This window comes from Trachurus trachurus (assembly GCF_905171665.1).
Source record: "Trachurus trachurus genome assembly, chromosome: 6".
NCBI lineage: Eukaryota > Metazoa > Chordata > Actinopteri > Carangiformes > Carangidae > Trachurus > Trachurus trachurus.
Genome location: NC_139897.1, coordinates 4847501 through 4910471, shown reverse-complemented (window position 1 = coordinate 4910471; position 62971 = coordinate 4847501). Strand labels below are relative to the sequence as shown.

General features: G+C 40.4%; 2 protein-coding genes across 8 annotated transcripts in view; one reads left to right on the top strand and one right to left on the bottom strand.

Moving 5' to 3' along the window:
- The first annotated feature begins 14495 nt into the window (after positions 1-14495).
- Positions 14496-42914, top strand: LOC310987780 (ethanolamine kinase 1). Its single transcript, XM_083974205.1, has 8 exons — positions 14496-16108; positions 20599-20861; positions 21867-22019; positions 29019-29167; positions 29511-29594; positions 32525-32685; positions 35561-35634; positions 42307-42914. Exons 1-8 carry the CDS (start codon positions 15968-15970, stop codon positions 42374-42376), a joined length of 1095 nt encoding a protein of 364 aa, XP_083830331.1. The 5' UTR covers positions 14496-15967; the 3' UTR covers positions 42377-42914.
- A 7038-nt stretch (positions 42915-49952) lies between these two features.
- The window catches only part of LOC310986784 (transcription factor SOX-6-like), a 121145-nt gene continuing 108126 nt past the window's right edge, over positions 49953-62971 (bottom strand). For all 7 annotated transcript variants that reach the window (XM_083972848.1, XM_083972846.1, XM_083972849.1 and 4 more), the window contains 4 exons: positions 60147-60255; positions 59052-59222; positions 56466-56679; positions 49953-52931 (listed from right to left, as the gene is read on the bottom strand). In XM_083972848.1, the coding sequence (XP_083828974.1) occupies positions 52586-52931; positions 56466-56679; positions 59052-59222; positions 60147-60255 (840 nt within the window). In that variant the 3' untranslated portion in view covers positions 49953-52585. The remainder of the gene's footprint in view (positions 52932-56465; positions 56680-59051; positions 59223-60146; positions 60256-62971) is intronic.

Below are 62971 nucleotides of genomic sequence, written 5' to 3'. Positions count from 1 at the left end.
CAGATTTTCTACACTGTTCCTGCTGGTTATAAAGTCACTGGATCAACACTTATTGGTAACCATGTCCAAATATTTGCAGGTTAAAGCTGTTACGAACATGTCCGTTAGATACAAGCCATTATGCGATAACACAAAAGTGATTAAACCTCAGCTCCACAAGTCTCTTTCTGTATTTTTTATTTATTTTTTTACTATTTGCTATTTTGAATTCCATGTGGACTGCGAATTGATTCAAATCCCCTTTAAAGAGGATTTGTAGATTAACTATGCTGCTACATGTTTACCTTAAAGCAGAAGTAAGTGGTCCGGTCGTTTTCGCTAATGCTGCGTTCCAGGCAGGCTTTTGAAATCGTAAATTACAGCTTCAAGTCACAACTTACGACTTTGTAGCGTTCCAGGCAACCCACTCGTGTTTTTCCGACCTGTTTTACCGGTGAAAGTCACTATAACGGCCACTCGTAACTTCCGACCGGTGAACTCGTACCAGATCGAACTGGTACCACTTCACGGTCGGAAAAATACGAGTTTCCTTGAACGTACCATAACAGTCCTCGTCGCTACGTCACCACATTCACGGCGTCCCTTGGCTGCACACACAGCCCTGCATGCCGTTCTCTCTCCTCATTGGATAAAAACTGACTGACAGACCCGTGTTTCAGTCCAAACACTCTATGTAAGTGATTGCTGTCGGAAGATATAACTATTTAAGACTTATATTAACACAAATATATCACTCACTTCTGCTTTAATTAAACAGCTTTGGAGTAATTGTGATGGTTTAATACATGGCTTAACTTAATGAGTATTGTATTGCATCTCTTGGCTGAAAAACAACCATTGCATCTTTGTTTTTGACAGAGTGAACTACACAAATATACACATCCATACACATCAACATAAAGTACTATCTATCTATCTATCTATCTATCTATCTATCTATCTATCTATCTATCTACCCACCCACCCACCCTATCTATCTATCTATCTATCTATCTATCTATCTATCTATCTATCTATCTATCTATCTATCTATCTATCTATCTATCTATCTATCTATCTATCTATCTATCTATCAATTGATTTCTCACTGGTTCCGTTGTAAACAAATGCACATGGCCAGGAGGAGGGTTAGTAGAACAGCAGAAAAGCGACCGGACTTACATACAGTAGTTCCTCTTTAAGCCTCACAGTAGTGTGGTCCTCTGCCTGCTACTTCACTCCTACACACCTTCTCTGCGTTTGTGACTCAGGGAAAAGGAAAATATTTAGTGCAGCAAAAAGTCTCTAATCCCCAAATGTAGTACCCCAGCCCATCCGAATGATGATTAACTATGGGGTGTGTTGATGGGCTATGCCAACTGGCCAATCAGCCACATAACTAGCCGTCCAGTTCTGTGTTGAAAGAAAAATCATCCCAGTGCCTGGTACAGTATGCAAGGCCGGTCCACTCCTGCAAATTATCGTTAGTCTTTTGACCCCTAACCCCAAAAGCAACATTTCATTTTCCTGGCATTCTTGTAATACTCCATATTTTGAAAAAAAAGAAACTGTCCACAAAACAGCAAAATAAAACACTGACAAGAAGCACCAACTCTTCAGAGAAATGCATCTGCATGTTAATCTGTGCTGACATTAAAGCAAGTCAGACACAACATAGTGAACTGTCAACTTTATTTTCACAGTCCTTCAAGGTAAAACAAAACGGTTTTTTCCCCTTTGTGTTCAAAAGAATTCCTGGTGGACTGCCATGAATTTGTTCAATTGTTGCCTGAGTGCACCTTAATTTGTTCGTGGCAGGCAGGACGACGGGAGGTCGCTCTGTGGGGGTCAGAATGACTCAAATAAAAGCATGGCGCCAAGGCTCAAAACTGCTTCTTTTTTGTCTCAAGACACGCAGCCTTGATCAAATGTTCAGCATATTCAGGGCTGCAAATCATTTTTCATGCTGTAAAGTAAAAGATAGACAAAGGTGATTAATTTTCAGTGAAAGAAAATGAACATGTTCAATCTTTTTCTTGCTCTGAAATAATTCTTGAGTGTGGTGTACAGTTGCTCATTGGACAGTGAGCAGCATGCTTGTGGAAAAAAGGAATGAATTAACGAAATGTGGTGATTAAAATATGAGAACCCACGGTCTTGTTAGTTTCAAAGGGGGGTTTATTAAGTCCTGGAGACAGGGGCTGCATCAGAAAGTGACGAGACGGACTGATATACATAATACCTACATACATACTGTAGCCTACAGTACCACCCCCCTCCCGCACTCCATCAGCCGCAGTAGCCTATACCCACAGCATTATGCTTAAAAATAAATAAATAATAATAATAATCTGAATTTAAACTCAATTTGTCTGACTTACACGTATCCCATATAATGCAGATCTATGCTTTTGATGTGATATGCAGCCTGACTGGCTCCATACAGCAGCCTGGCATCTGGCGTATGGAGGCTGCACCTGACAGCTCAGTGTGACGTAGGCTACGACCGACGGCCTTTATTTCTAAATCCCTCAGTCTATTTTTACACATTAGCGACCAAGCTCATCGTTCATTAGTTCATCTTCATCTTCCTCACGTACTGTTCTCCTCGCTGTGCTGTCGGACCTGGGTCTCTGTAGCTTCACTCCCACCATTTCATTAGAAAACGCTGTACCTCCTCCAGGCCTGTGTGGAGCGTGTGTTGCGCTGTCACACATAAACACCAACAACAGAGAAGAAGACAGAAAGCTTCCCCGCAGTATTCAAACTCCAGACATTACAAGTAGATTAAATGTTGACTGGGAGTCGTGTCAGTGCAAATATGACGATCGATAATGATTTAACGGGCGAGATTCAGCTGCAGTGTCCGAGGGACCGAGTTAGTTAGACGCTGTTGTTAAATTAAGTTACGTCCATAGACTGAAGCTGTAGGCTACACAGCGGTGTGTCTCCATACAGGTAGAGTGGTCGAGATATGACATCAACAGATGATCAAAAGATCCGTTTTGGGTGTTTTCGGACCACAAATGTGCATTGCTTCATAAAAGAAAAGTCCAGGTGCTTCAGCTGGCCTTTGAGAGAGACTGGACCCGAAAATGTCCAACCCAGTGGAAAGACGCTGTTCTTTGAACTTAGGTTTAGTGGCCACACCGCTGCATACAACTCTTCTAAAGGTAACGTTAAGCCTCTTTTAATGCATTTTGCCCGCCGTGGCATTGTTTATAACACTTAAAGCTGCGTGGGGTTTTGTCCTGTCTGAATTTATGCTGCATCTGGCTGTGTGGTCTTGTAGCTTCAGTTGTTTGAGTGTTGCTCAATGGCTGCGTGCGTGCATGCGTAAAAGAGAGATGGCACACTGTGTGTGTGTGTGTGTGTGTGTGTGTGTGTGTGTGTGTGTGTGTTCCGACGTCCATGGATGTTGGTGGATATAAGAATGAAGTTTGATGCTGAACTCATATTATTTCTGAACTGGTGAGCAATGAAATGTAATGCTGTTATTAGCAATGTAGCTACAACAGGCAGGATTGAAAAATGAATTGTGAAAAGTAATTCAATGTCACTGCTTGTCTCTTTTCCCATTTATTTGGTATCGTTTGGATTTTGTGAATTGTATCTCCCAGGATATGTTGCCCTATTATGGTATGAAGAGAGTCAAAATGATAAACATTGTAATATTTAAATTATTTGGGAAAATTATGGATTGTTGTTTTTCCTGGTCATTTTCATCATCTTATTTAATTCAGTTTTACTGTACCAGTTCAGCTTTGTGCAGTATAGTGACTGCCCAAAAAAGTTATGAAAAACAAAAGAAACAGTGCAGTAACTAATAAGGCATCTACAAAACAATCATTTTGTGTGGAATATATTTTCATCTAGGCATAACAATTACTTTCTTTTGTCAAAAATTGGAGGGCATTGCCTTCTCCTTTCCACTATAATTGCAACTTCAACCTGAACGTCAATGCAAAACAGTATCATCAGCAAGTATGTTACAACTAGCTAACATCAGTCCAGCCATGTCTATATTTTGTCTGTTAAATGTCCTTTTACATCAGTGCGTAAAATTAAATGTTTTATTTTTTTTTCAAGATTGCACTGTCCTGTACTGTATGGCTCAATAAAACCACAGCCACCTGAGCACTACAGAAGTTAGAGAATGTACTTTGCAGTATCATTTTGCAGGATATGTTTTTGTAATCAATATTAACATGCCTTCCAGTTTGATACAAACTTTTGAATATTACATTGTCCAAATAACAACCGTTTCTTTTGTTTTTTATCCCTGATCTGGCAACGTATCCTGGAGGGATCCATACATTTTTAAGGTTGCTAAATAACACTACAAACACAGTTAATATGTTTTTTTCTTTATCTGAATATTAAGACAAGAGTCCATTTTATGAGTTAATATTGATGCTTCACTGGAAAAAAATAATTAGTATTTACTTTCCCTCTTGTGAGCTGACCCGCTCCCTGCTGTTCCTATGGCCCAGCCAGCCCATCAGCTCACGTTAACTGACTGATTCCATTTTCATATTTTTCCATATTCCACGTTACAAACTGTTTTCTTGTCTGTAAAACACACTAAAAACATATTTTTTCATCCAATCAGTTTTCTTCTCTTGGTTACATCGTTAGGCTTCCTTTTCCATGAAAATATTGGTTTTAATATTTTTTGGTGTGGGGCGCTCAGCCTTTTTTTTGTTAGTATACTGTACCCCTTGGCTTCAATTGAACCTTCCTCTTGTCATCTTTCTGCCATTTATGGTGTTAGGGTCAGAGTTTTGACCCGGGTCTTAAATCAGCTGTAAAACACACTAAAACAATTATTTATCATCCATTTGTTTCTCATCTCTTGGTTACATTGTTAGACTTCCTTATCCATGGAAAGGTTGGTTTTGCACTTATGATTTCAGTTTTAACTCTCATTATTGTTCTTATCATTATAACTGGGTCAAGACCACAAATGTCATCATTTTAACCAGAGCATTTTATGATTTTGTGAAAAAAATGTTTTGGTTTTATTTTGTTTAAATTGAGGTTCCTGACAAATTCAAAAAGCCTTGATGCTATAAACAAATCTATGTGGTACTTTTATGCATTTAAAACCTGAAAACAGGTCACTGGTGACCCCAACACAAGTGAAGGGCTAAACAATGACACATTACCTGAACCAAATCATGTTAACTATACAGTGATATCAGACAAGACTATGGGCTCTATACACAGCTCCACTACTTCCTGAACTTAATGCTGCTCCTTTATTTCCTGTCTTAAATCATTGGACAAACTGATTAATCCAGGTGTGTCTGACCATTGTGACTACCCAGACACACCTGGATTAATCAGTTTGTCCAATAATGTAAGACAGGAAATAAAGGAGCAGCATTAAGTTCAAGAAGTAGTGGAGCTGTGCATAGAGCCCATAGAGAAAGAGTGTGTATCTCCTGGTGCACGTCGCCTGTTTATATGATTAATGATTAAGAGCTATCCTCTTGTAATGTAGTTTTACTAACCATTGGAATCTAATTGGACAATGTATTGTATTCACCACCAGTCACAATCTGAGCTGTATCACTTGGAGCCTTCACTTCTTCACTTTGGGGGGTTGCTTTAACTTCACAAGTTTGGAGCAGTCCTACTGTTAAGGAAATTTTACACTATTTAGATTGTTTGTCATGACCTTTTGTAGGTCCTAGGGGAATAACAGGTCCATCCAGAGGTTTACAGGTTGTGAGGCTGATGAGCTCACATATAAAAGACAGGAGAGAAAGTCTTGCTGGCCAAAGCTCTAGAGGAGTTAGAGGAATTGACCTGAAGTTCAATGTCCAACGTAAAGAGTTGTGTGGACAAGGAGACTTTTCAGCTCTTGACTTCAAGCCTTGGGCTCTGCAGTACATTTAAAACACCCCGAATAAACATTCAAAGGCTCTGGGAGATGAGGTTCAACCCCCTCACCAAACAGCTCCAGTAGAGGAGTGCTTGGAAGTTAGGATGTGAGTTTGTTATGAGAGCTGCTCCTGCTGCACTAGGGTTCCTTGCTGACTCTGGCCTGGGCCTTGGTTGGCTTGACGCTGCACACCCACATGTTCAGTCCCTGGGTGCATGTATCAGTGGGGAGGTCCACTGTTGGACAGACATGTAAGACCACAATAACACACACACACACACACACACACACACACTTCCCTCTGAGCCCCCCTCGTCATTAACAGCCAACCGCAGCACGCCTTCTTCATTTAGACCCTCCAGTCCCCCCCCGACCCCCCCCCCCCCCTCCTTCCTCATACACGCACACACTCACAGACTCTTCTTTCCTTTCTGTCTCTGAGGATTTGTGGAAAGATCGTTTCTCCTGCAGACGACCAGGCAGCAGAATTGTATTTGTTTTTTCTGTATGGCTGCCCGTAGCTGCAGACAGTAGCAAACCACTGGACTGTGTGTGTTAACCGTCTGTGTCCACAGTTATGACGGCGTGTATCGTGTGCAGACCGGGGAATCTGCAGCCTTTAGGTTTTCTGTGTCTAACAAGCCTGAATATGTTTGACACTGTTTTGAGTGGACAGCAGACGCCTCTGGTCTCCAAAGTATTTAGATTTGAGTGGCATGTGTGATGGTTTTTCTTTTCTTTTTTGCCTTTCTTTTCAAACTTTCACTTGATGTGATGAAAGGCCTGGGGGGAAAAAAGCACATATGGTTTATATGCATTACAGAGACTTGATTTATATTCAAAATCTGGGTAACACTTTACAATAAGGGTCCCTTAATTAACGTTAGTTAGTGCATTATTGAGCTTTAATATATAAACTAATGTGTTAATTAATACTGAATAATGCATACATAATAATAACTAATTACATTATTCAACTTTTATTATTACTTAAAAACTGCTTACTAATAGGCTACATAATTAATGTGTTTCCTAATCCTAAGTAATACATAATAATGATTGTTAATATATCTGTAAACAGTTAATTAATGCTTAATAATGTACTAACTAATGTTAATTAAGGGACCCTTATTGTAAAGTGTTACCAAAATCTGTTTTGTCTTCATCATTTTCATTCTTTTCAGTAAAAGGTAACTAACTCATAAAATATTAATTGTAATACTTTTAGAATCATTTAAAAAAAAAAATGTGTTTATTGATGTGTTTGGATATTGTAAAACAAAGTAAACAGAGAAGTGAAGCCTGGAGTGTAACGTGTCCTAAGGTGACACTCCTGGTTAAACATTAAGACAGATAGCTGATTGTTTTTGTTCACTCTGAGTGGGTGTTTGAACATGCACAACTGTGTGCGTGTGTGTGTGTGTGTGCGTGCAGCTATTTCCACTTGAAGAACACACACTAAAAAACATAGATCTACTGTTTGTGAGGCGACGGCTGCTGTTGTAATGAGTGACTGATCAAACAGACATGTTTCTGTAGGACAAGTGCCACAACAAAGAATCCAAATCAAGCCCGAAGTTCCACGAGCACTGCAGGATTATAAACAGGTGAAAAGTGTTGTGGAGGAATGTTTTGCAGATACATTCACTATGAATGTTCTGCAGCTTTGTGGATACAGAACATTTCCTCAGTCTGCAGATAAAAACACAGTAGTTCAGTTGTGTCTGTCTAAAACATGTTTGCTCTTACAAATGAGTAGAATATTAGCAGAAGAGACAGGGCAGTAGGTAGGGAGTAAATACATAATTGAACAGACTATTAAAACAAACCAAAATAAAAACAGAGTTTGCTCTAGGACAGTTTGAATAATACATTTGATGTTAAGAGATAATGTTCTGATTTTTTTTTATTCAGGATGTTGTTTTTGTAAACCATGTTACTAGTTGCCCTTCAATGCCAGAATTGCTATATATACAGTACTGTACATATTATAATTTTACATTTTGCTATGAATTTGTGTATATAAATGTACCTCATATGTTTTACATTTTCTCTGCCCCCTGGGCCAGGTCATCATTTTAAATGAGAAATAAATAAAAAATAAAAGTAAAGACTTAAAATTAAGAAATAATCTAGTTAACCTGTGATTTAAGACAGAACCCTTTTGACAGCATCATTATTGTAGTTGTGCTTTGAGCTCCTACTGTGGTCAACATGTTTTACATGGCAGAATTAACTTCACATCCATGATGGCGATTTATTTAATTTTTCTGTTTTGCTGTGTTTTGTACATTTAGACTTAAACCCGTTCATGCCAGTAAACTTACTTTGTCTCAATAGTTTCTGCTCTTGACCTCAGTTGCTCGACACAGAGCGGTGGAGGCGCTGGGCTGTTCTACCCCGCTGCTCTCCAATCTAACATGGCAGCGACATTACCATCTCTGTGTAAATCGCTCCCCGACACAGGGAGGAGGAGGTGTGTGTGTGTGTGTGTGTGTGTGTGTGGGGGGGGGGGGGGGGGGGGGGGTATAAGGGATAGAGGGGGCTGAGTGTTTGTCAAATGCCTCTGCGTGCTCCTCCTCCTCATCCCCTCCTCACACACCCTGACAGGGGAAATTACAACGGCCACTGAACACAGCACGGCCTTCTCTATCAGAGACACTTGTAGACGGATTGAAGAGTCTTTCATTAGGAAGGGAGGAGAATGGCTGTATGTGTGTGTGTGTGTTTCCTCACAGATGTTGCCTTTTCACGTATTTCAAATGAACTGAGCCTCGGCGTGCTGACAGTGACTCCACATTTCCACTTTCTGCAGGCATCTCACCTTTTAAAGATTTAACGAGAGCTGCGCTTTTAACCAAAACAGGTGAGGACAAGGAGAAATTAACTAGACAGGGCACTTGACAGATGTTGTTCAGATACAGTACAGCACTTTCCCCCTTCTATCAAAAGAGACCCAACAGCAGCATCGAGGGCAGATCTGTGTGATTTTGTAGCAGATGAAAGTGAATATTTAATTAATATGCTATAATTGCTGGCAGTCTCTCTTTTTATTTCAAGATGAAATGATGCGAGCTCTCTCCCCAGCCAAGGTCAGAGGCCTGAGCCTATGCAATACATATTTAATGTAGAAAGACCGACGGTGAATGTATGTGGCTGGATATGAGCTGATACTGTATTTTAAATATCATCCACAGCTGCCGCTCGCTCACTCCAGTCTGTGAAATAAATTAGCCAGCAAACCAGAGCCTGCTTAGCATCTTTACACGGCATTATTTATCATTTTCAATGCGTCATTAATAAGGAATATTTTTTTTCTTTCTCAGTTTGTCGAGTCTAAATCCAGAGGATGATTGTTCATTTCCTCCGCTTCCAACGTAATTCAGGAGGCCAGACCACAACTAGAACACACTCCGCTTCACATAAAAGTAAATGGGCTACCTCTGCCTCTTGTGCTGACGTGGTTTCGTGGTTCATTCCTTTTTTTTCTAAATCATTTCAGCATTACTGCCACACCGCCATGCTCCATAAATGCTGTCCCAACCTACCAACGCTGCACCTCGCAAAAAAAAAAGAAAGAAAAGACAAGAAAAAAGCATCATAAGCAGAAGCTCTGCACAGACTTCAAAGGTATAAACTGAGAAGGATGCAGATTGGTGAGCCACCTCACAGAATCCATGCAGGCCGAGACAAGACAGCATTGTTGGATGGTGAGCACCCTGAAATGGTGCGGTGGTGAGAGACATTGAGGGTCTCTTTGCCAATGATATCAGATTAAACAGAGCTTTCGGGGCCCGTCCGGTGCTGGCTATACACGGATGACCTCATCAGCCGTGGCTCTGGTGGTTTGGCAACAAGGGACCGTGTATAAGCTGTGGCAGGGGATGACAGGGGAGATTTTGTGCAAAAAAGAGAGTGTGTTGGTGCCGACACTGGCAGGAGTTGGATCTTTTAAGATGCTTTATTTGATAAAAAATGACTCTAACAGGAGTGAAGCTCTGGAAGCGTTTTGGGTGTTCTGTGTGTGAAAGCTCAAAAAACACAAGATACACTTCATTTTTCACTGTGGGTAAAAGAAAATACATGTGGTCCAGTCTTTCATAATTATCTCTACTTCACAATGGGGAACAAAGTGGTATCCTCGATGAAATGAAAGCAAAATATAGAAGAAAACCAAACTAGGAAAGATACAAGATTCATATTATTATTATTATTAATCCGTTTTTCCTCTTCAATAACCCAAAGTGAGTTTTATTGGTCACTATCTGAGATGGTCAACTTCAACTTCTCATTGCAGCTATAATGTTAACACTGAGTGGAATACTCAAGCCCAAGGCTGCTATATTGAGACACAAGTTTCCTGCTGCCCACATAGTAAAAACTATGTAAACCCATCACTAAGCAAGCAAGACAAATCTGTAAGTATAGCATGTCATCACACACATATACGTAGGTAATTCAGTGTGCTGAGCAGAAACAAGACGCATAAAAACAAAAGTCACATGTCCAATAAGAAAGCTGACACAAAACATCACAGAAACACATATTATATAAAAGATTTCATCTCATCAAAGTGCAAGATTAAAGATAAAATGAGCATCAACAGGTTAGAATTAAACTGGCAGAAACAAACAAGAGGTATACAAAATGATTACACAAAAGTTCATGAAAAAACTTCTCATTCTGCAGAAAAGAGATACATAATGTCAGGCAATGACATACTGATTGTACTGTTGTCCATATTTTCTTCTTTCAAAGTGAAACTATGCCGTTCTGTTCTAATGTTAATTGTGGTATTATTCATTCTATGTAGAAACCCCTCTCAGCTAAAGTGACTGAAGGTGAATTTCCCTCTGCAGGTGGGAGGTGGGGGGGGGGGGGGGGGGGGGATGCGCAGTAAACATCAGTTATATTATGTACAGTAAAGCACAACAAGATGTGACATGTGTCACTGCAACATCCCATCACATCTCTGCTCTGTCAATGCGAGGGAATTATTAATTGTAGTTGCAAAGTATTTCCTTTCTCCATGTACAGATCAATAATGTCCCGGACAATTAGCCCCCACTCCCTCTTCCTCCTCCTCCTCCTCCTCCTCTTCCTCCTCCTCCCACGAGGGCCGAGGCCTGCATCCTGCATGTCACCCTCTTCACATAATGAAGAGACAGCGGGTGTCATGTCTGGACTTGGCAATCTGCTACTGACATGAGAGTTAGAGTATTAAATGGACTAACTGCCAGCTTTACCGTCGAGGAACACTGGTGTCTGAGCCCAATGATTACCACGACCCCAAACAAAAATGACATTTGTCTGACAATAAAATTGGATACTAACCTGTCTGAAAGCTGTCTCCATTTGCCTAGAACAAACGTTGGCGTCGGCAAACAGTTTGACACACTTTCCCCTTGAATGCATAGAGAAGGCGAAGCCATCCTTTGGCTCACGGTAATGGCCCCTCATTGTTGGCCGCAGAGGATGTAGCACTATTCATACCGGTGGATGATTGAAAAGAAAATTGAATCTCTTTTGATGTGATAAATGTGTCTATTACTGCATTTGCACACAAAATGTCGGTGGAAATTATAGTGGGGAGGCAGGGCTCAGAGGGGAAAATACATAGGGATGGCATATTTGCTAGCCTTGATTGGAGCTGAAATATAAATATACTTTACCGGTAGATGAAATGAGTCCAAGCTCCCTGATTTTTCCACAGGAACTTCACAAATGAAAGGCCTTGAGAGCCCCAATTGTAAGACTATATAAAAAGGTTAAATGTCTGCATAGCTCTCTCTCTCTCTCTTTCTCTCCAAAGAGCTGTTTGATAAAGGAAACCAACAACTGTTTGCCTTGTAATAAAAGGGAATTTTCTCTTTCAGAAACTTCAGTTCAGCCACGTGTACAATTTCTAAACGCGTTGGTATCTCATTGACATGTACGCAACCACACACATTATCTGTATCTGGGCATAACACAAGTTCATGCTTAGACTAAGTGACATGCACAACAAGCAACCTTTTCTTTCAGTAGCACATTTTAATAAACATTATTTCAGCAAAGGGTCTTTGGTGATGTTAATGAATGAACGCTTTCCTTGAACAAGAGTTCACACATCTCAAAAACTTCTTGAGAACTTTCTATAAAAAATGAATTATGACAATCCACACAATTCAATATTTACTCATAATTCTCCAAATAAAAGACGTCCTTCTCTTGGCTTGGTTCTGGGGAATTAAGGTCATCCTCATTGTTTCTCTATAGGACACACCCACTGCACATCGTAACTAGGCGGTGCATGTGGTAAAGGAGTCACAAGAACATTTTCCAGCACAAGTCACAAGAACTTAGATCACGGTGCTGAGACAATCTGACTGCAAAACAACCAATTTTTAACACATGGAAGATTCAGTGATCTGACACACTGCCTGGGAATGAATACATATGATACATTTAACCATCAACTACTCACCCATCAGTTTTAACATCAGTTTTGAGAGGCTGAAATGATACAATAACATAAAGGGATAGTAAAGCTGATATTCAAAAGGGTAATTAAATATAGTTTCATCGTATGTTCCATTTATTTTACATTTAATGTGAATAGGAAATTAATTTTTCTTTTGTTTTAATTTCATGTACGTAACATTTTGTTGGATAAGCTTCAATGACTTCAAGCTGGACAAATCAGAAATAGGAGAAATCTATTTTTTTAGGGAGTTGGAGCTCAGACAATGTCATTCTACATTTATGTGGATCCGATGTAACCACAGTTAGTGTGTCACTTGAGATGCTGCTCGGACAGTTGGGAAGCATTATATTCTCTCCTTTTGTATAGTAAGGTCCAGTGTAGCCTAGGCTAAATGTGACCGGAAAGGAAGCAGTGAATAAAGCTTCTTTATTATAGATTTTAGTTATTATGGGTAATGTCCTGCTCAGTCCCCCTCTCTGTGGCTACAATAATATAATAGACGCTTAGCAGATAGAGTTGCTTAACTGGGAACAACTCTTCCTCTGTTGGCTGGATACAAATAAATTCATAAATAAATGAAATAAATTCACATAGTTAATTCCCTTACGAACTTCAACATTTAGTGTATCAGCTCACCATTATGTTTCTTATTTTCTATAATATGTTTAAGTTGCCTTGTCAATAATATACAGTGCTACATGTACAGCTAGTAGGTCAAGCTATCCACAGTGCCCAGAAGTTGACATTTGTTCTCACGCTGTGTGCAGTGGGCAAAGCGTTGTTATGACTTTCCCTCTGTGCAGAACTCTACTTATGCAGTTACTTTCATTGCCAGTGGGGGAGGGGACAGGTTTGTGCTGCAGTTTTTACTATTAGAAGAATAAACTTTTATTGTCCCCCAGGGGAAATTTGTTGTGGACTCGAGTGCATGGTAAAAGCTGCCTTAGACAATAAATATACATCAAATACATATGTGACAGTTTGAGACGTACATGTACACACACACCTGTTCTATTGTCTAAAAATTAAAGGTCTCAGTCAAAGTCAACTTTACTGTCAATGCCGACATGGAGACATGACATGGAGAGGATTGAAGTTATGTTTCTCTCACATCCATGGTGCCATTTAAAATATATATAAATTAATACACACAATATAAAACATATCAGACACACATCTCAAATAAAAAGTATAAAAATATATCTCGTGCAAATGGATGTATGCAGTGCAAATATGGATGTAACAATTATTTGTTTGCAATGACGTATTTATTTTCAGGTTATGGTGCAAGAAGTGTCTGAATGAAGTGGCTGGTGCCAATAGGTGACTCAGTGGAAGAATCCTGGACGCAGATTCATTTTTAGGATTGTTCCAACTGCACAACTAAAATATTCCGTATGTTTCAGGAGATTCTTTACTGATTAATACATTTTCACAATTTTGTTCTGTCACCTACTGTGGGGCCGAATGGGTTGGATTGAGGTCAGTTATAACTTGGCTTTGACAAGAATTAAAAATGCAGAATTTCAACAGCTACTAGCAAAGTCCACATCATTGTTTCTGAAGATTTTCCCTGTCCACACGACAATGAACCCACACAGCCTTCAAACTCAAACAGGTTCATTTTCAAAATGATCCATTTTTGGGGGCTGTAAAAACACTGGAGCAGTGTGGACAGGACGCTGACACATGATAAAAAAAAATTTAGTAACTGTAGCAGTAGAATTTAAAATGGACTGACTGTGTCTACAGCTCAAGCTGCTTTGTATATTATCATGTATTCTTCCTTGTCCAGAAACCACAGGAGCAAAAGTAACAACAAAAGTAACCCCCCTCCCCTCCCCCCAAAAAAAGAAAGACAAATATTTCATTAATAAAAATGAAATCTAACCCTCCGATCCAGTTTCATTCTCCTGTGACACATTTGATTGACGCCTTGCTGAACAGATAGAACACTATAATTGCTTTCAGGACACTTGATAATGTTAAAGAGTCAAAGAAACTCCAGCAACATTAACCACTGCTGCCTTCAACACAACTAGCACTTTGTTGATTCTTTCATAAATGATTAATTTTCAAGGATCAAAGGCCCAAATTTTAATGTTTGCATTAACAATCATGAGCAAGACAAGAAGAGCTGAGAGAGAGAGAAAGAGCAGGAACATGTAAGTGAATCTGTCTGCAGAGCTTCATAACCGTATATAAATGTATGCATGGGACATTGTGTGTCATCTCTCTTTCTTTCTTTTTTGCCAGCTCTTGTTAGACTGTAGCAGAGAGCACATGCACTAACACAAACACTGACTCCACTACTCTATTCTACCGCCTGACCCTTACATTTTTAATCGAGACACTCATCTCTCTTTCAATACACAACGTCTTTGATGATGAGACGCCCTTTGATGGCAAGTGAATTTCATTTGCGTCTAAAAGCTTGCAAAGTATTCAGTTCAGGATGATCACCACATTCGTGACTTCTAGGCAATTGCTGTAATGATGCAAAATGGTAAACATTGGCCCAACATCTAAATAATTTAACAGACTGAAAACATGCTGCTCCAATGTTTATGAAATTGGTTTTGTGTTTACAGAGTGATCATGTTGAAATGTTCCATGGCATTGAGCTCGCAGAAGAGGTCATGTTTGAATGGACTAATTGTACGGCTCCTCTAGATTTCACGATTTGCTCCGATCAGACAATAGACTCCACCCTTATGAAGTCTTCGCTGCTGCACACGAGCCAAATGGAAGACATCTGAAAAATATTCAGGGGAATTAAAAGTCCTCTCGTTGGCCTGATTTTCACTGCAGTGAATGAGGCTGAATGAAGTAAACTGGAGCCTCAATTCTACATGTGGGCTGTGGAGGACTCAGTTTTAATGTCAGAGCAGTGAGATCAGGTATCAGAGAGCAACACTGGCTCTGACTGCAGAGAGAAACCATTGATATGTCCAGCTCAGTTTGGGCACCACTGTCTCCTCTTTATGACCTGCAGCACAGACCGCTGTCTGTTTGAATGGATTACAGACATCCCACTGGGAAAAGTACAGTGACTGCAGCCCTTTATTTTTCAGTTCAATGGACAATGGAGTGGTTTTTATTTCATTTCATTAAATTACCCTTTTCAGGATTTTTTTTTTTTGAACTGTGAATGGTGAAATAATAATTAAAGCAAAAAGAATGAGGTAAAGCTTTAATCACCAGGCTGTCTCGTCCTGACTTCTGTTTAACACTTCCACGTGCCTACAGCACACTCCAGCCTCCAGTGGTTAATGTGTAAACTATGCAGCAGTGGGATAAAGATGCCCATAGGAACATTGGCCCCTGATAAGCAGACCAGGCCGCTGCTGAGTCACTGGACACACTGGACACTTTGCAGTGACTTGCCAATGCCACTGACCGGTGGCCTTTGAGTGGTTCTGACAGCAGATGTTGGAGCTCTGCTGTGAATTATATCACCATCATTCAGAAGTGGCCCGATGTTCTGCTGATGTTTTGATGAGCTAATCTGTCTGGACAGAACTCAGCTGGACTTGGATCAGAGCTCCGAGCTGAACGTGACTGAACAAGTCCAGGGCCCAAAGGTCTCAGAAGGTAGAATTCCTGACACCTTTGATCTGCTTTGTTGGAAAATGGACCGCAGATCTGCTGGTGCTGGGAACCAGCTTCTCCATGTGGACGTCCACATCGATGAGCATGAACCTCAGAGAGGAATCCTGGACCTTCTCAGCAGGCTGCGTCCTCACTGGAAGGCCCAGGACATTCAGATGAAGGCAAGTGAATGTTTTGGTCTCCAGATGTGTGGGTTAGGTGCCGTTTACTGATGACAGTGTATAAACCCTTTATCACTAAGATGAGCTTTAATTCTTGTGACCCTGAATTCAACTTGACCAGCATACACAATGCATAAGCCCATCCATGTTTTACTACTGTATTTGAGTTTGTTTCACTGGTCAACATTGTAGAGTGCTGCTCACATCTCTCACTCACTTTCAGTCCTGCTTTCCATTTCAATCAAATTACTTTAAAGTGTCTTCATATATGTATGACAGTACAAGTTTAGTCACACACACCATATACTCATCTATAATTGATGTCATTTACAGTAATAAGTTTATTGCATAATCTAATTTGTCTATTTTCTGAGGCATGCCTGATCTATTTACACCTGCTTTTTACACATTTTCTTAAAAATAAATGTCTTAAAAATTAAACACTGCACTGAAAATATCATACAGTAAAAACATTACGTAAAACCAACCTCAAATCATGTTTCATTATAGTAAATTTTGATGAACCTTGTTCTAGATTCTGTCTTCTGTTGACATGTCTCGATAGATAGATAGATAGATAGATAGATAGATAGATAGATAGATAGATAGATAGATAGATAGATAGATAGATAGATAGATAGATAGATAGATAGATAGATAGATAGATAGATAGATAGATAGATAGATAGATAGATAGATAGATAGGAAAAGGAAAGAAAGAAAGAAAGAAAGAAAGAAAGAAAGAAAGAAAGAAAGAAAGAAAGAAAGAAAGAAAGAAAGAAAGAAAGAAAGAAAGAAAGAAAGAATTCTAAAGTGTCAAACTGCACTGTATAGAAAGACATCAAAGTTATAACACCAGCAGGAAAGCCAAGGTAACCTGACAACAAAAGGAGACTTTCTTCATGTTTTTTTAAACCCTGGGAACAGATGTGTAGATTTTGTCAGAGCATCTGTTCAGTACAGAATAATCCCATTCTGGTCCCATGTGCAAACACAAGGTCCAATTTTTCAGAGAAATTGGGTTTATGTTTGTTAGGTGACAGCACACTGGATGGGTGACCTCTCAATCTACACCAGGTCCTGTAATGTACACACAAGAGTAGATGTTTCCCTTCAGCCCTCAGGTCCCAGCAGGCCCTTTAATGATGTACTGTCTTCATCTGATTAGAACAGACTGAGTGACAGGGGAAGGACAGACTGTTACCTGTGTTTGAACTGTCACTTCTTCCCTTAAATAACTTTGTGCCAGGTTTTATGTTCATATTTATCTGTTCGACTACCCTATTTTACTATGATCCCTTCCTGTGAGAGCAACTGTGTTATATTTTGACAACATATCAACAGATCTTCATCAGTTCATCAGAATTTTAATTTGATTCAATAGAGAATAAAATGAATACAGGAAGGGCTCTACAGAGTAAGTTACAGGTAATTAATGAATGATTTGTTTCAAATATTGCAGTCCTAATTATGTAAACGTGAAGGCAAAGGAATTTCTTCACATCAGAAAAGCCAGTGTCATTGCCATCCACTATATGAATAGTTGATCAGATGTTGAGGTGGGCCTGTGTGTTCACTTCCCCTTCAGATGAAAATGTTGTGTGCAGGTCCCATCTGAGGCTCAGAACATTCCTGGGAGACTGTGGCAGAGAATGAGAGACTCAGAGAAACCGCTGAATGACAACAAATGTCCAACGAGACCTTTGCAGGCAAACAGTGGTCACTGTGGGATTGCAGTGTACACATACAGGGCTTTGTACGGCTGTGCTGGAAGTGTCAGAACACAAGTCCAGGCTGCTGCAGCTCTCTGCTGATACATGTAACACGCTGTTACCTGCTGTTTTATCTGTCTGCCTGCATGTGTGCCAGTGTAATTTCGCAATCATGTATTCATGGTTGTTCAGAGTCAAGTATAAAAAATATAATTTCCTCATACACTTTGTGTTGTAAGGGTGTGCTCTGTTACACTGTAATTTTGAAAAAAAAAAAAAAAATCCTCCGAGCTGGAAAATATAGTCGATCAACTGGGTTCATATGAAAAATTTTCAGTAACACTTTACGTGAAGGTATCGTCATAACAGTGACATGACGTCATAAACGTGTCATAAACATTATGTCAGTGTCATAAACGTTTATGACTGTTGTCATTAAGTGTCATTCGGTTTTTGTAATGACAAGTTGGCATTGTTTGGGTTGTCTTGATTATGACAATTTGACATTAATCAAGGTGACATGAGCAGAAGTGTCTTTGTCATGACAACTTGACATTAATGAAATATGCACCTATTTTTGTGTTTATGGCAAGCTGATATAATGATTATTATAATTAGATGTGCAAGGTTACAGACCAGTTCTATCACTTGAAGAAATCCTTCATGATATGTTAATGACAAATCAAAATTGTTCCACTTTACTTGAGGTCAAAGAATTCCTTCATTACACCGTCATAATGGTGTCATGACCATAGACTGTAAAAAGAATGGACGTAGTGTCCGTGACGTCACCCATTGGTTTTGGGGAGTCTGTTTTGTGCCGCTACTACGGGGATTAGAACCGCGCCATGTTGGATTCTACTTGCCATATTTGGAGCGGTGCGGCCGTTGGCCGGCCGAGAGCCCGCCCACTGGCCTCGTAGCAGCGGTCGCCGGACCTGTCACTCAACGGGTCTGCGCCCTGATTGGCCAGAACTTTAACCCTAATAATAGTAAAACGGTAGAGTTTAAAAAAAAATCACCCCCCTCAGAGTGTGTGCGGGGGTAGAAACTATCGATTGAGACCAAAAAAATAAAATGTACCAGGCTGTAAATATGTTTTTTTAAGCTGTAAAATCGGCTATTTTAACATGGGGCTCGATTGGAGTTGCTCCCTTCTGGAGCCAGCCCCCAGCGACAGCCGGGGGGATTGCAGCTTTTTGAATGCGGAAGTGAGCTTCACTTCTAAGACCGACAACTGCCCCCTTGGTCATGACAGGCAGTTTTGAGTATCCTGTCCATATCCTGTCAAACATCAATGACCAAGTGCTAGAACTGGTCTGTAACCTAGCACATCTAATTATAATAATCATCATGTCAACTCGCCATAAACACAAAAAAAGGTGCATATTTCATTAATGTCAAGTTGTCGTGACAAAGACATTTTCTGTTAATGTCACTTTGATTAATATCAGGTTGTCATAATAAAGACATCCCAAACAAATTTAATGTCAAGTTGTCATGACAAAGACAACTTCTGCTCATGTCACTTTGATTAATGTCAAATTGTCATAATCAAGACAACCCAAACAATGTCAACTTGTCATTACAAAAACCGAATGACACTTAATGACAACAGTCATAAACGTTTATGACATTGACATAATGTATATGACACGTTCGTGTTATGACACTGTTATGACGATACCTTCACGTAAAGTGTTACCGAAGATTTTTCATATGAACCCAGTTAATCGACTTTATTCTCCAGCTCTGAGGATTTTTTTTTTTTCAAAATTACAGTATATTACTGTTTAACACAGCACACCATTACAACACAAAGTATACCAGTGCAAAAGTGGTTATAGGGTCATAGATTATATGTTATTGTTTTATAAATCTGAATGAGTTCAGATGAAATCAAATGAACTGTTGAGGATAAGAAATATTACAATATAATAAACGTCAAACTTGAAGCTTTATAATTTTAATGCCACTGTGACAATATTGAAAATGCCATAAAAAAAAACCATTAAAAAAAACAGGTGGCATGTTGCAAAGGTTTTTTTTTTGTTTGTTTTGTACAATGGGCTCTCTTAATGCAAAATTTGAGTATTTCCCCCACCACAGCTGATCCTTCCTTCCATCTTGAGGTACAACCTCTGAATATACAGATTTGAAAAATTGAGGATAAATGTGTTTCTGGTGCAGTACACACAGGTGTTTCTAAGGTTTCCTCGCAAGTAAACAAATCAGCAGTTGCTGGTAAAAGATCTCTCTGTTTCTGCAGCTTTCTATATTTTTCAAAAGCCTTTGTCTTCAATGGATGGTTTAAAGGAAATTTTAGGTAATGGGCCATAACAGTGGAGAATTAGTGGCATGTAACATGATACTGTAGTAGAAGTTGTAGGCCTAATCCAGAGTCCTGAAACCGAACATATGGCATCTGTAGGCTGCGTGTGTGTGTGTGCTATAGTCTGTTTACACTGTAAAACTTCATGCTCAGTGTGACTGTGATGGACAAACAATAACTCAAACTGAATGACACATCACAAGTTATATTTCACAGTGTTCACAGTGAGCATAATCTTTACCCTGTGGTTATTGGCTGTTGAAGAAACCCAAAGGTTAGGTTAGGTTCATGACAATTAACATTGATTCATATTATGCACTCATTTTAACAACAGTATGCTGAAAGTCAGTAGTACACTATAAAAAGTCTTTCATTTGCTTTGTTTCAACTAATAACTGTATGTGTATTAATCTCCCCTCCCATTTCTTACTACTGATTTCTTCTAGACGTTCACAGAGGGCATCACCAACCAGCTGATTGGCTGTTATGTAGGCTCTCTGCAGGAGGCCGGTTGTGTTCTGGTGCGGCTGTATGGCAGAATGACAGAGCTCTATGTGAACCGGGACCGAGAGGTGGAGATGTTCCAGGTCTTTCACGCCCACGGCTGCGGCCCGCAGATCTACTGCAGCTTCCAGAATGGCATCTGTTATGAGTTTGTTAGAGGGACAGTGCTGGATGATGAGCTGCTCCACCAGCCCTCCATCTACAGGTCTCTGCCAGAGCACCTTTTTAATTTTTTTTTTAAATTTAACCTTTATTTATCCAGGAAGGAAAGATCCATTGAGATTTAACAATCTCTTTTCCAAAGATGTCCTGGTCAGGAAGAGCAGCATTACAAAACAATCAATCAAAACAAGCGAGAACATACAGAGCAAGTTAGCAAAAAGACAATGATAATCGATACAATAAAAGAGACCCCAAAAGTGCAACACAATTTGAAAGCTAAGAGTCACAGCTGCAACTGGTGACTACAGTAATAGTTCAGAGAGAGATTGTTTAAAGCCTATACGTATATTTCTGCTGTATTAGTAAAAACAAAATGACTTAGATAGAATAGATATGAGTAACCATACGTTGCATTTTCTGCGACTGTTCAACTAAATCTACTGTACTGTACCAGTAAAATATACGAATACTGTAATGCCGCATGATTGTTTTCAGATCAAACAGGTTTATCATTAAGAAGAATTTGAAACCTTTATTTTCAAAGAAAACAGAAGGAGGTCATTGTTGGAGGTTGTGCACATGTTTGTGTTCATTTGTGCTGATTCAGGTGGGGAGGGTTTTTTAGTTGTTTTAGCTGAATTATTACTTCTCATGTTGAGCAATGCTGTTTAGTCATGGCCCCTGTTCCATTCATCACTCTGATGATAACAGGCCAACATCATTATTCTCACCCCAGGACAGTAGGACACAACACAGCACCACCAGGGCTGAGCAGCCAAGGCCATGATGGACATCCATCACCCTGCTCTGCCTGATACCCTCTGTGGAGAATACCCAGAGAACTCTATGTCACCACTCAGATGCCTCAAAAATGAGCACTCTGGTGGTCAAAAGGTCACAAATGCAACAAGGCCCATTTTTTTTTTGAAAAGAAGAACAAGATAAGAGCGCTAAATGGAAAGGGAGTTGTGTGTCTACTCTGATAATGGTTGTTTGGGCAATAACAGCGTCAGCCAGGCTCATCTGAGAAAATGTTTTCTCTCTGCAGATTGATCGCAGCAGAGATGGGGAGAATCCACTCGATCCAGCCAGAATGTGGTCGGTCTGCTCAACCTCTGCTCTGGACAAAAATGTCCCACTTTCTCACACTGGTGCAGAGCAGCAGCAACAGGAGCCCGGCTGAGCAGCGCAGCATGAAAAGGTACCACTCATGATACAATGATCTGGTTAAATCCACTATGATACAATGATCTGGTTAAGTCTGGAGGATTGGTCAGTTGTTGGTGTTGTTGGGGTTTTAAAAGGATGTTCAGTTGATGACATCATCTGCAACTATTCCACTTTTACAGATACAGAATGAAACACGATTCTACATCTGTACGACCACAAAGTTTACACTTAGGATCAGAGGTTAACTAGGTTATAGCAGCAGTCAACCAAAGGGACAATGTCTTGAGGGGTTCAGGCATATCAGAGATTCACTTGAAATTTGGACACTTTTCCATTGTCACAAACAATTTTCTGATCTTACCATATAAACTATAGTCAAGCATGGCAGGTCCATCGCTGCTGTCCACATGCTGATATTTTTAGCCCTTACATACCAAAACCAAAAGCACATGAGCAAACATTCACAAAATGGTTTAAATGGCGTGTTTATCTTTAATCTAAAATAAGATGAAAACATTAGCATAACTTGCTACAGTATCTTGCTTAGGAAGCAGGAACAGTCTTTAAAGTGATAGTTCAACATTTTGGCAAATTCGCCAATTGCCCTTAGGAGTAGGTTCATAACCTTTAATTGTCAGTGCAAGCTGTTTTAAGATCAGTGGTGCAGAGATACAAGCTGCTCAGTTAACACAACGGAGGGGCGCGGTATTTTCACCTTTCCCTCATCAAACTCATCAAGCAGGTCCTAACTTCTTCACAAGAGCGTTGTTGGATTGTGCATTTGATGAGTTTTGAGGGAAAGGCCAAAGTACCATTTCGTGAGCAGCTCACGTCTCTGCCCCGCCGATCTAAAAACAGCTTGCAGCGGCAATAAAAGGTAATGAACCTACTCCGAAGACTATAGGGATTATGGCAATGGGCGAATTTGCCAAAATGTTGAACTATCCCTCCAAGAATACTATGTCCATTGGTTCCTACCTGTAAGAAACAAGAGGTAATTAAAATACAAAGATGTACACTTGTCTGTTCTGTAAGAAAAATCCATCTTTAGTCTTCAAACTGAAATTTGACATCTATACACAAATCTGTAATTTAAACTGAGCCAGCTGGAGCTGTTCTACAGTATATGAGCTGGAGAGAGTTTCAACCGGCTCCTTAGATTTCCAAGCAGCTACGGTGTCTTTGCTACAGTTAGTCGGAGACACTACGTTGACAACATAAAAAGCATTTTGTGAAAATTGGCTATCATTGGATGCAGCTTCATGTGCGAAGACAGAGCTGAATGCTTGGCAGGCGCAGCAGCAGTAATAAAGAGACGGTGGGGTTTAGTGAATGGCCAGGTGAGAGTGAAGGTCAGCTGTCTGAAGATCACAGCAGCTCCACAGAAGGACCTGGGGAGCTGGGGCCGAGCCTCACTGCTGCTTTGTTGCCGTCATTCCTTTGATGAAAACCAGCCACATTTCCCAGTAATTATCTTGGAGGCAGAAGCACTTCCACTTGATTCCTTATCATTTTCTCACATGGCAAAGGTGCATTCCTCAAACCTGCTCCTCTCCACTTGTACGTATGTTGTCTTTTAAATTACCGGACAGTCAGGGCTTGAATTGTTTCGTAGGCACATTCACCTCTCACCGTGTTGACTCTGTGAGCCGCCACTGGTCAGAAGAGCGAGTCGGGGGAGTGGCCTACGTGGCAATGACATTGCATTATCTCTGACAGGGGTCATGGGGTGAGAGGTGAGAGGGGCTCGCTAGACACTACAAAGAAACAGACTCTGGGCCACAAGCTTCCTGCAGAGCTCTCCCTTATCGGTCAAACGTTCAACCCTGTTTATGTTTGCAGCGAAGGGGTCGGAAGTCCACCCAAACCGAGGCTGCAGGGCTGACAGCATTTCACTTGCTTTTGACAACAACTGGAACTCCTTCTTTGAGTTTTAACAAATAGATAAATCGGATTGTTCCAGGACAAGTCACTCAGATCTGAGAGAGGAGAGAGTCTTTCATGATGAGAAGCAGTTCTTGAAAAAAGCCAAAAGTGGCCACAAAGATGTAGGAGAAAGCCAGCACAGCCAAACGTCTTTGTCATCAGGAAGACGAGAAACAGGCTGCTATTCTTATTCCCAGTTTGTCATTTCGGGTTCGTCTGGGTTCTCTTTATAAATCCTCGTTGAAGCATGTCATTTTTTTCTCTCTCTGCTATCAACCAGGAATGTTTGCAACAAATGCAGAATAAAATCGACAAAAGCAGCATGACCTGCATCAATTTAATCAAACCTTTGGAATCTCACATTTGTCATTCTAGCAAGAAAAATTAAAAATACTCAAAGTGTAAACATTTGATTTATTGAGAATCCAACACACACAGAAATGCTTTGCGATGTTTCAACAGATTTCATTTGCATAACATTCCCTCTTACATTTCACTTATTTTTCATGTTTAAACTTTAGTTTTACACAGAAATTTCTAAACTCGACTCTGAAGACTATAGACTCTTACTTTGTACAATATGCTGTTTTGTATACAGTTAGATACAAAATGCAATGAGTGTATGCGCAGGTGAATTAACGCAATTTAGGATGAAGTACCTGAGGATGCATCTGCAGGAGCGAACTGCACCACATACACAGGTCCAATAGATGGTGCTATATTGTGAGACATTTGTGTGTGTTGAGTGTGTTGACACAGACCGCTGCTGCTCAAGTCCAGATTGATGTGCAGAACAAAATGATCTGGAATCCATCATCAGTTAGGAAAGGAATAAAATAAAAAAAAAGTGCTGGGGAAGTGTGATAAAGAGATGGAAGGAATGCTGCAGCATCGTTTATCAGATTTGAGATTTAAGAGCTTGATTTATGGTTAAAACTCATGTCTATGGTGTGTGTGTCTGTTTGTATATTCACTGATCTCTTGAATGTGAAACTGCATGTGTGACAAGATACACACACGCGCGCGCATACACACACAGAAGCAGGGACAGAGGAGACCAAGGATGGGGGCAAGAGAGGTTTTAAACAGGCATCAGAGAAACTTTTGTACTTGAGAATGTATGAGTGCTGCTATGAATGTGATCTTCAGAGGAAATGGTAAAAGAAAGCCAAAGAGAGAAAGCGGGAAGAGGCTGCACCTGCAGAGGAGGTCTTCAGCTCTCAAGCCACCCGCTGCGCAATGAGAGAGACAGATAGAGAGACAAAGAGAGAGGGAGAGGGAGAGGGAGAGGGGGTGGGAAAGAGGCTGCAGCAGCTGCAAGGTTCGGGAGAGAGAGAGAGAGAGAGAGTAGAAGTCAGAGATGGGAGAGGAAAGAGAGAAAAGCCATGGAAAGCAAAAGTGCAACCTCTTCCTCTCCCAAAGGCCCCCTGCCACGTCTCCCGTTTGCACTTCTATGAATCGTGTAAAACCGCAAAGAGAGAAAAAAATCAGCAGTGCTCGGCTGGTGTTTGAAATCATATGTAAATAAGGCACATTGATAATGAAGCGCCAGAGGAGGAAATTCCACTAATTACCTTACAGAGACTTGACAGGGAGCAGGAGGCGAGCGTACTTGATGTGCTGTGCCTCCATGAAAAGCAGAGAAAAAAGAGAGGAAAAGATCTGATGGCAAGACGACAGGTTTCCTTTTAAAGTCAATGGAGGTCTTTCATTTGGCTTTTGACTCGCAAGCAGTGATCGTGGCTTTCTATGGTAAAGTTGGTTTGTTAAATTTAAAGAAATGGATGTGGTTGAAAAGGAATCATGGCGATTCACCATTCAACCGTGTGTTTTAATTCATATTAGAGTGAGAGATGGATGAATTATGCATGTCAGAGGGGGTTGGTTTTCAAGTAACAGAAAGATTTCACAGGCGAGGAGATGTTGAGTGAGACTCTGACAGCTCCACTCCAGGCCTGCATTCTTCTCAAAATGAAATAAATTGAAATCAATTTTGCGGCATTTTCAACATTTTAGGCGACAATAGAAATCAAACTTTCTTTTCAATATAAACATATGAAAAAGATGGAGGAAACAGAGGTGAGTTTAGATCTCAACCTGCTGCAGTCGTCCTGCAATCTGTTCATCGGAGGAGGATAAAGAAGGACCTGTTGTGTGCTTGCAGATGTGTTGAAGTTGTATAAGGCAGTCTGTGTCATGACTATAAACACAGCTCCTTCCCCCTGCTTTTATTGTGCGTTCCTAACAGGCCCCACTAAATTATGTCTACAAGTGTGTATAATACTGGAGCATCTGTTTGTTCCCCTTTGAATAAATAGGTAGTGTTTAAATTACACTGTTTAAATTACCCTCTTGTCATGGCTCAACCACTGAAAAGAAAAACACGAAAATTAATTAGGAGACGGATGCTTATGCAGCATTTCTTCCATCCAAGGACATTAGTGCCGTCTTTGATAGATGGAGTAATCAACAGAGTGAAAACAAGGCATGTAACCTTACAAGGGTTCCTGAACCGCCTCGGTATACAAACACATTCTTAGAAGAAAATTGTGGAGTTCATGTCAAACCTGCTCCTCCGTTCTTACAGCAAAAATTCTCACTCCTCCTCCGCCTCCGCTGCAACACTTTCCTTCAATGCACCAGTTGAGTTCAGAATTTTCCCTTCAGCTGCTGCTGTGTATCCACTGTCTCTGTGATTATGCCCAAAATCCCGACTCTTCTGTTTCAAACGTATTTTTAAAAGCTCTGGAGAAAGTCTGTGTTTTTCCTTTAACCTGTGGTGGACAGGCCTCAGCACACTACAGGACACTACCCTGCTGGAATCTTTTAGCTGTAAACCTTTCAATGCAGTTCACAGTGTAGATGAAGGGGGGTGTCTGTCACACAGAATTTTTTTAAAAAGGAAAATAAGAAGTATTTGGAAATATTTAGTACAATGTGGCCTTCTTACCACACCTCTTTCTGGTTAGGCTACTTGAAATGCCACATTAGAACTACGTCTTTGTCTTGTTCTTTATTACAGTAAGTTGTCATCATGTATGAAGCACCCTCACATGCATTGCTCTGCTCCCAGTGGGTCATGCACAAATGTGGCACAAATGTGGTGCAAATGTGGCGCAAATGTGGCGCAATTACGCACACCGCAGAGGAGAGAGAGTAAGTCATCTTTCTGACCAATCACTGCTCAGAGCCGGGCATGAGCACAGGTGAAGAGATGGCAGCAAAAATACTTTCACTTTGAATCAGCAAGAGGAGAAAATAAGGAAGGTTCACTGTAGACACATGTCTGTAAAGGACACACATGCCTGTTTACTTGACTGAGCTGCTCTGAGACATCTCCCCTGCAGGGACATGAGTGTCCTGGACTGACTCTATATGGCTGAAAGACACGAGGAACTGGCTGCTAATATGTTTTTCTCTCAGGCTGAAGTTACTTTGAGGAAAACATCTCTTGTTGACAGTGGACATTGTTTTATGTCATGTAATGTTTGTATAATGATTAATATGAATTAAGATCATAAATAACAATAAGAATTGAATAATTAAAAACGGGTGTGTGAAACATTCTCATACGTTACAGCAACAGGTTCTATGTGGACAGAGAGTGGGGTAAGTTGAGCCACTTTTGTATTCAGGATCACTACATCAAGACAATTATAGTTTTGTTGCTAACTAACACATCTGCATATATTTCAGGATGTTTTGCATCCCTACAAATTAACAGAATGAGTGTAAATATAACTGTTTTTAAAATATAGCATGTTCAAAAAAAGTGGTCTTGTGACTCAACTTGCCCCATGAATGGGGTAAGTTGACCATAGGAGTGGGGTAAATTGATCAACCCCCCTTCTTTCCTTCCACCCATCTCCTACCTCCCCCTTTACTTAATATTTCATCTGTCCAGGTTACAGGTGAACACAAACTGCAGGGACTTCCTGCTGAGTCACCAACTCACTGAGATTTGGGGAGTTTTGTAATTACGTGGCATCTTGGGAAGAATCCCAGATATTTTTCTTTGAAAGTAAAGTTTGGCACACTATAAACAACTTTTCCTGTTTATAGGAACATACTTACTGTAATCACAAACATACAGAATCTTGATTTAATCATTTGGACATATACAGCCAAAATACATTCATTAAATGTATAGGATAGGTGGCTCAACTTACCCCTGGCCAAATGGATCAACTTACCCCACAGCTACCTTAGCTTGGGTTTATTGCTCTCACAGCTAAAATGGTGCAGATTCATGCTAGGTTTACTACCTCATGTTGTAGCTCATAGATACCACAACCCATGTATAAAACAAATTTACAATCATCTCTTTTGGTCTAAACACAATTCTCATGAAACTTATGATCGACAAAATTCACTCTTGAGAGTGAAAAATTATTTTTTTTGGTCATAAATGTTAAACCACTTTACTCACGTGGTTCTAATCTTCACAGACTCCATGAAATGATGCCTGCCTCCCAAATATTTGGTCACATGCTAACTTTTTCCTATGGTTTCCTAGAAACAAGGGGTGGGTCAACTTACCCACTGGCTCATCTTACCCCACTCTCCCCTAACCTAAATAATACCTGTAGTAAGATTCTGCACTTAAACTAAATTAAGATTTGGAATCCAGAACTTCCTGTCACCTCCGCCCACAGTGCAATGAGCTGCTAATGTGAGACAGAGGGTGCATGTGCACAAAACATGAGTATTCTTTCATTAAATGTGCAGTTGTGATGAAATGTGATGGTTAAGCTACATCACTGTAGAAGTGGAGAGCACTGACTGACTGCACTGGACATTTGCTGAATAATGATGACTCTGTCTGAGGAGTCTCAGTCATAAATATCACTAAAGGTACCTTTTGTAGCCTTCGGTATGAGTGGATCATTTGATACCCCTGACTGTGGTGTGTAGCCTATGCAGTGTGGTAACATCACCTGAATGACTTGGGAGCTAAACTGGGACCACTAACCAGATCAGAACCACACCTCATTCATGAAACATGCCTCTACATGATGGAGAGAAACTCTTCAAAAATTCATTTCAATGATTTTTTGTGTGTGTGTTTCTTCTTCTTTCTTTCTTTTTTTTTTGCATCTAACAGCTCTGCCGCCCCAAAAGAGGTACCCAGCTTTGAGACTTTGTCAGTGGAAATGGAGACACTGAAGAGACACCTCTCACAGATTGACTCACCGACTGTCCTCTGCCACAACGACCTACTGACCAAAAACATAATATACAACCAATCAGAGGGTGAGGAACAGTAGATGCAGTCCAGCTCTTTTCTCCATCCTTCAGTCGTGATGAATTCTCAGTCCACCACTGAAGCTGTTCAAAAATCCTGTCCCTTTTTTTATCAAATATTTTGTCTCATTTGTTGTATCCTTTTTTATTATGATTTTATTTTACTCACACATTTTACAAAGATGCCCAGGGTGAATTTCTATCAAAAGAGACTTCTTGTTCCTTTGGCTCCTACAAGGCTCTGCACTTTCAATAAAAAAGAGGGAGAGTCAGCTATACCTGAGATGTGTTCATCATGTTGCCCTGGTAACCGCTGCTACTTTTCCTCTCTCTCCTCCACTCTCTCCATCAGGAATAGTGAAATTCATCGACTACGAGTATGCCGATTACAACTACCAGGCCTTCGATATTGGAAATCACTTCAATGAATTTGCTGGTAGGTCTGTGTCATAATGAAAAGAAGTTCAATTTGCCAGAACATAGAGGACTGCCTGGTGTGGAAATGATGTGTACAGGATGTGATATACAGAAGGACTGCTCAGTTGGTGCTGTCTCTTCAACTGGAATATTATTTTATCTGTCCACAAATATGAACCATGAAACTATGTTCTCCCTCCCCGACGCTGCCAAGAGAAATTGCTGTCTTCATGAATTCTATTATGTAGTGTGCGGGGTGATAATGGAGGCTTTGATGTACCAGCTGTGTCACAATGACGTCTGACAGGGTCAATTTGTACGTTTGAAGAACAATCATCACTTTAACACTTTGAGACTGTGGTGATTAAACATATCATCTCAGCTTTCATGTCAACACTGACCGTTTCCAAGTGACTGTAACTGATCAGACTGTCACGACTGAAAATTAGCTTTGTCGTGTGTCGTCAAATCCTTTAAGGCCCCATATTGTATGAAGTGATGACAACGTCTTCTTTGATTATAAAGCAGGTCCAGGCTCTAATAATTCTGTGAAAATATCAAAGCCTCGGTCCACAGAGAAATGCACACAGCCTGTTTTCAGAAAGTGAGCCTAAAAAACCAGCCGTCAGGACTTAATGTGACTTTGTGACGTCACAACAAAGCAGTCACAACCTTGATTTAAAGGAGCCGTATGTAAGAATTGTTGCTGCAGTCAAATTCAAAACACAGCAGCGCGTTGTTTCCCCTCAGCCAGGCGCGGATTAATGCACAGGCTGACCTAGGCTGCAGCCTAGGGGCCCCACGTGTGGAGGGGCCCCGGGATTGGTCAGATTATGTGGTCACGGAGCCGCAATGTTATAGAAAAAACAGCGAGCCCCGACAGCAGAGCGCAAGGTGGGAGAAAGAAAAAAAGAGACCAACAACTAGCCTATAAACTGAGATCCATATGGGCCAAAACGGACTGGGATCAGTCTCTGATGGCCACTGAGAGTGAGTTAAATCATGATTAGCCGAAGTTACACGATTATACGGGGGCGATCGTTCATTTGTAGAAGGATATTGTTGTTGTAGGTTGGTAAAGAGCTGGTTAGGCTACATGCCTTTTTTTTTTTTTTTCAATTGCCCGTTCATTCGGCAGGGCGGGGGGGCAGAAACACTGTGCACCTCAGTGTTATGATGTGAAGGATGTGTTTTTGCTCCTCATGTTCCCAGAGAACGTGTTCTACCTTTCTTGTAGCGCTGCTCCCGCTGCCGTCCTTTTTTTTTTCAGCTGCCGTCCTTACTCGCGCTAATGTTTAAATCCCACCGTCACGTCATGTTTTTTTTTTTTTAAACCCTACTGTCACTAAACAATAGGGAAGACAAATATGCAAGAATAGAAAGTCTCTTAGAGAAACATATCCAAATCAAATCCGTTTGCAGTGCCTCCTTGTTCTCTAGTCCTATTAGGCTATTGGTTCAGTTATTCACACACGCGTCCTTCATACAGGGCCTGCCCTAGGATTTTGGTGGCCCTAAACATGATCTTGTTTGTGGCCCCCAAAACACTCTAGTGCAAACACCAAATCACACACACTGCTTACAACTGAATGAACAGACACACACAGACATCCTGTGAGGTCTGAGACCAATTTCTTGACTTTTACTTATTTTCTTAAATTCATCTTTTTAACCCTCTAGGCCCCAGAGTTTATTTAGGAAAATATTAAGTTTGGATTTCAAGATTTCACAAGGCTGTAGCTTGCAAGTGGTGAGGGATAAATCTATGGTGTAAATGAGAAAAATATTCATAATGACCTAAAGTTTGTGATATGAGTAAATTTACTCATCTAATTTGCATATTGTAACGTCACCAGGTGGCAGCCACATTGGATTACGTGACTTTCAGTAAAACTGAATTTGAAACATATTTTACACAGAAAAAATATTTCTGTGTAAATATTTCTTTCTGTACATTTAGAGTCTGCCACGCGGACACACACACACACACAGTGTTTCTCAACACCTGAAGATCCCTTCCTGTTCAGCTTCGAGCTGCGGGAGCCCCTGAAAGAGGAGTGGCTGCGCTCCAGTGAAACTCTTCTTTTCTCAGATATTTTGCTTAAAAACATACCCACAAATGACGTCAGGATTGAAACTGAGTGTGTTCGCCAACTAATGGTACCAAGCAGTAACAATATAGGGCAGTAGATTTAAAGATATGGGCTGTTTTAACCAGGAATGCTGCCTGTCGCAATAATGCGACTTTGGCAAACCTTCCTTTATTTGCTTTATATGCCGCTGCTGCTGCATAAGGGGGCCCCACAGAAAGAATAGCCTAGGGGCCCATGACTACCTTAATCCGCCTCTGCCCTCAGCATACCCCCCAAAAATTAATGCGAATATTCTGGCTGTACTAGTGTTGTTGGTGAGATCAGTATGTTATCCACAAGTTTCCAAACGTCATCTATGGTCAAAACCGGAAGCTGGTTTTTTCATTTCCAGTGGAATTGTGCGTTTACGTTTCCATGGTTTTCAGTCGTTGTCATAGTTATGGTAAACGCATGGATCTATTAACGCTGGCTTTTAACACGGATGCCAATTTGTGTGTGTCCATTGTTAAAAGCTGGTGTGATGATCCATGCGTTTTACAGATTTTCTTTGAAAAAAAAAATACATGCATTTACCGCCACTACCGAAACCATGGAAACGTAAACATAAAAATTCCACTGGAAGAGCAAAACCGGCTTACGTTTTTGACGTTCGGAAACAGGTGGATATCAACATTATTCCTGAGTCTCTGTGACATATTAGGAGGATTTTATGACTATTTGCTTTTGATTTCTTACATACTGTTCCTTTAAAAAAAAATTCTGTTTTGTGTCCAGTTTCCTGTATGAAACCAGACGGAATGATTCAATTCAGCCTTTGTGTTGAATTCACTAACATGTGCAATTGTGTGTGTTATAGGTGTGAATGATGTGAACTACAACCTGTATCCGAGTCAGGAGCTGCAGAGGGACTGGCTCACAGCCTATCTGGAGAGTTACAAGCACAGCACAGGACGAGAGGTCACGGTTACAGAGGCAGAAGTTACACAGCTCCACATTCAAGTCTGCAAATTCTCACTGGTGAGTTTCTGCCCCCCCCCCCCCCCCCCCCTGACTGCTGAAATGTTGAAATTCATCATTATGTAGCGCCTTAACACTTTGGACAGACTTTGAAAAGTGACAAATCTCTCAACAGTTATTTCCTTTCTCAGAGTTATCCTAAAATAGTTCATTATTATGAGATTAGTGTGCACATTTCAACAACATCCATATGTGTTTGCGCAGGCCTCTGAAATGGAAGGGTGGCAACACCTCACCAACACATTTGAACAATTTCACTTTTCCAGCAGCACCAAGAGAAAAAAAAAGTCCTCAAAGAAAAACAAAGCTGATCTGCAGCTGACCCACTGCTGCTCGGAGTTTGATGGACTCCGTCTGAGTTGATTAGAAACTGCCACAGGGAAAAATGGAAGAGAAAAGAGCCAAAATTATTTTTCTTACAACCACAATTTCCATTCTTCGGTGGCTCAAGTGGTGCTGGGCCATCCGTCTAAAAGTGCTTTCACAGCTCAACACAATATGTAGAATTGTCTGACCAATTTCTTTTGAAGAAGTCCAGAAATGATAAGGAAGCATATTACTTTTTAGAATAACTTGTGTGTGGGAGTATAGTGACCGGGGATGTGGGGGCGTGGGGGATGGGTGATAACATCATGTTGATTGAAATCAGATTTTCTGTAACGGCCCAAGGAGGACTTGAGGGAAGTGGGAGAAATTGATCACTGACACTCAACAAGCCAAGTTTCCAGCTCGACTGGTTTTGGCAAAAAGCATGTGTGAAAGTGACAAAAGAAACAAGGTCCCTCCTGTTGTTTCTCTGTGTGTCTTATGCTCACATGAAATATCATGACCTGAACAATACACAGTAATGATGTGGTATTGTCTGACAGTGAATTAACTGCCAAAACTAGTGGAATTTGTTTTTAAAAAAAAGGTGACACAAACTTCCACCTCTACGTTGTGTTTTGACCGTACAGATGTGAACAGATGTTTTAAATTGTCTCACATCACATCTGGTGAAACCATTGGATATACAGTAGTTGATTATATTTACAGCAGTGATTATTAATTCAATCTGATGCTTTTTGATTTCATTTTTTTCTTCCTTCTTTTGTGATTTCGATGAAATGCTATTGTATTCCTTTGTGCCACTTTCATGTCACTTGCCTGGAATAATCAACCTACATTGAAGGAAGACCATAGTGAAGTCTCAGCAGTTAATGATACACATGAATAGTGAAAGCCCAGGAATCAAGGGAGCCAGTCTGCTCTGGAGGAAGCGGTGTGGCTCGGCTGTGTGGCATTGATAAAGGCTGGCCCGATGCCAGAGCTCTGTGGTGTGAAGCTGCCTCTCTCCACTTTTAAATCCTGGGCCAACTGTGCCAGGACACCACGGGGTCTTTACAACTCATCCTCACATCCACAGGGATCTCCTGTCCCGAGGCCCTAGCCTGCAGCTCCGTGATGTCACTTATCTGTTTTTGTCAATGGCTCCCTGTCACCGACAGCCTCTGCTTAGTGTTAGACTAATGCCCTCTTAATGGAGAGCAGTTATTAATCATAATAGAAACATGCTCAATCTCTCTCTCCAGCTAAAGACAGAGATTAGAGATGAAAATCTGCCAGCGAGGGGAGAGAAGCCAAGGGAAAACCGCACATTGCTCTTCAAGTATTTCATTCCACCCTTTATTTGATTATCAAATAAAAATGTGATTATATCACTGGGCCACAGAACAGAGGCTTGTCTGGATCTTATTAGGACTTGCTATTAGTGGTCCTACCAAGAAGATTTACAATAAGGGTGGAGAACAACAGAAATTTATGGAGCCATGGAAGTCCGCAAGCCTAAGTGAGCAAAGCCATTAAGGAGAGAACCATTCAATACAGAAGTTTGTCATCCTGACTGAGCAGCGGCAGCAGCAGTTATGGGAGCAGTTATAACCCGACAGCTGGAGGTCACTGGAGTCTGGTTTTACAGTTCTGCTCTATAGCACCAGGGGAATGTGGCAAAACATGACACAGAAACAAAGCTGAATATTAGTGAGACCACGCAGCACCTGTGATCTTTAATCAGCACCAGGAACTCTCTCCGTACACAATCACTGTTTGTTCCTCTGCTGCAGGAGCTGTGTGTGGCTAATGAGTCTATCATTCAGTCAAACCGCTGCAGTTCAGCCTCCGTCAGCATGCATTTGCCCCACTGACGTGTTCTGGAGCGGGATGCTGACATCTGACCCCCACCCCCCATGTGACCTCCCTGTGAGGGGGGGGGGGGGGCATGTGCTTTTGAAGCTTTAATTGGATTAAAGGGGCGAATTGAGAATTGCATGGTCGTTACACATTATCGCTGCTGCTCCACAAAGACATCATCAACATCAACTGAGCGTGCAAGCACATTATTATGTTTAATGTTACAGCTGTACTTTTAATAAATCAGACACGCACGCACGCACACACACACACACACACACACACACACACACACAAATGAATAAAAATATAATAAATGATTGAAAAGATTACACATTAGTTGGGAGGTAGTAGAGGGAGTTGCAACAGGGGATGGTAGCAACAAGTCAAGTGCCAGAGTGATGACAATGTCTCATACTTTTTTAATATGTTGCAACTGCCCCTGATCCATGTTGCAATTATACCAAGTTGCAGTCAGTTGCAACATCTGAATTCTTTGTTCAAATAAAAATCATGATTATGTCATTGATGCTTATACAGATGTTAGTTTGGTTGGTGTGTAGTCCAACAGTGTTGCAGCCGTTGCCCAGTTCTAAGTCTGGCCCTGCCTTTGGTAAATTCTATATCGCCGTGGTTCAGTACTTAATTTTCAAATCAAAAAGTATTTTTGATACGGTGTTTTATTGTTCTCTTTCTTCTCCTTCAGGCGTCCAACTTCTTCTGGGGTCTCTGGGCCATCCTGCAGTCACAGTACTCGTCTATTGACTTTGACTTCCAAAGGTTTGTACCTGTGTCAGAAGCAGCTTGAAGCTTTGAGGAGGTGTTTCTGTGTTCACAGCTGGCAGAGTCCAAGAGTCACTTGGCATGAACACTTGATCACATTTCCTAACCTTCAATGACACTGTGTCTGTCAGCAGATCGGCAGGTTACTATATTAAAATGGACTTCTGAAAAACACATGATGCCCCAAAGAAAATTATAAGTCATAGCACCTCCTTATTAGAGCACACAAATACAAATGGAAAATACATCCTGAGCATTTTATTTCTGTGTTTAGACAAACAGGATCTTCATTAGGATGGCCTGACCAAGAACTGGCTCTTAGAGAAATTGCTATTAAAGATCAGGGTAGGGACTTGAGCCCAGAGTGTGGAAATATTTCAGGATTTTCTTTTAAAAAGACTTTAAGACTTTGGTGTATTCAGAGTCTGGCATAAAACAGTCAAGACAAGCTCAGTGCCTCTACTCCTCTTGTCGCTGCTAAATGGAGACAAAATATTTACACATGAAATTCTCTGTTTTTCTTCACTCGAAAGCCACTTTGCTGGAAAAAAAAAAGGAAGATGAAAAGCCAAACGTCCACAAAGACTTTCAAGAAAGAAATTAATTTCTTTTATTTTGAAGGGTATTATGATCCACACAGGGACTAGTTGTCTTTAAACGAGTCCAGGAGACATTCCTCACTACCAGCAACCAGACAATAAAGTTCAGGAGGGCAAAATGTTTCCCTCCTCCCCCACTCTTCACTCCCGTGTGCCCCGCACCCGCCACAGTTGTGATTGTGATCCTAATCACTATTGACATACGGCACCCTCCCCTCTGTGAGGCTTTTCTCTGCCCAGTCGCTAGATCAGTGCAACCCAGTCGCCAGGATGAACAGAGGCCCCCGCCTCATTTTGATCTGGACCTGGGAGGAAATGTGATCCGGAGGGGTGCCGAGGCACAGAGGCACTATTGTTCCCGTTGCCGTCGGTCCTCCCTTACATATACGTTCCTCATCCCTGGCTGGGCCACGTCGGCCTGCTAGACGTCTGCTGCTCTAAGCTGCTGGCTGAGGTTGGCCTAGAGTGGAGGGTGGGGGTCAGGTTTCATGTCTTCATCTACAGGGTTAAACTGAAATGAGCTATGAGAGCAACAATAACCACAGGAAAACCAGGTCTATGGCCCTAATACACACGAACAGGGACAGACTTAAGGAATAAGGAGAAAACAAAAGTGGCGAGGAACTTGACTAATGCAAACTGCACAGTCAGGGGTCACACAGATGTATGTATATATATATATGTAATTTCAGGCTTCAGATATTTGACTCATACATGAACTAGCTGCTGTATGTGTAAGCACATGCTACTTTGTTTTACTTTTAAAGCTCATCTCTTCTGCTACATTCAGACTACCTCGCCGTTTGAGAGCGGCGTGGAAACACAACCCGGTTTTTAGGGGCAAAAACCTATGGAAACAATGACGTAGACATCCAGTGTTGCTGTATCAGACTCTGCTAATGAAAGCGTCATTGTCAAATTACAGATATTACTGACTAACAGCTGTCATGTAGTTGATTTCTGCATTTTTCTGCTGCTATTGAGAGCACTGAAACCAAAACAACTGCTGGAGCTGAAGGAGCTTGCGTAGGTACAATTTTGTGAGGTGATGATTATTATACAGAGTTAGTGTTTAATGTAATGAGTAATCCAGTGTTAACCATAATTTACTTGTCACTTGTATTTGTTTAGTTTTTTTCCTTTCCATTATCCACACTGCACTGCTGCTTTATTCTATGGCAATACAACATTTCTATCATGAGAGATAATAACTTGGAGTTAAACCGTTTATGTGCTGATGTGTGTCTGTGGGTGTGTGTGGAGTGTGTGTGTGTGTGCTTCCTCCCACTGTTATCCCCCTGAGCCAAATCTCTGCCGACTTCCCAGCGAGTGACAGGCGTCGCCCGGGCCTTGTGCTTTAACCAGGCCCAGATGTAGATGTGACAATAGGGAGCCACAAGGGGAATGCAGCGCTGCCCCCCCACCCACCCCCACCCCCTCCACCGTGTGTATTTACTTTCCTTATATGATTTTATTCATGTGTTGAAAGTGTCTGCGAGTCAGTGGTTTAGATTTGTGGACGTGTTGGCAAGGCAAGCTGTTATTTGACAAAGACATTATTATGAGGAAATGAATGAGGAGGAGGCCCACTGTTTGGAATAGCACTGACTGCAAAATTGGGGGGGAATTGTGCACAAAAGCACATTGTGAAATGGAGTACCTGCTTTGGAGGGAGTTCATTCTCCCCCTACTTCTGCTAAATAGAAAAACATCTCGGTTTCATCTGTAATGATGATAAACGTTGAGCACGCTAGTTTTAGGTGTCGGCTCTAATAGAAACAGAGGTGAATGGGATTGTCTGTGAGGACCGCTGTTCTTCTAAATGCCTCTACTCAAATCTAATTTCACCTCTGAAGGGTGTGGAGGGACAGGTCATTAGATTAACAGTGCAAAATCCTTTTTCTTTTGGGATAGGCTGACACTAAAACCCTTTTCACTCTTTATTTCAATTAACTAAACATCTTTATAACGATTTTGGATGTTTATTTTTACTCTGCTATTGTAAAGTAATTTATTTAATGTGTGTGAGGATTTGTCATTGAGCAAATGAAAAGCAATTTAGACAAATACACGAACCTGCTGTACATTCACAAAACATTTTCATCAGTTTGACAACATATACACCTGTATGAAAACATCACAACACATTGGAAGTGATCCCGCAGGACACTAAACAGTCATCAGCCTGGCTGGGACTTGTTTAAGGCTCATTTGACTTTTTTTTACTTTGACAAACCACTAACAAGTGTATACCAGTGTCTGACAGCAGGTTTTAAACACCTCTACCAGGAAGACTCTCACAGTCACTGTTGTCCACGGCACAGCTTCACTGATTCTGCAAGAATATGAAATGAAAACAGGCAAAAAGCACATTGAACACTGTCCTCACTCTCAACATCTATACATTATGTAATGTTTGTGTAATGATAATGATCCAAACTTCATCATGAATGAAATCCTTTTTTATTGTTGCACATTTTATGTATTTTATGTATTTATTGCCTCAAATGTAACTTTTACCAAGGGATGGAAATCCTCTCAGTTTTATCGATTCTGATACTGATTTTGTTCATCAGATCTGGTTCTTATTGAATTTCTCTGGTGAGTTCAGTATCCTGAGCAGAGAAACACAGGATGAGTATTTTAACAACCAACATCAGGTTGCCTTTATTTTTTTGCCACATTTAGGCAGTGTGTAAAAAATTAAATAAATTGTTAGACAAATTATATTATTGAATTACATTAATTATATTATTTAAATTACTATATGAATAATAAAACATGTTTACATATAATTATTAAGGAAAAATTATAGACATTATTATTATTATAATAGCCTACACATTTCTGCTATCACAGATAGTGACCAATAAAAACAGACAATGCAGGAATTACTCAAGCTACTTGTAGAACAAAAACAAGAGCAGAATATAGAATCTGTCAACACTAAGAGAGAGAGAGAAGTGAAGAAGAGAGAATTGGGGTGATACAGCTTAAAGAGCCTCGGGACTTGAACTCATGCCATTGGGGTTAGAGTTATGTCTTCATGGTTGTCTTCTGCCCCCACCCCAACCAACACGTGTCTGTTTGACACACCCAGGCTGTGTTGTAGGACTGAAGTAATGTAGTGTGTGTGGATTGTTTTTGTTGATCTTTTCTGAATTGGTAGCATGTTTGTCTATTTGCATGAATATACAGTATTCATATATACATTGCAGTCTATTGAGCTCTCAGGGCCCCGGAGGAAAACCATGTTAAACAAACTATCAATGAGAACTTTTTTTTGGGGGAAAAAAAAAGTCAATGAGATTTAAACTATTCTATGCTAATAACAGAGGCTGGTGTGAGCTTCTGTACAGGATTTAATGGAGGATTTGGGCAATTGCAAAACAAATCTGTGTGTTGTCAGAGTCACTTGAAACCACTAATGTGACCAAATCATTTTTCACATTCACATCCTATAACATTCCCTGACATTATGCAGTGAAAAGTTAGTCGATACTCAACCGTGCTTCTCTCTTTAGTCCTTTGCCTCATAATCAACAGAAAGTGACTGTGGAAGATCATCACTGACGTTTCCATCTGCACAGCAGCCAGAGACCTTCCTCAGCCACAGCCCAGCAGGTGTTTCTTTTGTCCAATCAGGGGAAAGAGAGAAGGTTTCATGAGAGAAAACTGTCAATCATTTACTACGGCATGTGTTTCCTTCAAATTTATGTCTGTCCAGAGAAAAGACTTGTGAGTTTGCCAAGCCACAATTTGAGAAGTGAAAATTGCATACCAGTTCTGCTGCCAGGATTTCTATCCCCCCAAATTTTTATTAACAGCTTAGTTGTATAAAAACATAATATCTAGGGGACATGGTTAAAGCTGGATACATACTTTACCCCCTGTCAACAAGTTTCTGAGCTACTGGTGTGTATTCCATATCTAAATATTAGCTACAGTTTGGAAATTACAAAGAGGAACTCCTGCGGAAATTTGCAAAGAGCATACAACAGAGGCAGAAGTCTGACACGATAATTAGAGAGTGGTTTTACCCAGAGATACATGGTAAGAACAGACTGATGGAATACAGGTAGCTAAAAGGCATGTGTCTGAATTCTCTTTTTGTCTCAGCCGGCAATAAGTGAGAGAAAAGCTATTCTGAATCAAGGAGTTCAACGAAAGCACCGATTAAAGGACAAACTCCTCTCTATTCCATCCATTTTCTGTGCTTTTGAAACTTCACTTAATTTCAAAAGGTAGAGTATAATGGCCAAGGGCAACAGCGTACTCAGACATCAGGTTTATTGAAGCTTTTGATAATGTGGTTTGAACAAATACAAAATCACTTTTCTCACAGTTAAGTTCTGAAATGACTTTGGCACAGTTTTCAGACTCGGAGCTTTATTTAACAGGGTTTGATGCTACATTATGCAAGTTTTGCAAACAGAAATACAACTTGAGCTATAAGCAGGGCCCACTGTGACCTGAGGTGAGCACTAGAAAAAACACATTATTGCCTTGACTCAGTGAATGTTCTGAAAGCTCATCATAAGTTATATCAAACATGTTTTTAAGTAGTTAAAGAACTGCTCCAGGCATGAAAATTATCATTCATATTGCACATCGGACAGTTTTTATTGTAATATTTTCAGTGAATATTTTCCACATTTGTGAAGCATTCACAGGCCTGTGATTATACATCTACAGTAACTTGACGCATGAAAAGATCAGGGTACTGTGTGTTGTGCGGGACTATTGATGAGCTTTGTCAAGTTAAAATGACCCCCCCCTGATGACATCATTGTGATGTCATTAGGATCATCTCAACTTGAAGCTACAAGAATTGTCGTTAGTTACAGCTTGTTAAAATTCAACAAGAAATCATTTGAGTTCCCTGATAATTGAGTTTTTTATATATCAGTTCTGTAACCCGGCACGGGAAGACTGGGACCAGAGTTCCTGCTGCTTGGTTGGTGGATGGAAGAAAGGGCAAGATGGTGGTTGTCAAGGTCAAAGAGTGGTCACCAAATCAAACCATTTACAAATTCAAAAATGCATGGACCTGCTCATTTTATATGGATGTGGGACCCACGGCAAAGTAACTTACTGTTTTGCAACACCGTCTACTCACCTAACTACACCTGTCAGTTAACTCTCAAGACACAGAAAACAGACACGACATGGATCAGTGGCTTATGAGCTACAGTAGTCAAGTAGTAATCTAATGAGTAGCCTTCATTGTTTTTTGGGGGATATCTGGCCAGTTAGTTGGTCTGTGAGTTTTATTTTCGTGTAAGTAATGATCAATTTGAGAAACACTCCATTACAAACAGGACAAAAAGTGTAAAAGAGAGACTTTAAATGTTCCGTGTATCCACATTTGATTTGAACAAAAGACATCGACATGGACAGGAGAGGTTGTTGTGTAGTATACTTGCCTGAACATTTTAGAATATGACCTCATGTTCACAGTACAATGTGTAATGTCTATGACAATGGAAATGATTTCCTCTGATGTAACACACTAATGTTACATTTAATGCAGACTCATCCTTTGATTCGTAAATTCATATGGCATAGTGACACAAGTCAATGATTTTAGATTTGATTTAGGTTTGTAAATTATTTTTTTTAAAAGAGTGTCTGAACAAGCATTAGTCTGGGGTCAGAGGTCATTAGTGCATGGTTTGAACGTGTCCATCCTCATTAACTTCAATAGGATTTTTCAAGTCTGGTCACTTTTCAGAGGGACTGATATGTTCTTGTCCATTGATCCATGTATTTGGTCCTTTTACTTACCTTAGAATCACCACAAGGTTATGTTTAACACAACACATTTTTACTATTATTCATATGATATACTGTACTGTACTTGATGGTTAGAGAACGTCGTACTGTAGCTGAGGATTTATTCATTTGCATAGTGTTTCTAATGAAAACAAAGAAAACAGACTAGATCGTAGGGCTGGATACTTCATGCTGCATTCTTTAACAGGCTACATTTTGTATAATATGTGTAGATCTTACAGTCTTTTCTTGATGTTCTCTGATCACTTTCTTCTTCTCTCTTCTCTCCTCTCAGATATGCCACGGCACGACTCAACTTCTACTTTGAGAAGAAAGAGGAATATTTTGGACTGGCAATGAGCTAGAGACACAGGATAAAAGACATACTATTTTTAATGAGTTGTAGCTTTATCTGCTCTGTGAGTCCGAGAGCAGCTTTCACTGATGTGACCCATGTTGCACTGAACAATAACCACAGTGAAACGAAGGCACGCAATAACCCATTGTTTGTTATTTCAGGCTGAAGTGTGAGTTAATATGTTTTGCTATCACTGTGATTTTTGTTTTACCACAGTCACTATGCCGATAAGCTTATTTGGCAAATTGAGTTGAAGCTGACGCCAGAAACACATTAATTGTTCCCACATTTAGCCGGGTCACATGAAGCCACAAAAACTGAGCCTGATCATAAAAGCCTTAAGCGAGTTATTTGCATGCTTATTCAGTGCGTACCACACTTCTGATGGAAAACAAGTTTTCATTTCTACTTACGTACTGCACCAAGTATCATTTCAAATCTGTCTCTTTCCTGAGGACTTGGTGTTTAGCTGCTTTGTAGATAGCTTCTGGGATATAAACCAGTCAATCAGCAATTTATTCAAATAAAGACTAGTGTCAAAACAAGGTGTAAAGTATTTCCTTCAGTAGAAATCACAAATGCATCCTTATCCTAGTGAGTAGTGATACTGTAGGCCTCACCCACTTCACATTCACGTTCACATTATAAAAGTGCTTCACTTCCCAATGTTAAGCTCAAATAGTCACTGTTAAGAGTGTCTTTGCTCCCTGACTGACTGAAAGTGCTGTTACTATGTACACTTCTGGTTGACTACACCTCCAACACACTCCTTCATAATGACTCATTCAGATTTGTATATGCACATAACCTTTTCTCTCTCTGTATACATTGGAAAGAAGTGCAGCAAGGACCAATTCACTGGACAACGTCAAACTGAGGTTTTGTGGATTCAAGAATAAGTTTTATGAAATTTCATATATATTATGCTTTGTTCATTTCCAGTCAACTTAAGTTGAATGGACTGTGAACATAAGGGAAATTTGCCATGTGCTGTAAATACAAGCTGAGGTAAGTTATGTGAGTTATGCTGATCAGTCAGTCATGGGAACAGCCTTGTTGAATGAACATGTATTTTAGCCCCCAACTTTAGCAACTTTAGTAAATTAAAACTTATATAAGTTCAACTAGCTATTTTGCCACAGCAAACATTCACACTTGCCGTAGCAGGAATAGCACAGGGGGCAGTTATAATATCCATTATGGCTCAGTTTCCTCAGATTCCTTTAGATATGAGAACAGAGCGTGTTTCATGAGTCCAGCGCTGAAACACATGCATACGTGCTGTAATCACAATGGCAGTTCAATGGGCCTTTCCTGTATGTAGCAATACTTGTAATGAATCTGGATCAGTTGTAACAGTCAAATAGCAATATTATTTTGATGCCCCCATCACAATTTGGTGTGAAATTCAGGATCACACATGAAAATTATTGCTACAAATACATAAAAAAAATACATGTACACAAACAATAAAGTGCACAGAGAATATAGTAAAGGATAGCAGACAGTAAAAAATAGGTTTAGCTAACAAATAGAACAAGTTTGTTGGGCTCATCTGTGTTCTTATGAGTTCTATATGACAAATGTAACTTTTTATCCAATGGTCTGAGGCCACAATTATATTCAATCCTCTGTTTAAAAGTAGTTTGTGATCAAAGGTGTTACAGTCGTTCATTATGCGCTACTACAACCTGTAATCAATGATGTGTGGTGTAATCAGTGGCAATCGAGGTGTTCAAAGGGGCAGAACTGCAGGGGGGACAACCAACCGCCCAGTTATAGTTTTAGAGGATTGTATTACAACTCTCCCCATGACTACACACACAGCTAATTTGCCTGAAGGCATTGAGGAGGAGATGAGGCGCCACCTGGATTCTGATCACTGGTGATTGGTTTTGTTGTGGTGCAGCACAAAGTGTGATGTTCCACTGCAGTGAAAACTTGTGGGGAGGGGGGGGCGGAGTGGATGGCAGAGAGTACAAAGCTCATTAGCTCCAAAGAAAATCCTTCAAATCACTGTTGACTTTTTCAGTCTTCTACCAAGACCGCGACCTTTCTCAAAATGTAACCAAGTGCTTTGGTTTGCTGAATCTTCTGATATATTCGTCATAACCACAATGTTTCCAGAACCTTAACCAAGTGCTTTGAGTTGCCTAAACGTAATCATTGAAGCTCTTTAGCAGGCCTTAGTTGCCAGGAGTGGATAGCGTGGGGAAAAACAAATGAAGACCAAACTTGACAAAACTCACCACATGGTCTAAGGTTTAGTAGCAGCTCTAGAGCTTCTGATCATATCACATGACCACACACGAACAATGGCACTGGGCATCTTAACCCGAAAATGATTTCTCTTTGTAAGAAGCAATGGAGAAAAATAATCTATATATATATATATATATATGTCTATATATTTGAAAAATGGATGTATCATGCTCAGAAATGTCAGACTCCTCTCTGCATAACTACTGTATGTGTAGACTAGTGTCTTTATCTCCAAGCAAAGCAAAAAAAAGAAAGAACGTGATTGTTAAATCAGCAGAGATAACAGTAGGTTAAATGGCGGAAGACTGGCAATAATGGCGTTCTTTACCTCCCACACAGTTCCATTGATCAAGGCTAGTCAAACAATCCAGCTGCTTTCAAAGTGGCATTTGTCGTTAAATATATAATATTTAATTAGCGGACTAATGCACTTAAAACGACCCAAGGACTTTGCCTGAAAAAGGAAAAATTGGCCTTTTGTCCGTTGCCCATTTTCCTGAATAAGCGCTGTAGATTTTTTTCTCCAGTTCTGACTGCATTAAAAAAAAAAGTATAGTTCCTTTATGCAACGTTTCAAAGACATGGAAAAACAGATACAAAGATAAAGCGGCTCCTGTCAAAGGGATTTTTTTTCTATGGTTTTCTTTCATTCAGGTAATGCATTTAGCTTTTTAGTTATTGTTGAAGATCTCCCAAGGCTGCTGACCTCTGGAATTCTAATAAGCTCCACTCCCAATTTATGATTGTTCTCAATTTTCATTAGTGGTGGCTCAGTGGTTAGCACAGCGGAAGGTTCTTGGTTCCAGCTTAGGGCCTTAAACTGTGGAGTATGTATGTTGTCCCTGTGCCTGTGTGGGATCTCTCCACTGTCCTAACACTTGTCTAATAGGTGGCTCTAGGTGATACATGTATGTCTGCCCTCTGATACACTGGCTGTTCATGGTGTATCCACCTTCACCCACTGTCAGCCAGGACGGGCTGCAGCCCCCACCACAGCTGTGCAGTGCAGCCGATGGATGGATGTATTCATGGGAGAGTTTAACAATGCAACTAATGCACAGTACATTACATACATTTTTGGTTTCATTATTCAGTATGAACAGAGGGATGCACTGAACTGCTGTATTTAAAACACATGCTTTGTCCATCCATCATAATGCTCCTGCTGGAACACTGTGAACAGGTGACATGATGCTGCACTGTGGACAGATCACCAGCCTATCAGAGGGCTGATTTTTATCCTTTCAAACCACACTGGGCCTCATTCATCAATATATTCTTAAGTATTTTCTTAAATTCTGTCGTAAGTTGTTTTTAAGAAATTTCTTAAGAAAAAAATGTGTCAGATTCATGAACATTAGACTGCAGAAATGTTCTGTGTTCTTAAATTGATGAAACCCATCTCCTTTTTAAACTGAGAGTGATCCTAATTAACATAGGATTAGCATAGGTAAACACCCCACCAATGACCGTAAATGGGCATGAGACTGCAGGGCACACTATGTGACACTGAGCAGAGAAGATGAGCTGAGAAAGAAAGTAAAAATGCTCAAATGAAAATCTACAGAGGGAGCACCGGACTCCAAATGTAAAAAGAACTTCAGTAGTGCTGAAGAGGAGGTACTGCTGCAGGAAGTGAAACAAAAAAACAGATGTTATAATTAGTAGCATCAGCAATGGATGCAAAGTAATAGAAAAAAAAGATGCATGATGCTGTGAGTCGTTCACTGAGAAGAGTGCACTACTGACCAAGTAGAGAGAGAGTAGAGAGACCAATTCAATTCAATTCAATTTTATTTAAAGTGGGACAATTGTCAGGTGTGCCATCATACTGTAGATAGCATGATATATAGATGATTGTATATATATATGTATACTATACAGTATATATATATTCTTCTGTTTTAATTTTTTTTTTTTCAGAATGTTTGGAGCTGACAGATGAATTTCCTTCAGGATTAATAAAGTATCTATCTATCTATCTATCTATCTATCTATCTATCTATCTATCTATCTATCTATCTATCTATCTATCTATCTATCTATCTATCTATCTATCTATCTATCTATCTATCTATCTATCTGTCTGTCTGTCTGTCTGTCTGTCTATCTATCTGTCTTCTCTAGACCACAACGCTTTTTCAAATCATTTTTAAAAAATTATTAAAAACATTATTAATTATAGTAAAAGGATTCTAATTCAAATCATATTATATTACACGACTGCAGAACAGAATAATTACAATAACCACTTATTTTGCACTTATAAGTGTCAGCTCTCAAATGTGTGTAAATATGCTCTTTAGTGTGTGTAGACTTTGTTCTAAAAACAAATCCCAAATTAGAAAATATCGGTGATTGTCAAAATCTTCTTGAAAACTTACGTAATAAGTGGGTTTTAAGAAGACATTTCTCCTTAAGAATGAATGAGGCCTAATGTTACAGGTTCAATCTGTGTCTGAAGTAAAACACTGAACAGGTGTTTACTGTATACGTTATCAGATGTCTGTCAGTCAAGCACTATGATGCAGCCTTTACTGTAATATCACAACATGTATTACAACACATACACAGACTGACAACATATATTTATTTAATCTAAATCCATCTATTATTAATTTATTTACAGTAATTACTCGCCAGAAGACAGAATCAGGTGTGTATTGAAAAGAATGGAAGAAGACTTGTTTTTAAGGAGGAACCACTGTGATCATGTTATTGTCATATTTTGATCAGGGGAGAAAAAAGTCTGACCTTACAGTAACTGACCCAGATTTACTTCATTGTTTAAACTTGTTCACATGCACTAAAAACAACAGCAAAATTCACTCAGTAAATCCAGACATTTTAATATTTTTTTTAAACAACACAAATCACAATCACCTCTCACAGTGAAACACGATCAACTCAGCGGAAGTGCAGGGGTCAATTATCCCTCTTTTGAATCAAAAGCATTTGAATGATTAAGCATCGTGAACTCAAAGAGGATGGCAGCGTGTTGCAGCAGCATGACCATTCTGTTCGCTTTAATGAGTGGTGGAGCCTCCATGATCATAAAAATGGTGGCTTTGATGCTTCATTGAAAGAGCCTCTCCAACACATCTGAAGGGGGCTCCTCCTTTGTAATAACAATTTATAATTTTCTTGATCTAAAGGCTGGATCGGTGTCTGTGTCTGTGTGTGTGTGTGTGTGTGTGTGTGTGTGTGTGTGTGTCTGTGTGTGTGTGTGTGTGTCTGTGTGTGTGTGTGTAGGGGTGGGAGGGGGGGATTGCTCTTTCTAGATGGTTTTTACAAATCAAAAAGTGGATTTGCCCAGGGGGTCCATCCAAGACCGGCTTTCATGAAGAAAGTGTGTCATTATGCCTCATAATCACACACAGACACAAACCCATGAGAAAAGAAAGGTAGATTCAAAGCCTTTGTAATAACCACTCACTTTATCACCATGTCAACTTCTCCCTAGAAGAACAGTTACCTGGGTGATCTGCCTCTAGTTTTACATTTCTCTCTTCTTCATGTTGGTCCAGTCTCAGTCATGACGTGTTCAGTAAACCACAGACCGTAGAAGTGATCTCTCCACATGCAAACAGTGCAGATCCTCCAGATGATTTTGTGACATCACAACAATTTTGGAAAACAAATCACTGTCCAACAGTCTTTAGAAGTGGGGTCTGGAAATTCCAAGTTCCTTTTTTGTGTTATAACAATTTATTTATTTATATTTTTGGAGTTTTATTTTTTTATTTTTAATGTTAACCATATGTTAACATAAAAAAAAATCATTATAACTCTGAAGGGACCAAAATCAAAATGTGTGAAACCTTCCTCATAGGACAGTTTACTGTAATAGAAGATCAGCTGAATTACAGTAAAGTCCATTCCTTGTTTTCCTGTTTCGTCTGTGCAAATTCTCATTTGTCCAGGTCAAAGGCGAAGGGCAAAGGGGCGAAACGTCTTCACCACCTGATTCTATTACCTAGAGATTTTTCCTCTCTCATTTTAGCAAACCTGAACAGCCTTCACACACTTTGTACACAACTTCTATTTTTTTCTTTATACAGGTTATGAGGTCCACTTGAAGACTAATCTATTTTATATTTTTTTTTTGGGGGGGGGGCTTTTTATTGCCTTTAATTGATAGTACAGAGAGACAGGAAATGGGGAGGCAGAGAGGGGGAATGACATGCAGGAAAGGGCTGCTCGATGCAGGATTCGAACCGGGGCCGCCTGCAGTGAGGACTTTAGCCGCAACATGGGGTGGCAGCTCTATCAAGTGAGTTACTGTAAATGCCGCCCCTTGAAGACTAATCTTTACATCTAACTACCAAACCTGGACGGAAAATCTGGATTTTGTCAGTTTGCTTTAGGGCGTAATAGAATTTATTTGTATGTATAATATAGATATGAATGTGTGTATCACGCTATGGAACCATGAAACTGCACTATCCCGAGTTAAGGTGCTGAAAGTTTTGCGCAAGCAAGCACACGCTGAAACAATCTGTCAACTTGCAAACAGCTAAATGTTCATCCTGCAGAAAGGAAAAAGGAAATGTAAATTATGATGACTTATTTAACGAGATTAGCATGGCAACAGTACAAGTATGATTTCAAACACCCCTCCCTACTAAGAGCTATAGCACAGCACGCGCACAATCACACACACACATACACACACACAGGAGTGTGTGACAAACTTGCCGGCGCCCCTCACAGGGTGACGCTACAGTTGATTTGGGAATTACAATTAGATTTATGATGTGGCTGCATATGGCTGCACTCTCTGTTTCTCTCTCTGAAATGCTGGGATTGGCTGCAGCGAGCACCGGCGCCGTGGCGTATACACCACAGCACAGTCAGAATGTGTGGCGTTACCTCACACAACACACACACACACACACACAGGCACACAATGGAACAATAGGCCACATTTACTGTAATGGGCCACCAAAATATAAAGAGTGAGTGGAATAGCTCAACTTTGGAAACAGAAAGCCTTGTGTTGGAAATTATTAGATCCCTGGAAAGTAAGAGCACTTTTTTTTTTTTTAGAGTAATGGAAATAACAATTCATGCAGCAGTACCTGAGACTTGTGCACAGCACTTTCACATGCAGAACACAATAACCATAAGTGCTTTTCTGCAAATGTACTTGTGTAAAATACTCGACTCTTAGTCAAAGCAACACTTGAAAAACAAAGATGAAGTGACAGGTCGTAAAGGAAAAACCTCAAGTCGGAACGTTTTGTGTATTTATTTATTGATTTTTTTTTGATTGTCTTTCTCACCAAGTTTATTGACACTTTTTAGAGCCAAAGCTGGCTAATAAATACAATGAAATGTTAAAACGCACAATTGAATTTCAAATACAATACTTATCACAAAAATGTGTATGACCAGAAATTGCGTCTTCTGCTTCTGCAGGTCACAAATGACAAAGAGGATGAGGTTACCTTTTTTTTTTTTTTCAAAGAGGTCAGGGCCTTTCAAACTGTGCTAGAGCTGCGGCAACGGAAGTGTTTCGCTTAAATAAATGAAATACTTATAAAGAAATGGCATTTAACTGGTACCTGGCATGTGAGAGGCCTTTTCCACTTTGACTGTCCTAATTTATCATGTTGAAAATCAAAAAAACAACTTCACATTAGTCAATACTAAAAAAACAAACAAACAAACAGAAAAAGACATAGAATTTATATCCAGTGCTTAGGATGTGTACGACACTAACAGAAATGTCTATGCATGAGGCTTGTTCAGTCCCAGCTTGTGAAGCTTTTCGAAGTGAAAAAAAAAAAATGAGAAGCCAATTATGGTCACAAACTCAAGACATGAGAAACAGAGCACCCAGAAACCACCTGGGGTCACAGGTGTCGAAAAATGGAAACATGTTCAAACTGCAAAGAGTGTGATGAAAAGAGACAAAGAGAGAAAAAAAAGACATGTCTTCAGAGAAAGAATGTGACATCTGAGTAAAAGAGAGGAAAACAAGCGCGCACACACCCAGCTCGGTGCTGACCACTGGGCCGCTCCGAGACCAAAGAGGAACATCTCGCTTCAGACTGTGGAAAAAACTGGTGTGTGCTCTAACTGGGGTTTGGTTGTGGCTGAGAGGCTGAGTGAGACTTCTGCACTTTTTCCCCCTCCATTTTTATCTAAATAATTGACTTGGATGTAAGTATATAAAGGTACCATTTTTTTTTAAAACAATAGACCTATTAAACCTATTACCTTTGTTGTTTTGCAACTCTATAAATTCTTTTTTTAAAAACATCGGTTTGATGTGTGTTTCCCCACAAGATGCTGGGAAGACATTTAAAAAATATCAACAAGCTAATAAAAATAGTAACATTTTGTACATTTTTGTACCGATTCAAAACACAGTTGAAAATACAGTGAAGGGATCCAGAATATTAGAAACTCTAATCCTACAGTAGGCCTTCCTTCCTGGGGCAGCTCCTGTGATACTGAGCACAAAATACACTTTTAAGACTTGTGAATTATCTCAAGTGTCTTGGAAAATGAGCCAAAAAAATATTTGCACCTCTAATCTGATTGAATTGATAGCGACAAAAGCTGTTGAGGTGGGGGAGTGGGTTGTGGGGGGGGGGGGGGGGGGGGGTCACCATACTGCACTGCACTTGCTGCACAGTGTGTTAAGTGTTTGGCCTCAAGGAACTGTGGGCAATGTGGTTTATGAAAGCACCAATGCAGTGGAATAGAAGAGCAGACTCATTGGATGCTGCAATGCTGCTCTTCTAACAGCAACGTAGTGTGTGTGTGTGTGTGTGTGTGTGTGTGTGTGTAGGTGTGTATGATGAGAACACATCCTCCCTGAGTGCTGCCTGTGATTGGGTCAGGAGAGGAGCCAGCAGTTACCGATTAAGAACTCATCTCATCAGACAGAAAAAGCTGATTGTATAAGACTTTTGCAGCATTGGAAGTTAAGACTACAACATCCCAAGTGAATGTGAATGTAGGTTTGGCACATTTGAAGAAATTATGTACAATGTCTGGGTAGTTACTTACTTACTTACTAATACTAATACTAATACTACTAATAATAACAATTATAATAATAATAGTAATTATTATTATCATTATGTGATGAAAGGGACTTTGCTCCCTTTATTTCATTGACAATCTGAAAAGTACTACCACTCTTTGTATGAAAACAAAACGAAACACATTCACAAGCTGGCACATCATACCTGAGCTGGGATCTTTAAAAAAAAAAAAAAAAAAAAAAAAAAATCTAACAGTAATGTAATGTAAGCAGTTTGTCAGAAAAATACATAGATGCACTGTATTCATAAGAAACAAAAGTAAGACTATAAGATTACAAGAGCTAGGATTTATATTAAAACTTTTCAAATTTCAAGTTCTGACAGTCCAGAGTTTGTACAGGCAGTGACCTGTCAGAAAAAGTCTATAGAACAAAAAAGAAAAAAAAAGTAAATACATAATGATAAAAACTAAATCACTCTTTAAACATTTAAGACCAAATAGCTGTTGAAGACCAATCCTTGATGCTTCAATATCCATGCATGCTCTTGACAAACCACAAAGCTCCGTGTGTTTGCCGCTCATTTGTCTTCTCGTATTCTTTCTTCTCTAACTCTTGTTCGCGCCGGTTAAGATTGTCAAAGTTCTAGGAAACTGAAGTTCATTGTCGAGTGGATGCCTGAATGTCTGTTAAGGTTGTGTTCTCTCACATTTTTCCCCCCGTCAGCCCTCTTCTTCGATTGGACGTCCATCAATAATAGACTTTCCCAAGAACTTTCTGAGCATGTCCGCTGAGTTTAAAATCCTGACTGGGCACGATCAGTGCATGACACAGCATGTCCAGAAAGGTCGCCTGAAGGTCTCTGTAATAAACTATGCTTTTAAAAAGTGTTTCTGAGTATAACAGGAGTTTTTTTCTTTTTTCTCTTTTTACAAACTGACACCCTGAGCGCACTCAGTTGGCACTGACGGCCTCCCGTGTCTCGTGGTCACTGCTATAGTCTGACTTGGGATCGTCCTCAAAGTCCTCGTACATGTCCATGTCGTCGTCTCCGTTGGTGGGGTCGCTGGGCAGATCCAAGCCTCCCACGCCTCCGCCGTTGCTGCCTCCGCCGCCGGGCTCAGTTTTCACCCCGTATGTGCTTTGGATGACGGCGGTGGCCGGCTCGGGGCTGGCTGAGTTGCTAGAGCAGTCTGATGTCAGGTGTGGGGACGGTGTGGCTGTTGTTGCCATGGTGATGGCGCCTGGGTAAACTCCTACCCCGCCCGGGCTGCTGCCGAGAGGAATTGGTGGCTGAGGCCTGAGAAACAAGGGAAGAGGAAAAAGAAGAAGGTTTTAAGAGGCTAATTCATCATCACAATAAACACTAAAGGGCAGTGTGAAAGGTTTTCTGCTGCTCTCACAAGACAAGAGGTCAGAAAACCCACTCAGGACCACATCACCTGCAGCGCAGATACGAGGCTACACTGAGTCGCTATCTGAAAAGAGCTAGCTGGTTAGCATGCTAACTTGAGGGGAAGAAACAGGGCCGTTTTTAGCTCTTTAGGGGCCCTGAGCCAGATGCTGTTTGGGGGCCCCAACAATCTGTTAAACCTTCAGACGAAAACTGGTTAAAATCGTAGAATCTTTCCCTTCATTTCCCTTCCCTTTGAAGGGAAATGGAAAAATTGATTGATTGATCGATTGGCTGCTGATGCTCATTTATTTATTTATTTTTACTTATTCATATTTATTTATTCTCTTGTTTTGTTCTCTCTTATCACAATTTATCTCTTATTCAACTTTTTTTGGCTGCTGTGTTGTGGTGTTATGTCTTTCTTGTCTTGTGCTGTGACATGTCTTTATCTTTGTTTTATGTTAGTCACTTAAAATTATAGAATCGTAGAATCTATAAAATTAAAATCATATATCTAAGGTTGACCCACCCAAGACAGGTAAAGGGATAGAAAATGATAATAAAAGGTAAACAATGGGCATCCTCTACACACCGATCAAAAAAATGAAACAGAGTTAGAGTATTACTCAAAAAAAAAAAAAATTAATTTCTGAAAATATGGTTCTTGAATATTAAACATACAATAACTCAACATAAAATGTCTTACTACCGAATTTAACAATTACAAAATACAAAAAGTAAATGAACAAATAAATATACATAAGGCCAAGCCCCAGATCAGCAGAGAATAAATTTGACTATATTTTTAAATAAACCTAACCTTTAATACACAAAAGAATAAGTATGGTTAGAGAAATAAGCCATCCTGACATGAATGTGTTTTGTTCATTCATCGATAATTGTTCAGATCATGTTGAAGAGACAAAAGAAAACAAACACACTGCTATCAAACAATCAAAGGTCATAGAAACAGTTGCTAGCAGGCTGACAGCTTATGACTGATCCGATCAGATCTGATCGTTTTAACCTTTAAACAACTGCTTTGAACATTAATTCTGAGGCCACTTAAGATAACTGCGGCACTTCTCTTCCTGGGCATGTCCTGACAGGGAGCGCTCGCTGCCAGCTCGCTGCAGCCGCTAAATAACCTGTTAAGATACAGATGGAATGAGGATAAACGAACATCACTCAAACAGGCCCTCTGGCTGCTCACATGAGCCACATAAAGCAGGAAAATTGCTGTCACTTTGCTCACCTAACAGTTTTCCCTCCTCTGTCTCCTGAAACAATTACCACCGTCCGCCTTGACGGCCTCATTTTCACATTCAGCTCTTTAAAACAACAGCAGTCTCGTTATGAGGAATGTGCCAGAAACGGCTTGTGTACTTGCTTCCAGAAGCTTTTTGATTTAACTTTGATTGAAACTCCAGACCTGAAGAATCATAGACTCTCGTTCCTTCTTTTTTGCATTTGCTTGACCACACACAGTAAATGTGGCATTTAACTTGCGACGCGCCTCGCTCCTGTTCCCTCTCAAACATCTGCTTACATTTCATATTCCACTATGTCTGTCTGTGTCCAATTTCACTGCCTGCAAGTGCCCCGCATTGTCCTAATTTAATAAATGACAAGCTATTAAAAATCGCTCCTATTCAAAGCCGTGGCCTCTGGTAAATCCATCTGAAACACAGGCCACTGTGATGGCATTAAACACATCCATGGCTGGTTCCTATTAAGACAATGCCACTGTTTTTCCCCTCGCTGACTACACTCTAAAAATACAGAACGCTCTTCAGCAAACGTTTAAAGGCTTTTGCAGATAAAACCAAAGGCTCTGCGAACAAATCATTTTTAAAGAAGAAATCATTCTTAAAGGGCTCATAAATCCCGATGGTCCCTCCACAAACCTCCAAATGACGGATGTACTGTAGTTTAAAATATTTAATATTCATTCTGACACATGAATAAAAAGATATGTCATAGAAGTGCAGACAAACAATCAGATTACTTGTAAAATATCTGAATAAAACACCTAAAGAAGAAAAAGAAGAAGAAGATTTTTTTTATCCTAGCCATATTCAGGCTGAGGTGGAAGGACTAAATATTAAGACAAACTGACAGTTTTTCAATTAACGGGTACAACAGTAAGGAGTCACTGTGTGATCCAAAGCTCTGTGACTGTTAACGAACAAAGACCTCTTGCCTTTGATAAAGACTAATGATGATAATTATCCATTGTCCATCCAGGGAACAGGCCTGCTAAACTATTATAAACTTGTAGAAATAACAAGTAGGAACATATGAAGAGTTCATTTGCAAAAGCATATAAATGCCATTTTGAAAAAAATGAGCTGATGCTTTTGAATTATTCTTTGCATAGTGTTGTTTTCAATAAAGCTTTATTTTTTTGAGCTACGTCTGTTTTGTTATGTCTCATCTCCTTGGTCAAAGCCTGGTCAAATCACCTGGTGTAAATAATAATTTAAAAACAGAGTTATTTGCTTTTGCAAATGAACTCTTCATATGTAGATATCTATTCTAGTATTCTATTATTCTAGTATCTCATTTCTGCTATGACGACACTGTCCACATGAAGCTCCCACTTAAGCCTGTAATAACATGCAATTGCAAAAATGATAAATGGTATTTTATTATAGTAGCCTGTGTATGTGTGTAAATTAACCGGTTTTGTAAAAGGGTATAGGCATAATAAGCTGAGCTTCAGCCTACACCGTTTCAGTCTTGAATGCCCCCCGAAAAAGCAAAAAGCAAAAAAGAATGGAGTATACATCAAACATGAAAATTGAACTTTTTTCTTCCTTCTGTATTTTTGTTGAGTCATCATTTCTATTGTGCAAATGTTTAGTTGTGTTAAATCAAATCAGTTATTATTATTATTAATTATTATTATGTTTTTATTATTGTGTTTTTTTCATCCTCCTCTTCTTCATCTGACTGGTCTGGTACCTGTTACATCAATGTTCAGCCTACAGGAGAAGCAGACTGATGGTTTGACAGAGGCTGGTCTGGGATGAGTTACTGTTTGAGTCCAGCCTTCTGCCACTGTGTACACTGTACTGTGTAGTGATGGAGACAGTGTGTTGAGCCACACACCGCTGTGATGAATGTACACTAATTACAAAATGTTGATGCAAGAGAGGTGATCCTAATGCAAACTGTTTGGTTATAAAAGCTGAATAAGAAAACAATCTCCCTGAAAGTAGAAATAATAGACCAAATGTGTGGTTTCCTGGAATTTAGATCATTAGTACACATTAAGACCAATTGGAGTTCCTGCCTGTGTAAAATAGGAAAATTTTAAATTAAATTCTAAAACGACACAGAGAATAAACTGCGGCTTTGCTATAAATTGTAAAAAAAAAAAAAAAAAAAAAAAAAAAAAGCTCAGTGACTGTGAGGGACAACAGTGACACTCACCCCACAAAGAACTGCCTCATCTCCTGACGCCGTGACCGCATCATCTGCTTGTATTCTCCGATCCGCAGCTTCTTGCCGTCGATGATGCAGGTCCTCTTGGGCCGCGGCTTGTACTTGTAGTTGGGATATTTCTCCAGGTGGATCTTGCTCAAACGAGCCTGCTCCTCGTAGTACGGCTGCTTCTCCTGGTTGGTCATGGATTTCCAGCGAGAGCCTAATATGGAGCAAAGGACCGAGACTTTTAGTTTGGTCTCTGGTTTTATTGAAGTTTTTCTTCATGTCTCATAAAACATAACTGTATGTTAAGAAGAAAAAAGATTATTATTTGAAAAACCTCAGTGTGACAAAAAGGTGGAATTTCCTTACATGTGAAAAAAAGTTTTGACATTCTTTCCTAATCAATTTCAGTGACACCGGTTGAGCTTGTGGTTAAATAGATGAAATGAGTCAGTGATCCAACAGGACTAACATGCTGTCATTTCAGCTGCACATTATTTCAGTCCTTCAAAAGAGACATGCAGCCACTGCTCTATACATAAACCTTCACCATTTCTGGTAGGTTCTTAAGGTTGAATGTCATCATATGAACAGACACCATTGAGTATTTAACCGAGGAAAATCAGGAGTGGATTACACTCTGCTCCCTCTTGGTAGAATGACACATTGTGGACTTATTATTTTCCTTGGTAAGAGGGCCTTCTGGAGAGGAGGACAGGGCCATTACAGCAGGAATGCAGCACATCTGCGAAGCACTCTGACAACTGATTATACACACTCTGCCTCTCTGCTCTGTTTATCAAGGTTTATCACAAACTAGTCTTGTACTTTTGTGACACAGGAAACAAGGATTTTTTTCGGCCTGCCACCCACTCCCCTGAGTCCAGCTGTGTTATTACATTGCATTGTACACAAGCACATACAGAATTGTGCACTTTGAGCTCAGCTTTTTGTTTCAGTGTCGCTACAGACACTTACTGTGATAAATAAGTGGAGAATTATCTCTTAGTCCTTCCTGCCAACAGGAACTAACTGTTCACATATTAAACAAATCATTTCTCAGAGATGGAGGACTTTAAATATCTCATATCAATTAAAAATTATGTCATCGTTCAAATTCAAACTTTTTTAAAAATTTTTATCTGAGTTCAATGAGACAGAAAAAGTATTTTCTCAAGAGGAACGTTTACAATCAGCTGACTGGAGCCCTGCACAGGACAGTGGAGCTCTTAAGAATGTTTCACCAACAGCCGTTATGCTCAGCACCGGGTGAATGGCTACCTGTGTCGAGGAGGTTAGTATCAACACCACCGCTTTTTTAACTGAAAGCATCCATCACACCGGTCAGAGTGGGTGACACAGTGGAGCTCTGTGAGCAGAGAGTTCCAGGTGGAGAAACACTGGTCCTTCTTACAGTCTGCACAGGACTGCTAAGAAACCCCGTGAACTGTAGAAAACAGCGGCAGAGTGGAAGCTAATGAGCAGAGAGGCCGGCCTTTGAAGGAGATGCTCTGTGTCCTTGAACAAGATTATTCATTGTGAGTGAGCATCTATAAGATATACTGCATGTACTGTATGTCTCATTCTTTTCTTCATCCCAGATAAAAAAATATATACACTGTATATTCAAAAGGTATTATTCCATCTAAAAGGTGAAAAGATAAACTGATTGCTCCTCAGCTAAGAAAATGTCTCAAATAACAAAAAGTCAAGTGAAAATGATCAGATGATTAAATGTCCATGCTTCTAATAAGTAAAACACAGCAACAAAGGATTGAAGTAAAGACTAAAATACCTTTAAAGCCCCAGTATGTAACTTATTTGGCTTTTTATTAGCAAAATTTAAATATTGCTTTCATAAATACGTATTTCACTGAAGTCAAATCACACCCGCATACAAATGAAAGCTTTCTCGTACCTTAGAATGAGTTGTTACAAGTCGTTACAAATACATAAGTGGGCGACGCACCGAACCGAGGCGGCCATGTTGCATCGCCATTTTTTACGTTGAATGGCAGCGTGACCGTAGGTAACCACGGAAACTCACCGGAGCTGTCGGCTCGGGGAGAAAGTTTTCCAGGTAGCGCCTGTTAAAACTGTCACCACTGTGTAGTGTGAGGAAGGACGGAGGCACTGGTGTTGCATTCAGGTGCAGTCAGGCAGACGGCCGTCGGCAAACCAACCGGATGTCATTTTACTCCACGAGAGAAAGACGGTAAAACTTGAGTCAGGTAAACAATACCACATCACCATGACAACATATTGTCAGGCCTGTATTGTTTTGCCTCGTGCTGGTGGACCACTTGTTTACATAGAGGCTTGTTTATCCTGTTACATGCAGCGTCTGTTGTCTGTCTGACGTCTGCCTGATTTCACGTGAATGCAACACCAGGAATACATTATGATATGCAACCGCAACGCTAGATGGGGGGAATTCCTACATATTATACCTTTAATAGCCAAAGCAAAAAAATAAATAAATAAATTAACCCAATGATTTGAGTTTTATATTCTCACAAAAATAATAAATAATGAATGAAAACTCCATGATTTGGGTTTGTGGTTCAGGTTCAATGTATAGAATCTCACCCAGGATCTTGCTGATGTTGGAGTTGTGCATGTCGGGGAAGGTCTGCAGGATCTTTCTCCTCTCGTCTTTGGCCCACACCATGAAGGCATTCATGGGCCTCTTGATGTGCGGCTCGGTGTTGTTCCTGCCCCGCGCCTCCCTGAACACTCGTGCCTCTGTGATATTATTCCCTGTGTGACACAAAGGTGGATGGAGTGTGTTGACACATTCATCATTCAATGTACAACACAGCAACGACGACGCAGACTGGTCCTATGTGTCTCTCTTCGCTCCTGAGGCCCCTCATAACAGGATGTGGAACAAAGGTCCAATGGGGGTCTTGTTGGGGTGCCCTCAACATGCTCACACAAACAGATAGTATCTCAGTGCCTATGCTCCTGTGTTTACTCCTCAGACTCTAAACTAAACCACGATGAGCACTCCTCAACCCCTCATTGCTTGTAAACAGTGGTGCTTTATGAGAAACAGGTGGGTTGGGGAAACGCAACGTTAGTGTCCTTACACTACATCCAGAGAGATAATTAATGCATTTGAAGACATTTTATGTATCTGGAGAATTTGGTGTATGAAGTCAATTTGTGCACATATTATCTGCAGTAACTGTCCTTAACTTCAGTATACTCGCAGCCCGTCCTTGCCTGCTTTTGTTTGCATACTTGCACTGTGTATGATCCTCTGTCACATACACTCGCTGTTTAAAAAAAGTAGAATCCAGCCTCTTGTCATGCACTTACAGATCTAATAACAGTGTAAAATTTCTGAAGAGTGTAAAATGTTGACAGTGAGCGCTCTGTTTAGCTGTCCTTCAGTGGTGCTTCCTGCACAGCACAATAAATATTTGTCTTTGCTGAATACCTGTATGTTCTTTTTTTTGCCACATGTCTTTTTCTTCTGCACCAGAGCTCTGAGATACTACAGAGGAACAGGCCTCATCTACATGGAGCCGACTGACTTATTGATTTAGACAACTTTCCTTTTCCATCTTTAATCCTAATTGCAGGGATTTCTGTGTTACACATTTAGGAAATTTTGATTGTCAGGAATAAAAAAGAACTCAAAAAACACAACAACTCAGAGACAGTGTGAGTGTTTACCATCCAGATCTTCCGGTCTTGTCAGGTCAATGACTCGATGGACCATCTTCCCAGCATCCTCTCCCAGCTTCCCCAGGTGCTGGCTCAGCGTCTCATAGTGCAGCCGCTCCTGCAATGCAAGGAAAGGTTTGAAGAGTCACCAAAAGCAAGCTGCTGAGTTTAGCTTCAAAACAATAATTTAGTTAGTTCCAGTTCCTGTTTTCTTCATATTAATTAATATCTGTGAAAGTGTAAAAGCATCAGCCCACAGAGAAATGCAAAAATCCTGTATTCAGAAAATAAACTTTAAAATGAGCCATCAGGACTTCTATAACTTTGTGATGTCACAAAAAAGCAGTCGTCGCTCTCAGCTATGCCCTAAGCCCCGCCCACCTGCAGCATTCAGCCAGCTATGCAGGATTTGGTTTTTCTAGCCGAGACAGTTTTTGGTTCTGAAACCCACCACTCTATCTTCTTATGGATCAACATTTCAAATAAAACAGAGGAGTATAAAATATGGGACCTTTAATGTCTGGATCAAATTCTCTGGCATCAAATCGACCAGTTTATTCTGCTGCAGCACCGACTGTCATAATTCTTCTCGGTTATACGATATAAGCTCGCAGGCGAGTGGCAGCTGCTTCGAAGCCGTGCCGGTCACCAGCGTCTTCCCTCCACCTCCCCATTATCACTCACTTCACTTCAGCTCTGTGTTTCTGTCTTCTTGCCCGCCGCTCCACTGCTTACAAGCAGCCTGCGCAGAGGCCTTCCAGCTAAAATTACCCCACTACACTCCCAAACTGTGGTGGAAAACATCGAACCCTCTGCACAGCTACCGCACATCCACACTCCTCCTCCTCCAACCCCCCCCTCCCCTCCTCCCCCTCCCTTCACTCGCCTCCTTTTTCTGGTGACAGAGGCATTTTGTTTGACGCAAGGAATGGTTGCCGGGTGAAGTCATGCCGCGGTAGCCGCTGGCAGAGTCGGTGGAACTTAGGGGCCGGTTGTGTGTACGTGCGTGTGTTTGTGTATGTGCAAGTGTGTATGTCTGTGTGTGTGTTTATAGATGAGGAGCCGGCGCGGGCCAATGTCAGCACTACGGCAGGGCTATAATCAGGCCCACCACAGAACATGCGCCTGGGCAGTGCCATGCTCACCGCAGGAAGCAGCCGCCTAACAAAGGACTAAAGAAAAGAGAGAGAAAAAAGAGAGAATGACACAACGAGATAAAGAAAGAGCAAAAGAAAAAGAAAAAGGAAGCAGAGTGGAATGGAAAACTAGCAGACAGGAATACGGTCTGGAGTTCAGTAAAAGTTGTCTTTGATTGCATTTCTACTTCTCAGAATGATGCTCAACATGCCTCCTTTGCCAAGAGCATCATCTCTAAACATCAGAAGCAGTTTGAGACATAGTTATGAATATTGCCGGTAAATGAGGAGAGATGGAAAACTAATGCAGAGCGGAGTTAGGGTTTTGGAAAACGGACGAGGACAGCATCAATAGAGGTGGACTGATCCAAACTACAGATTAACAGCAGACCTGGGTCAGAATCTGAAAGTATTCCCTGCGGTTGGTCGACTCCGGTCGACTTGAAAGTTCTTGTGGCAAATGAAATAAGGTGCTGTCTTTGCTTTGTTTAGTCAAGATTGAAATAGGTTTGGCCTGTGCGCCTGCTGGTTAGATGCTGGACGGCTGCCGTCTGGAGCTGTATTATAGACTTTTTCTTTCTTTCTTTCTTTTTTTTTTACTTTCTCTTTCATGTGACTCCATTTGTATTGTGTGCGCTCTTGGATTATGTCTCCTCTTCTTTACCACAGAGGGACTACCTGCTAAAAATAGTCAATGTCAGTGCTGATGCTCAAGCAAATAAAGTGAAGAGGACGTTTGCTGCTTAGCAGAACTTTTATCTGCCAGCGCTGAGTCTGAATGGCTTTGGCACAGTAAAGATTTCATGCTTGATATTACATTACTATTTTACCCAGGTCTGAATTGGAGCAAAAAGAGCACTTGACTTGGTAGTAGACAAGTTGACTAACCAAGGACTAAATTAATTAAACACACTGAAGGACATTTAAGCAGCAAATTAAAAACGATAAGCAGCGAAATTGGGAAAACAACAGAAAAGAAGAGCATTCATTCACTTTAATCTGTACAAACAGGTACGGCTGAAACTCAGTATTTTTTACCACTCTGTTCCTTCCACTGGCTCTGGAGCCTAATACTGCTGCTGAATGTATATTTCTAAATTTAAGAGACACCCGACTCTTTTTGTTCTCCCCGGTCTCTCCTTGTCTTGGCGTTTGCGTCGCTCCACTGTTGCTAGGGAAACACTCTAAACTTTGCTGTTTCTTTTTTTTTTATTTCTTTTTTATAATCCACACCGTATTGAGCTCATTACCACAGTTACAACTCGCCCACCGCCAGCACGGCCTGCCTCCAACTGACCCGCAACCGTTTACTGTCTCCTCCCGGACCAATCAAGTTTGGCAACCTCCACAAACCCCCACTCCCTCCCCATGCCCCCTCTCTCCTCCTTTTTTTTCTTTGTCAGTCCTTCTCTCTCTCTCTCTCCTTCCTTTTCCAGACTTTGCTGTGTGCCGATAGAGCTGTCAGTCAGCCCGGTTCTGTTTTCCTCCCCTCCTTCTCTTCTCTCTTTTCACCATTCCTCCTATTCATAGCCCTCAACACCGCACCAGCAGCCCACCACCCCTTGAGGCTCCGATCCCCAAAGAAGTAGACACTCAACAGTCTATTTGCAGGTGCCAGACTCTGCTTTGTAGTATACATTATTATAATGTATATCATCCAGACTTCAAATGCAGCAACATTACGTCGACCTTTAATCA

Coding starts and splice junctions, on each gene's coding strand:
- LOC310987780 (XM_083974205.1), top strand. CDS start 15,968: ATGGACCGCAGATCTGCTGGTGCTGGGAACCAGCTTCTCCATGTGGAC. Junction 29,595..32,524: donor TCACTTCAATGAATTTGCTG/GTAGGTCTGTGT, acceptor TGTGTGTTATAG/GTGTGAATGATGTGAACTAC. Junction 32,686..35,560: donor AAGTCTGCAAATTCTCACTG/GTGAGTTTCTGC, acceptor CTTCTCCTTCAG/GCGTCCAACTTCTTCTGGGG.